Source organism: Amblyomma americanum, chromosome 10 (assembly GCF_052857255.1).
Source record: "Amblyomma americanum isolate KBUSLIRL-KWMA chromosome 10, ASM5285725v1, whole genome shotgun sequence".
NCBI classification, from domain to species: Eukaryota; Metazoa; Arthropoda; class Arachnida; order Ixodida; family Ixodidae; genus Amblyomma; species Amblyomma americanum.
This window is the reverse complement of record NC_135506.1, coordinates 8995856-9056803: the sequence shown is the minus strand read 5'-3', so window position 1 is coordinate 9056803 and position 60948 is coordinate 8995856. Positions and strand designations below refer to the sequence as shown.

Genomic DNA, 60948 nt, shown 5'->3' with positions numbered 1-60948 from the left:
AGTTCAGTTAAGGTCCAATATGAAGCTCCATGCGACCTGCTATCTCAGCAATGTGCATAAACTGCAAGCAGGCAAAATTGCAAGCATAAATGAAAATGCTGTGTTTCAGAAGTGACGCCCAGTAGCTAAAAGCCGGCTATTTAAACACACGTAGACGAGCATCGTGGTGGGATCAGGCTGTCAACCAAAGTTATACGTTTAGACCTGCGGTGCTAGGATCTGTCAATTAGTGCATGCCTGTCTCTTTCGCAATGCAAACAGTGAACACAAACTTGCGCAACGTGCTCTTGGTTTTTGGCACGTAACTATGCAGTCTCCCTAGTGACAACCCGACTAAGCGCATCAGCGTAAGAAGAAAGGATGGGTGCACAATTTTAACCTCTGCGAGATGGGTCTGCATGTGTCAACCCCCCAAGTAAGGTTCAAGGGCACGCGCTGTATTTGAAGAAAACGGTTCAAAGGGACACTGCGAACAATTCCATCCAATTTTTGCCCTTCATGAAACTCCGCTATTTGGATTTTTGTGGCTACGTTGATGCTTGCTTGGCAGCACAGGACTAATTTATTGCCGCGAAAATTGTAATTAGAAAGGAAACGCTTTCTTCCCCACCATTCAGTTTAAACTCACGACAATACAAAAAAGGGGACTCCGTGATCATTGTCACTGTGAATGGTGGTGTAACCTGGCCTCAGTGATCTGCATTTTAAATTGACCCGACATCATCGCACCTCACTTGTGGAAGTGGGCGGTGGCGGCAACATCTCTATCTCATAATTTGGTCTTTTCTAGCTTGACTCCACTTTTAGTGATGGTAGCCTCTGTGTTATTAGAATGCATTAACCTACTCGCACAGGATACCTTCAATTTGCCCTCAGTGGTCCTCGTAGCAGCTTCGATAAACGGGTGCGCAAAGGATTGCAATTTTATCTTTGATCAATTGCACGTGTGCACATAGGGCTCCACTGCCAAGGGCAGGGACACTGTGCACTGCACTGGTTTTGGGGAAATTCTGAAACAATTTGATCAAATATTCAAATATGCCATTAAAAACGTGGTAAAACGAGGACAAGTACAAAGACTGTAAATGAAGACAGGGACACAGATAGGCTGCCTTCGTTTTACTTCAGTTTACCTGGTGCTAAAGCTGTGTTCCCCAAATACAGTGCGCGCCTCGAATTGTATGTACATACAACCATCTAGCCTCTGTTGTTGCATTGCTCCCAGGCAACACTAACGTATATGCTACATTCAAGTGGCTCCCGATTTCAGCAGCTGTCAATCATGTGGACCGTAGTGCGGCAAGCAAGCGCAGAACAGACATGGCACTTGTCCTGATGCTGCCAGGGACTCAGCGTAACCCAGACGTGCACCACTTTGCCATTTTATAGGCCAGTTAGCTCCTATATACACGTGCCTAACAAGTATTTGTGCAGTTGAAAAGTACTAGATGCTCGGCCAGTTGATCATTCATGATGGGCATGCACTGATCGTGGGATTGCACATATTAAAGGGACACCAAGGATAACTCCGTCCAATCTTTGTTCTCAGCGAAACCCGACTGTTTGGCTTTCCAAGGCTCCAATGAAAATCATTCAGCAGTGAAATGCGTATTTATTGCTGAGAAGTTTAGAGTTTGAAAATAAAATATTTTTTTTCTGTCACAGAGTTCAAACTTATAAAGTTGATGACGATGCCAAGATGGCAAAAACATTACAGAATCTGTAATCGCTGAATGGAAGTTCAGGGCAGTGCGATCCAGTCTCTGAGATCCACAAAAAAAAAAAAGCTTTTGGCATCACTGCAATCTGCTTGTGAAAACGGCCTGTGGCAGCAAAACCTGTATTTCGTTGCTTGGACTTTTTTAACTTATAAATGCCCACTTTTCAATTACAGCGGCGTTACTTGTCATTAGAACTCGTCTTCAGTGTTCCTTCAAGTGAATGTGGTGCTTCGAAAAAATTTATTAGCATGTTGTGCACTGCCTTGCCTGTCTTAGTTGTATTTATTTCGTCCTGCCATCTATCACATCTCTATATCTCCTTCAGGCAGCTGTCCACAGCCAAGACTACTCGAAAGTGCCGTGAAAAAGTTGGCAACCATCTCTATACTTAAAAAACCATTCTGCTCATTCTGTTGGCTCAGATGCTATGCAGCTGCTATGGCTGTGGCTCTTGCAGCTGAGCAAGGTGCCGCTGGTTTTGACACCTACCACAGTGGGCACAATTAGGCTTTACGAGAAATGCAATAATGCCTGTTACTACGATTTTGGTACACATTAAAAAAACCTCTGCTCATCAAACTTGGACCTGTCCCCCATGGTTTACCTCATATACAGATCCTACAACTTTATAGATCCTATACAGAGATATAGATAGCTCCAGATACAGGCTGTATTGCTCCACCAGTGCTGAAGGAAATCATCACGAGAAAGCTGGCAGCTTGCAATTCTTTACAATCATGCTCAGCCAAGAAAACAATGTTTATGCCATTAGAGTACTCCACCCAGTGGAATTAAGACAATTCCTTCCACTCGAAGCATGCATGAACAAATTAACCTTAATGAGTCACAAGAAGCTGTAAATGCGAACATGAGCCTGAATTCCATGCGACATTCATCAGTGTCAAAAAAGAGCCAAAGTGCCTTATATATATAGCCGAAGTGACATATATATATCTCTGTAGAGAGATTAGTTGGCCATTCTTTGTGAGGAAGTCTCCTGGCAAAGTTACTTTGCAGCTGATCTACCTATTCGCATCGTGGCCCTCGAGGCCATTGAACTTGCATAGGAAACTAAAGGAAAAGCAATACGCCTAGAGTACTGCAGCACAAACAGGCTGCTAGATTAAGTATTGGCATTAACCTGAGAATTAATTCAAATTAAGTACAACTCCGGTGCAGTGCAAAGTGCGCACCTCGTTCTTCCTTTTCAACACAGTATTGCTGCTTTCCCTTTGGCTCGGGGCACTTTCTAATTCCCCAAGCAACTACACCAGTCCAGGGTGACATTGCAAAACTACCTGTAAGAATCAGGCAGCACAGAGTCGTGGAGGGTTGTGTATGCCATTTCAGCTCTGACTGGAATGAACTGCACGGGCATGTGAGTCACCTTCAGCCATCATGACTGATCTACTCCTAGAACGAACAAGTGTCACCCCTCACCAAAGTCAATATCAGGATCATTCCCGAATTCTACTGGATGTAATGCTACCCCAAAGCTCTTTGATCATGCCAGTAGCAAAACTCCACATGGAACCCGCGTAACAAAAAAAAAATTGGAGGACGCTTAAGCTTCACCTCTAAGAGTGGAACGCGACAGCATGTTGCAGTACTGTCAGGGAGTCCACGGAACGTCATCGCCCGTTCGGCGCGATGCCTTGCCCGTTAGACAAATCACTCTGCTACGTACGGTGAAACAGACACGCGGAGCGGCAAACCACGTAGAAGCGCTGCCAGGTGCCCACGCGCGGGACTCCAGTTGCAGTCGTAGTTCATCGGCACATCATTCTCGACAAACCTGATGCCACGAACGCCAGCATAGCTTCCGTGCCGAACGAACGGGCAGCAAGCCACAAGCTACGTGGTGAATGCGCTTTGGATGTGCGCTGCGTTGTTCGCCGCTCACCACGTGATTCCTGTGTGCCCGCATGGCCCCAATGCGCCCGAACGAGGCGAGCGAGAGGCGCTGCCGTCGCGTGCCATCTGTTGGGGCAGTGACATACACTACAAGGAAGAGGACGAGGAGTGCGAGGAGGATTTTTCGCTCATGGAGAGGAGAAGGGATTTTTCACTCACGGCCGACGCCGACGACACCGGCTCTTCTGCGACACGAGCTCCTTAGCGCTGTCGCGTTAAAATATGGCCAGACTGGTTGATTGGGTCAAAATTTAGTTAGCATACTGTCATGCCACCTGTGGATTTCAGACTAACTGCTCACTGCTGCTCAAAACACAATGTAGAGGAGATACAAAAGGATACTGGTCAGTACCAACAGTTGGTTGCCCAGCTCATAGGTGGCGCCACCATGTGTTAGCCACTGAGAAGTTGCCATGGCGAACAGCCAGCTTTCAAAGCTGAGTTTCGCAGCAGATACGATCAAAGAGCTCTGATGCTACCCACCAGCCAGACTACAGTAAAGTTCGCCGACTCCTTCAGTCTTAGGAGCTTTCGTTTGAAGACAAGGCCTCAACATGCAAGGAAATTCCAGGCACTGCCTTGCAGTAACTACCACATAACCACAGCACAATGGATCATGTGACACAGTCCGAGCTGCACAATTCAGCGTCGTCAACGCGCGGACTGGACGGCGGCGTGCAAAATTCGACTGAACCGCAGGTGCTCACGCTGGACTGCGACTGGACCCACACGGGCGGGCGGGGTGGAACCCTCGGCGGCGGGGTCTCGATGAGTGGCGTTACAAAGGTGGCTGCTGCTGCAACGCCATTGGTTGCATCGCTCGAACTGGGCGTGGCTGCCAGGGGCTCGAGAGGGATAGTGGTAGCCGCAGTGTCGAGTGAGGGCGCAGCCTCGGGGTCAGTGGGAGATGTATCAGAGGCCTTAGAGGGAGCGCAGGTCGATGTGCCCTCAGGAGGCGGGGTCTCCGCTTGCGGGGGAGAGGAGGAAAACTCCGGAGGTGGGGAGGAGGAGGAGCCGGCAGGTGGGGTCAACAGCTCGGAGGAGCATGGTGGTGGTGGGCAAGGCTTCTTGAGTGTCAAGGGCGCCTTGCTGGGACTAAGAGTTGGCCGTCGCTTGGTGCGGATGCCGCGAGGCAACAATCCTCTGCAACAGATGCAATTAGATGTATGCAGGGATGGCAAAAAAAAATTGCAAGTCAGAGTTGCACTCAGTTGTTTTGGATAAGAGTCAAGTGCGCAAATTCTACCACATTATTGCTAGAACTGTCAATGATGGCTGCAGATTGTTCTCTACGAAACTCCAGGGCTCTAACCAAGTGAATTTTGCAGCATGTGTAAACAACATAGTTATGTATCACACTATTACAAAGCTGTACCGGAGTTTTTTTTTTTTTTTTGCTAAGAATGGTATCACATAAAACTGCACTGAAATGTGCAACAACAGTAATGGTGAATTCAAAAGGTAGATTCAGAGCACTCTTTAAGCAACCCTCTGGCCCCTTTTTGGAGCAAGGCTATGCTAAAGGCACATCAGAAACATAGACCTTGTGTTACAATGGCAGATTAAGCATGACTGCTGAAGCAAAGACTACTGCACTGACACCGGCTCTGTCAACCAAAAGTATCTGTGCCAAATTTCATTCAACAGTGCCCTATCTGGTCAAGAGTCAACAAAGATAAATCAAAGATAACCGATTCAAAGTTCAATGACTAATCAGTTTCTTTGTTTCTATAGTGTGAAAATAAAAAATGGAAGAGATAACAATGTACACCTACGCTTTCTCACTGTCAGAAGACTCCCCGCCATCGCACGAAGATTCCGATATAGACCGTGATGTCTTAAGTTTTCTAAGTGGAGAATGGAGATGGGGGGGAGGGGACAAAAATTAAAAAAAAAGAACATGGCAATGAAAGGGCATCACAAATCTTATTTACTACCGGGAACAAAAGTCTCCAGGACACATGGGCAGCAGCCGAAGCCGATAACTCTGTTAATAGCTGGTGGTTCGAGACCTCAATTGTAGGGGTGAAAGTGTGACCCATGAGCTCTAATGTCTGATAGCCAAATGAGACGACTGTGGAAAGAAGTGGCACCTATGCATCCAGACTGCTTTTCGCGCGTCTTGGAGACTTCTGTCCCTGATATTACACCTTGACAAGAAGTGAAATTCTTTGAAGTTTCAAGACTATTCCATACTTCATTTTTCGTTTCTTTTACTGAGTCACCACTTTCATGAACTTTCGTTACTACGCCTTCAGCAAATTCATAGTGCATTGATATTTTCTCTGTGATCAGTGAAAAGTTTACAACCTATAAACTTCCAATCAACAGACAGCCAAACTAAGAAAGTTGGTCATTGCTTGCACTTGAGAAGACCTACACGTTATGGCCACTCACAACTCTGAAATTTCCATCTGTTTAATAGCAACAAGCAGAGAAGTTTGACTAAAGGAAATGAAAGGAAATGGTTGTATTTGTTGTACAGCTGTTATATTAACTGCAGCATAGTAACTCAGTGAAGTCAGTTTAATATTCACGAATAATGAATGCACCTTTACAAACAGGGGCAGATACAGGGGGGTAACCCTTGGAGGGTGCAGTTGGGGGGGGTCTCAATTGAACCATGCATTTTTTTTCTTCCTTTTTTCGCCAAAAAAATGCATTTCCGCATGGTTTTACTATGTAAAATTTCTCGTTCGGAGGAGAAGACCACACCCTCCTCACCCCCCATATAAACCTGCCCATTTCCAGATCCAAATTTCAGTCCTCCATACAGGCTTTTAAGCACAAAACAAGCCATCCCTCCAGTAAGCAACCTTAGCAAAAACTAACTCGCTGTTCCAAAAACAGACCTACTCAGTCAATTTATACTATAAAGCTAGTGGACAGCAATCAACAACAAGACTAGATCATGGCCTCAAGCAATGGTGTGTTCAGATAATGTTCTTTAGTTTCTCAAGTCATGCAAGGTTCTGCAAAGAGAGTTGCAGAGAGTGAGTTTCTACCAGCTTACCACTACAGGTCTTCCATGAATTTCTTTTCAAAGCAATTCTCTGCGATTGAAATCACAAACTAAAACAGCTGTACACTTACCCTTTATTGCGGTAGAACCTCTGAACATCCCGAAGAAGGTGTTTGGCAGTTGAGCTCAAGTTGGTTTTCAGGATGGGCTGAAATGCAGTTGTCAGCAACATTACTGCACCAAGATTACTGCAGAAATGCAAACATCAAAATCTGTATATCCTCTCCAGACCTCAGCAAAAGTTCCATTAGTGAGCGTTAATCAAAATATACTCCTTAGGTCTTGGCGTTTTCCAGAACATACACAGAAGCAATCATAGGTTACGACAACTCTTTCGCTATAGTTTTTCTCTATGCTCTGCGCTTCAGAAACATGCCACAGTGTCTAATGATGCATACGTTTAGTTGAACACATGTGCAGTAGAATAAATATACTTACAAAAATTGCAATTAATCCCATGGTGAAGCGTGAGAAACTGGGGAGTCAGTAACTTATTTGGCTATTAAAGGGGCACAACAACACGTTTTTCACCGCCAATTATTCTGACTAAACAGAATCCTCATCTTCACAATCCTCAGGATTTCAAAGTACAACCTGTCACTTTTTTCTTTTTCGGCTTCGTTCTACTAGGTGCCACCACTTAAATATTATCTGTTTCACATTTCTACTACTGGCATGTATGCCTTTGTAAGACTTGGAATGCCTTTTGCACTCCAATGAATGCCAATTTCCCTTCAAAATGAGATTAATCCTGACAAGTAAAGTCTGTTTCACATGCTGCAGAAGAAGGCATCCTATATTTCAAGCCCAGCAAACTTATCATATACATACACAAGTCCGAAAGGTACTGTATTTTCGAATCAGTAAACATACAATCTGTTCATGTGCAGCAAGCTTTGAAATACATCCAAATATTTCACACACTCCAAGGGCTAGAAACAATTAAACTTCAGCAAACACTTCTACGGGGTTCGCTTCATCACACAAATAATTAAGCAGGAAGGCACTGTTAATACTCCCCGGTCGAAGATGAGAGAAAGCTATAATTGCCCAACCACTTACAGGCACAGTGTGCGTAGTAAGCTCGCGCAAATCGATATTGCGGAAGAAATCCAGCATGGCAACCTGCAGAAGTGAAAAAGAAACAAAAAAGTGTGAACAAATATTTTGATGCAACGTAAAACTGAATTCAGATTTGCTTTGAACACTAAGCGTGCAAATCACAGAAGGACATAATGCTGACCGCAGACCATTTTACGAATGAGCATAGTTCTTCGTTTTTAATTTCTTGGCCATGTATAATCTAATCAATGGCTGCTAGGCCATTGTGCAGCACGATTTTTCACCAAATAGATTTGTGCACAACTGGAAATAGTGTATTTACTTGCATAATGACCGTATCCTTTACTACAAAAGAAAAAAATATTTTAACAAACAAAATAGCTGGTATATTCATAACACAAGTGATTCCATCATGCAAGTAAATACTATACTAAAGAAGCATGCGTTCAATAAAAAGCAAACAGAAAACTCACCTCTTCTAAAGTTGGATAATGGTGGTTCTCGTTCTCAAAGATGAATCTCAGAACCTAGATTTCGATAAAGATGCAACAAGAGGCATCATGAGACAGTAAGAGAAAACATAAATTTAAACACATGAACGTAGCATTGAAAGGTAAAAGATAAAACATGCCACACACAACATCAAGGACATGTAAGAACCTTCCAGTCTACTGCACGAAAAGATGTTTCTTGCAATTAAAACTTTGATAAAAGTCGGCATGCTTTCGTACTGAAAGACTTCATTCGCTTCTAAATAAGCAAAGAGGTCACAGCGAAATAAATTTTGCATTCAGAAATTTTCACAATGATAATGTCAAAAGCATGTAGTGCTTTGAAAGCCATGTCACTGAATCAAGTCACCAATGCGGCCGGTGATTTCAGAGTGCTAAATTAAATCCATGTCATAAGTATAACATGGCCCTCTACACTGGATGAGTGTTTGTTTTACAATGGACTCTCACATCCATCACTGATGCTCTATGCCATGTCTGAAAATTCCCTCAATTAGACCAAAAATTTTTTACTTCTGGCCCTTTTCCCAGCAGCAGCTTGAACTATTCAGCATTTTGGAAAAAGAAAGAAAATTTTGGCTCCTAAAATTCTCTGAACTGTAAAAATTATCTCTACACTAAATTTTGCTCCTCAATTTTGCTAAAAAAGGCAAAATTCCCCGAACGTGGCATCATTGACATCCATAGGATTTCAAATATACAATCTCAATGCCCTTCAAAATACAATTTCCTAGCGTACTCAGCTAGATAAGACAAGGCAAAAAGAAAGACTAACTAACTCAGTGCTTCAGTGATTAACATCAGCTGGAAGTTGCAAATAAGAAGTAATTTGAAGAATGCTTTGTTTTTTTAATATGCACTACACCAACCCTGCCTTTTTTGTGACCACGTTGCTTCTGCACAAAAGCTGAAAATGTCATCACATATGCACCACCTTGAAGCCTTCCACCATTAAAATGGAAAGAAGTTAAAGAAAGAAATAGGCACCATACAGACCTGGTACACTTCGGGGCAGTGCTCAACGTCAGCATAATTTTTGTCCGTTGGCTTGGTCGTGGACATTTCGTACCCAGCAGCCATTTCAAACAGAGTATGACCTGTTATAAAACAGCAGAGGAGAAGCAAGCAACATTAAACACATGTTTTTCCAGGTACGAGTAGAATATACTGTAGCTTTATGAATTTTTTTTCCTTTATTTGTTTCTTAGAACAAGTCTAAGGGGGGATCAGTGATTAGAGTATGTTGTACAAAATGAACATTTGCTTCTTGATAGGAAACTACATGCACACGAAATCACACAATGTCTTCACAAAGCAAAGAGAATACTGCCAGAAACGAAAACACCTTTAATCACCAGCACCATCATGAAAGCAGTCAAGAAAAGAGTTACAACCTCATTAGGCGATTTCATTCTAGCTGAAAGCATTGAGGCTGAAAAAAAAACATGTATGCCAATGGACAGAACCCTTTATAGGAAAAACCAGTTGTGGCGAAAATGTGAGCAGGAGATTAAAATATAGCTTTTCATGGAGCGTGTGACATGATTAAGGTGCCTAATTTGTTTGCAAAGGAAAGTTTAAAATTCCATGAATTTATAGAAAAAAAAAAATCTGCTATACTCCGTGGGAAGCACAACCCACATTGAATAAAAGATATAGCTTAATTTGGGAAAAATGCCTCGCATACTCCAATGTACTTTCATTAAAATCAAATGTGCTGTTGAAATTCGACAACAGATCTCGGTGCACAATGTGCCGCTTGCTGTTGTGATCATGCCTGCAAGTGGGCACAAAGTCCCACAAAAGTTTGTCACCTATGCTACTCACTTTCGTTTCTGGACACCTTTGTAGCGCAATAAGAGGAGGCCCCCCAGAATGAATGCTGAGCAATATTTAAATTAAAAACAAATGTTTCTGCCACTACTATTGTTATTCCTTTCTAAAGACGACAGTATCATGACTCCTCCCATATGCGAGTGTGAGCGCATTGTTGGCAGAACCACTGCGCTCTAAGCATTAGCTCGCTCGAGAGGACAGGGGAGCAAGGATGTCAATAGGCATCAGCAGAACTTAATTGCTTACCAGATCCTTGCTTTCATGAAAGTTAAACTGCTTACATTCCCCTCGTTTCGTAATTAATACTGATGTCTGCAACAACAATAAGATCAAGAAATGAGAATGCGGCTTCTAGCACACAATTCCACGAAAAATGCTGAAATCTGAGATTTTTCTCAGAATCGCAGGACTGCGGGAAACGAAGGGCTTTCGACATAATGTACTGTGTGAAAAAATACTAAATTTTACATTCATTATCAGTAAGCCAAACATCCAAAGTCGGCTTTTGCTTCATGTTCATCAAACCTGCATGCCTATCACATGAGATGCGATACAGTGAGCTGTCTTGATCTGCAAGGATTCGGTTCAATCATCTCCTAGTGAAGGCCACCTGTTAGAAGCAGTTAAGTGGTAAATAAAGCACTAATATGAATAATGACTTAATGACCATTCCCACACCCTGAACATATCTGCATTTATGTTCAGGGCACAGGAATGGGAAGGGCAGTTTTCAATGGTAAAGTATACCTCTGGTTGCATTGCTAAAAGTACAATGGAACCTGACTAATTCAAACTCACTTGATTCATACTTCTGCTTTATTCAATCGGATGATTTGGACCTGAAGCACCAAGGGTATTAGAAAGGCTTCCCTCAATTCCAACTCCACATAATTTGAACAAATTTTCTTGAGATGTGCAAATATGGTACTTTTTCAAAATCGAATCAAATATGAATATTGCTGCCAGAAGCCAAATCAAATATGAATTGAATAGTGATAACACCGAATCAGACATGAACAAAATATTCATGCGAAAATTCGCTACCCATGGCAATGTTCGTACAAAACTAATATTCGTGGAAAACAGTGAAGCACTACCAGTGGTGCTTTGGGCCGACACTATAATTCATGAAGTTATGCCGGTCCAAACTCAAAAAACTGATTCTGACTAGATGAAAAGTAGCCTGAACTAGGTACATCAACTCTATGACAGTAATTAAACTGGTAATGGAGGGTTCAGCACCGCAATGCGGTTAATTCGTGTGGTGTTCGTAACACCCATACACGACCTCCAATATCGGGCATCAATGCAGGGTTTGGTAAATCTAGCCTGAATCCTGCCACATCACTCGATCCTGGCGGCCATGTATGGCATTACAAAAACCACAAGAATGAACCGCACTGCGGTGCTGAACACTCCATCCCAAGCAGCCTGAGCGCGGCAGCATACTGTGCAGCATCGGAGTGAGCGCCGTTACCGAAACAGTCATAGATGAAAACTACTGCATGCCTTAATTGAAATCTGCACCAATTATTTGAGAACTTCTGAACATATTCAATTAGTAATAAATAATTTTGAACATCTACAATTTGACTCGTTCAGCGAAACGAATAAGTATATTTAAAAATTCAAATATGCGCACACTCCTAAAATTTTTTGTCGTATCTGAGTTCGAATTACAAGTTGGCTGTATTTGTCACTAATTAAAAGCAGGAAATGGCAGTTAGCTCGGCACAAAACTAAAATGTAAAAACTTCATGCTTCAGGCTAATTCAGACCACTTAGTGTGATCAAAGTAAAATGATAAAATATTATTAAACAAGTGTTTTTTGCTTTCTGTGTCATAAAAATGCAGCCAGATTTTCTGGATTCGAAGTGTGACCTCATGCTCAGCAGCAAAGTGCAACAGTGCTGGAAACTAAAGCTCGGACATCAATTATACACTAGTACCCCTTAGCATATGACCATACAGTGGCGCAATTCAAACACTCCATAAGTACAATGTAAATGACAGCCTTTTTTCAAATAAGGAGGAACGAACACATACACACACAAAGAAAGGAGTCCCACCAATCAAGTAGGGTGTAGCATAATGCATAATGCGGCATATTATTATAGGACACACACACAAAACTAACATGAAGAGCAAAAACCTTGCGACAATTTAACTATACAGATATATTTTTTATTAAAATAAGAAATCATTCCGACCATACCTTGCAATGCATCTTACATTTTTATTTCTTGTCATTAATCACACACATGCTGTAAGGAATTCTAGTTCCTGCAATGACCTTTGTGTTGCGGCACCCGTGTTTCATCCCGTGCATTCCTTTCTTTTGTCTGGTGTGTGTTTTGCGCTAAATGAGATGAACATAATGGCTGAAAACCAACTAGGCCATCAGTTAACTCTTCTGAAGTACCTTTGTGTTGCCATGTCTCACATTTCAAGGGGGTTTGACTCAGATGCTTACCAAAGCAGACGGCGTCGACGACCTCCTTGTCTTCGCAAATGCGCTTGCGGATGAATGCCGAGACCCTGGGCACATAGCCCAGCAGGACATTTTCCAAGCCTGTTAGCCTGCAGCACACACAAAGACCAGCCATCAAAAAACACACATTGTAAAAGGGTGTTGGAGGCGGGCATGGGGATCACGGCTCAACGAAACCACTGTCAAGACAACGCCCACTCCGACCACCATCAGGACAGGACTGTCAACGAGTTAAGGAGTTGGGTGATGGGAGGAAGATTACGAGTAGGTTTATTCATATTTTTACAAGCGTAAAGGTCAAAAGTGGGATTTCTTTCAACTGCACCCGCTGTTGAGTTTGATAGCGTTCTTCTTCCCCAAATTCCCCAGGTTGAGGACACCCTTGCCGGGTGGGAGTGGCCTGAAACTTTCACTTGTTCGCACAAACTCACACCACCACACATAACGACACGCCACCGTCACATGTTGAGCCCGAGAGAGAGGAAAATGCCGTCGAGGTAATGTCGACTGCGGTAGGTGATGTCATCTGGCCAGCCGAAGCTTCCCCAAGCTATAGACACCTGTTCTTGTTCTTCATCAGATGACAACCGACGTACAAGGCCAGAACGCAAGGTCGGGAAGAGAGGCCGAAAGTGGTCCTTTGTCCTTAGAGATGCTTGCGAAGGTTGCGGACAATGACTGCCAGCCGACCGCGGTGCTCATAACGCCAAAAAGTCGCCGGAAATGAGGCCCTTTTGTCCCTTCACATAGTCACGGCGATTGGGGAAGATGACGGCCGCTTGCTCGCTGTGGCCGCATCGGAGACTTCGGAAGGGGGTCCAGTTGTGCTCGAACTTCAGGCCTCCGCTCTTTCGGGTCCCACACTCGGTAATTAGAACCAGCTGACATCTGGGTCCTCTCTGTGTGGTCCTTGAAGGCAGACCTGGGAGCGATCATCATCGAGTTGCTTGGAGCCACACAGTAGAAACAGCTGTGCTGGCTGCCCACAGGTGAGACTTGCTGTCACCGTTGCTAATAACTAGACTTGCTGTCGCCATCCTTAACAAGGGCTTGTGTGGAAAAAATCAACAGAATCCATCTACACAAACCACCTTATCAGAAACTGCATGTTTCCAGAATGAACAGAGAGATCCATTCACAACCGCTCATGTGTTTCCCTAATGTGGTAATTCAAATAAGAGCAGTTTTCATAAAACTGTGCAGAAAAGTTCGTGATATGTTAAGTGGTATGGTGTGTGTATTTTAATGCCCAAAAGCTACACGTGAGGTATGAAAGATGCCATAGTGAACAGCTCCGGATTAATTTCAATCACTTAGGGCTCTTTAAAGTGCACTGACATCGATCATGCAGATCGATGCATTTTTTGCATTTTTGCATTCCACCTGAATTGAAATGCAGCTGCCATGAAAGGGATCCAATCTGAGGACACAAGTAAAACTACAAAATGTAAGCTACCAAGAGTTACTCTTCATTACAAGCACCTTAAAGGGGCTGTGAAAGAAGGTCTCAACAAAGATGCGATGTGCCTAGGATGCTAAAGGGCGCCGCTTCACAAATATCCTCCAGCAAGAATTTTTTAGATGCGTTTTGTGGAAGCTGAGTTATCTGTAGTAAAAATTTGAATTTCCGCGTCTTCGTGCCTTTCCCTCTCCTCTCGTCACTTTTTGCACGCTGAAATGTCGGCGCTCCTCCGTTGGCCCCGCGCACTCGTCCCCTCTGCCGGCTGCCGACGCACAGGAACCAATGCTAGCCATTCGCTGCTGACGTAACGAGCACTACATGACGTAACGAGTGTGGATTCAGGTAAAACCCCAGCACCGCAGGTCGCCGCTAGGCACAGAAGCGGGAGTTCTTAAAATTGTATTGTAAATAATCAGCTCGCTTTAGAGGTCTCGTACGCGGCATGAACGCTCGTTGGCCTGTGCTCTACATAATGTGAGCATTTTATAGACAACCTCACTCTTTTCAGGGACCCTTTAAGGCCTCAGTAAGGTGCAGGTGGCGCAAAAATGGAAAAGACAAACTGAATACAAACATGTAACACAGTTACAAAATTCAGTTTAACCCCAGCCTACTTTGCTTGAGCATGATATCAACTGTGCGAACTTCTCAGAGCACTGCCTAACGTGAAAGCCGGGGAGCAAGCTGATAAAATGGTTACATAAAACAAATTAGCACGAAATCAAAAGTGAGACATCAAACATATAAGCATCTTGTAGCCGGGCATAACATAGACTCCATTCTAAGCTCCTGGAGTTGAGTATATCCAAATCAGCCTCTAAAATGCAAGCCAACCAACTTCAATGCCAGTTCGCATGGTCGATGAATAAGAGTCCTTTATTCTAAACCAAGAGGCAAACCATATTTTTCTTGTCAATATACTGAAAAAGTAACAATACTCCTGACGCATCACCTAACCATGCTGCTAGCAAGGACTCAAATTTTTAGCTGATAAAAAGAACCAAGCAAATGTGTAGTTTCATAGTGAAAAAAGTTTGAGAAATAACCCCTTGTGTAGCAGTTTTTTTTTACTCAATACATCACTAGAGGAATTGCTTCATGGGATCTGAGAAAGCATACACAATATCGCACAAGCTTAATTCATCTGCAGTCCTGCATGTCAGCTTGCCGATTTAGCAAAAAGAGAGCGAAAATTTATGAACTCATAAAATCAAAATATATGAAATCGGTGGCCTCAGCTTTTTTTAGTTTTATTTCGACTTAAAAATCTGCCCCTCTTCAATGCCATGTGAGCAGACTGAAAAACCATCAGCTGACTGCTGCATAAATACTGAGATCTGTTGTATGTAAACAAAAAAAGGTTGAAAACCACTGACCAATGAAAGCAGAATTTTGATTAAGGCCTTCACTTGGAGTTCAGTTACATCAGTTGCAGTTTACACTGCTTGAAACAAATTTGAAATTTTGAAATTCTGCAATTTTTAACCACTTCACAACTTTAGAAAAAAAAACAGACAACCTTTGTCTGTAACTGACTACTAATTTGCACCCTTCATGTTCTTTGAATTTGTTTTTGCACTGAGTAATTAAGTCTGCCACTACTGCTGTGACAATGTGAAACGGGCTGCAGCCCAGTCAAACTTCAGCAGCTTAACGTGAAGGTACTTTATCTTTAGTGACAAAATAAAATAAAAGAAAAGATTTAATCTGATTTAACTTTTCCAGAACTGCAGTTCCCCCAGTCACTAGGTTTTAACTTTTTCCTTCACATGGAACAAACATCATCCAAATCAGTACGGTACTTGAAGAGAAAAATAAGTGTGCCTGAGCTGCGCCTTTCCTCTCAGAAGATGAATTTACAGGCACTTGTGAAGCTTGCTCCCTGCACACAATGCCTTAATCGGTCTTGCCACTGTGTTTTGAGCCCGAAACTTGCTGCAAATACTCTCCGACAGATGGTGACACACACCTGGCAACGCCGTTCTGGAGGATGACGTTGCCCAGGTGGAGGTTGTAGAAGGCAGGGAAGTCCTTCTCATGCAGGAAGAGCAGGCCCTCGACAATCTGCTTGGCCAGCCGCTGCACTTGATCCTGGGGCAGGCCCACACCCTGCGGCCGGTACTTCTCCTGCCAGTCCTCGTTGTACTTGCTCTGCACGCACGCAGGGGGCAGCACTGGTCAGGCCGACGTGCATTATACATACCCCGGACGGCACCGCTTCACCACAAATGCATAGCTAGGATCGGAACACATTCAGATTGTTCACTCACAACACACCACAGTGCTATGCCCCCATTAACAACAATTCAGTGAGTCAGCAAATCAAAGGAATGCAAAACAGCAGCTCCATAGCTTTCTGGGATCATTACTAGGCTTACAGTCTCCTACTGCTGCTTTTCTCTTTATTTTGAAGGCATTACATGAATTATATAAGCAGGGCATATTTTAGTGCTTGAAACCAGCTTTTTCAATGAGCAAACAAGCCGACTGGGATCTCAACAGTCTTTCAGTTCAGTCATATGCAGTTCTGCACTCACCACCTGCAGGACGCCTCTGCTGTTGCACCACCATGACAAGGTAACTGATATCCCCTACAGCCGATGATGTCCCATGTCATAAGTAAAAATTCCATTATTCCTTAAATTCTCTCTTTCCCTGCAGCAGTTTGGAAAATCCACCAGACTGTAAAAAGTGAGAACATGCTGGTTCTTAAAATTCCTTGGAAATCCATGAAAATTCCCTTTTAGCAAAATTTTTCTCCTAAAAGGAAAAATTCCTCAAATGGAACATGCCTTGAGCATTTTCTCAAGTTTTCTCAAAACTAACACTAGGCAAGACTGAACTCACATGGTAGATGAGATCTTTGAGTGATCCGACGTCATTGAGGGGAGACACCACCACTACGTGCGGCCGCTCAGCCAACACCTGCAAGCAGAACTCAGAGTCATGCAAAGACTCAAAATGACACACCCGCTAAGCGCACATGCTTTTGCAAGAAGCATACAGATGCAAGACCACAAACGGTCGCACGTGGAAGATGTGTACCTTGATGTCGATGTCAAGCACCGGGTGGACGTACGGGTGTTGGAGGTCGAGGAATATCTCCTGCAGGCCAGGCCGCACTTGGCAGGGCGAGTGGCGCAGGGGACAGGCATCTGGCAGGGCCGTCACTGTCAGGAGTCGTTCGGTGCGCGTTGCACTGTCCCGCACCACGAACCAGTGCCGGTCCATGCGACTGCCTAAAGTACACGCATGCCATCAATTTAGCAAATGCACTCTTACTAATTTCACATTTTATTTGAATTGCTGGCTAATAATTTTGAGTGTTTATTTTGTTTGTAGGCATACATCTTTATTTTTGTTGACATTTACTCTAAATTTCAAAAGCAGGAACAAATTTCCCCCTCTGTGACATAGCTGACTTACCCCTCTTGTAAGTATGAAGATAAAAAGGTTAAATCCATTTTATAATATTATGAATAATGAACCACTCAAAGACAAACACAAATACAGTAACGAAACTGTCATGAGTAATGCAAAATAAACATTCTAGGACTATCAACAAGCAAAGTATTTCAAAGGATTCAGCTCCGACCGGTCGAAAGGAATCCTGATATCGAAGCTTGAAGCAGAGTTTCAAAGTATTAATTTTTCCTGTCAACATCATGAGACTGTACGAAACTGCTAGAACAATAAGGGCTGAAAGTCGTGAAGTGTTTCTGTTGTTGATACAGGATGTTTTTAACAATCATTTCAATTTTTCTGGTCTCAAGAAGTTTTTGCTGCACTGTGCTGTTCCACCTTCTCGATTTTCATATTCAATTATATGACACTGCATCTATCTAGACCCTATTTGGGCTGATAGTATATCTAAAAAAATAATTAATAAAACAAATATAAACTGATATATTCGTCCCACTGACACTGAGTGTACTGAATGGCTCCCCTTACTTTGAACTATGCATAATTTGAACAAATTTTCAGACCCCTATGAGCTCAGACTATCAAGAGTCGACCGTATATAATACGACCCAAGGACTAGAAAAAATGGCAAATTACAATGCAGCCAGGAAACTGGAGCAGCTTTCTTGCGAACAACCATGAGCTAGGGCAATCTTTTATATTATAAACAAAAACGTAGCATATGGACGGGGACGAAGAAGGGCGAAGACAGGACGGTTGCTACCGTCCTGTCAACCGTCCTGTCTTCGCCCTTCTTCGTCCCGTCCATATGCTACGTTTTATTTATAATATGTCTGACCAACTGGCCCCTCAGTATACTCTGTTAAATTTCAATCTTTTATAACCTCAAATTAATTCAACTAATTAGTCCAAATTAATCAATATATCTCTTAGCACGTTAGCACCAGTGCTTCCACTCAGCTGCTTAGCCTTTGTCTGTGAGGTCCCTCTGTGTGCCCGCTGGGTTGTAGGCAACAGTCTGCCCTAGGTGGCCCCCTTAGGTGGTAGGTGGGCCACCTAGGTCACGTGACCTTGTGACGTCATCACAACCTGCCCACCAGATTGTGATTAAGCCGCCCACCGTGGCAGATGGCAGTTCAACTGATTAATGGTCGCGAGAGGTAACCTGAGTCTCCCGAGCCCCATCGGTGGCAGATCCTGCTATTGCAAGACAGTAGGGCATCCCTTAACCACTGCACCAGGAAGGGTATCATGACTCCTAGAGATCTATGAATGTAAATCAGAGAATGACCAAACCTGTATATGTAAGGGCAATAATCCATTATCGCTATCATGTCATACCCGGCGGAGCTTAAGTATCCTCTCTAGTGACACCGAAACACCACAACCCAAGTGAAAACTGAAGAGCTAGCGCACCTAATTTGCAATTGGCCCAACCGAGCTGAATCTTCTATCATATTTATATTATTATGGATCCACAAAAAACTTGCTCAATCAGGAAGTAGCAGGGTGCACCTAATAAAGCACAAATTGCAGTGTTGTTGTTACAGTGTCACCATTGTAAAAGTAATTCTAGCAACCAGAACGTGCACGAAAGCCAAAATGCCTGCAGTTGGTCGGCATGTTTTTAACTATAGCTCAAAAAAAAAAAAAAATGGGCACGAGAAGGACTTGCAACGCAAAGGCAAGATAACTGACGGTTGTTTAAGGGTGATGGAGTAAAAGGTAAGTGTAGCAGGGGGCGGCAGAAAGTTAGGTGAGCGGATGAGATTAAGAAGCTTGTGGGGATAAAGTGGCTGTAGCTGGCACTGGACAGGTACAACTGGAGGTATATGGAAGAGGCCTTTGTCCTCCAGCGGACGTAGTCAGACTGATGATGATGATCAACTGGGAATATTTCCCTACTGGCCACTGACCTGGTGGGTGTGCCTGAGTAGCCACTGCCACTACAAGCCTCTAGAATTTGTGCAATTCCATAAGAGTGTGAAAAAACATTCAGAATAAGGCTATTTTTCCAGAAATTGCACTACATGTGATATTTATTTTATTTACTTTTTTTATGCTGCAGAATTTCTAATTGAGAGTCTTTGAGCATTTCAGTTGATGTAAAAGTTGGTATGCTAAGTTCGGCTATGTAATAAGCTTACCTCAAGGTAAATTATAGCCTCATTTGCTCTATGGCAGTGTCCGCAAAGCCACTTCAGTATTTCCATCAACACTTATTGGTTCTTCTTAAAACCTTAATTTGGGTGGCAAGGAAGCACCCAGCATATGCATATCTGTGCTGCCAGGTACGAGACTCCTGGTGCACTGTCAACTCACCTATGTTGCAAAGCTGGTAACGAAGGAAGTACCTGGTTGAACCACGCAGGTAGTACTGGCAGTTGATTAAAGCTTCATCTGCAAAATGATAAAACTTTTGGAGATACTCAGCAATGCATGTGAAGAACAGACGGTGTGTCTTTTAGGGATCAGGTTACCTTTGGAAAGCAGTTTGGTCAGACCACAAAATCATTGCACAAAAAAGCAACGACCTTGCATTGCAGTTGCTTTTCAAACAAACGACTCTAAACTACAGGACTAACTACAATTGGGCAAGTTGGTATGGATGCTGTTGTTATTTCGTTCCAAAAAAAAAAGCACATGTGGTTAGCTTACCAGTATAGTCTGGCAGCCTTGGTGCACCTTAAAGAAAAACAAAAAAGCATGCACGCACACAATGCTCGATGATAAACAAAATTTTAAAAAAAGAAGAAAAAATTCCACCAAGGGATGTTAGTGAGAAATGGATGATGGTGGTAGGGATTCATACTTGAATTCTGCACAGCAACAATGAAACAGACTGAGGATGATGAACATGCTTTACTGTTATGCTTCAAAATCCAGGTATGAGTCACTCCAGCAAGAATTCATGTACACTTTCCTTTCATAGAATATGCCTAATCCTACACTTCACCTTTTCGGAGCTTCAAGTATATTTGCATAAGGCTGTTCACTGGCGTTTTTTTGTTTGTTTCTTGAAAGCCTACTGAAGAAATGTTGTGTGCTTTTGCCACATGCAATTCGCTCAAAAAGCAAATCTTTAAAAAAAAAATGGAAGCATGAATTATTTTATTACATTACCGTACTGGTGGCCCAAGAAAACATTTCATTACACTATTTACTCTAGTGAGAAATTACTGAATTTAACTCCACTGCCACAAAAACATTACACCCATCCATGGTTTTCAGTGATGAAGACTCACTGCGATCGATGTCGCCACGTAGCTTCCGGCTTAATTCAAGCCTATCCGAGATGAAGCTGCTTTCGTTGTCGAGTGCCAGGTATTCGTGTCGAGGATACCTGCCCACCGTAGTGCGACAATGTTAGACAACTTAAAGATTTTTCTTTAAATTTTTTACCAGCATCTCAGCCAAAAATGCTACTTTAGTTAAACTGTAATAATGAAGGAAGACTTGAGAGGCAAGTTACAAAGGATAAAGCTAAAATAAGAAAAAGGGAGAGCCCTTCAGAGTACAGCACCACAACGTGTTACACCGTATGAAAGCAGTATCGAAAACAAGCAATGTGAAAGTATCTGAAAAAGTTTTTGTACATCCATTTCCTTCTAGCTGCTAGTATAAAAAAAAAAGAAGAAAAAGAGTAAAGGAGAGAGCACTAATGCAGAAATAGGCACCGCAACTACAGCAGCTAGCGTTCTTTTCATCTAACACATGCATCTATTCCTGCATTGATTGCAGAGTAAACATGATAATGAGATATATTACACAGCTCATACGCAAGGCTTAGTTGATGACGAAATCTTTTCTAGCTTAACAAGACTAAATTTACTGCTTTCAAAAAGTCAGCCACTTGAATACACTCAAAGTTATTATTAGAAAAAGCACTGCCCTTCATATTGTACCTGTTCATCTGCCCTCAGTGTATAAATACTTAACAGATGTTGAAATTCTGTCTGAACATGGCCACTACCCAGCAAAGCATATATGCTTACCATGGGATTGTAGCATGCAAGAACTACGTACAACTGACATGGCTAAGCAGGCATCCTATTCATTTGTCAGTCAAGACCTGTCCAATAACTCTTTTTTATCTATCATGGCATTTATAATGACTATAAAAACATGCATAGAACCACTTTTAAATCATTCACTTTTCATTTGCAACTTAAACGTTTTCTAAAAATCTTTGTTCTAAAATGGTTTCTGTTAACCTTTACTGACACGACATTTGTGTACATTGCTGCTTTTTCTGCGAGAGTGCGACAGATGGCAGCGATTTCTTTGCTCCCGACGAGTTCAGCACTCTCCATATTGCAGCTGGGATGCTTCTTCGAGTTGGCTAACAAACACAATAACATTTCTTGCAACGGTGAGCCTGGTAACACATTCTTAAACATGCTTGTGTAGACAGGTTTTGTTACCCATAACAATATCATTTTTTTTTTTGTGTTTCAGTGACATGTCCATCTTTGAAACAAAAAAAATGCGATCATCCGATCTCTCATGCACTCATGTGTCAAATCCTGGTGTTTCAATGTTGCACTAATTTCCAACTTCTGTGACGTTCTGTCCATACTTTTGTACACACTTCTAATATAAGTGTCGATCTTTCGTGGCGCAAACCAAATAGATTTTTTGGGCCTACACAAACTATTTTAATGGGAAAAAAACTTTGTTGACAAGAAACGGTGTGTGGCCTGAAAGGATTCAAGGCCACCAACTTCAACAGCTGCAACCTCACACCTTTAATCTGTTTACAGAAAACTAGTCAATTCTGAGAATAGAAGTTTGAAACTTCTTTCCAAAAACCGTGCACCATGCCGCTAGCAATATCATTTTTTTCATGCTGGTCATTCCCAAAAGTAAAGTCACACGGGCCTAACTGGTTTTAAAATGTGTTGCAAGCTTACAAACAGTATAAGCAGCTTAAGTTCTGTTGATACGCACAAGGAGGCATCAAAAAAGTCCATCTGCGCCTTTATACAGGCTCCTTATACAGCCAAATTAAACAGAAACATAATTTACTCTGGCAACATCATAAATGCAATGCACACACCTAACAACCCGTGGGCTTGAAAACAAGTGCTGCAGCTATTACCAAGTGCAAAATGCTTATCTAGAATGCCAGAGCTACATTCTCTGGACATGTTCCCCACAGCACATGCGACACCTAGAGATAAGACCTGGTTCGAAGCTAGCTGGAAATAATAATACGCAGTTGAACACTTGGCTTTGCATTGTCGTTTCTCGCCGTGTGACCGCTGCATCTTTGGCAGGCACTTTTGCAGCCGAGAGCATGCAGTTCAAGTGTTCTAGATAAGTCTTTCGCCCTCTGTACAAGTATATTCATGTGCTGATTCAATAGCTGACCTACCTGCATCGCAGAATTGCCCAAATTGCTATGGCAGCGAGTGCCATCACAGCAAATATTGCAAGCAGAATGACCTGTTCGAGGGTGAAAAACAAATGACTGCACTGCGTATTTACACTCATGAAAATGGGTGGGAAAAAAAACTTGACAAGAACGAGAACTGTTAATCAACAGGTTATTTTCAAGGCATGAGACAGGTTACATGCAAGGGGTACATCTACAGTCATGCCCCGTTAATATGGACTCTTTGGTTCTGGAGCAAAGCTGTCAATAAAATTAGTCTGCAATAACGAACCGTAAAAAAAAGTGTTAAGAAAAAAACACTTTTACAATAAGGTCTGCTCCTGGGCATAGAAATAGGAGGATCCCTTGGAAGCTCGAAGTACATTATCCTAGTTGCCATTACCTTTGAAATAATGCGTGGCAGTTTGAAACGTCTAATGGTTCGTAAGAAGCCTGATGGTGCCTAGTGGTATGATGACACGCTGAATACTATGGCTGTTCACATTACATGAACCGCTAGTTTAAACGTATGCACTGTCAGCTGGCGACTGCTGAATGTGGCATTGAATGCAGCACAAGCTGCAGAGAAAGTTTTCTTTCAATTCTTATCGGCCTATTCATGCACATTGCCACGGCGCATTGACTGGGTAACCTTGATACGGTACAGCATGAAACCAGAAAAGAAAAAAAAAGAGGCCAGCGCTCAGGCATTTGCACTTTCGCACTGCTTTTGCCTACTCTTAAAATACACGAAAGGAACGATTTGGTTGGGGCAGTCAAGATTTTGTTCTTTTCGCTGTCCATATTAACGTGACAAAAATACAGATGGGCCCCAATGGGCTTAGTGCATTTTCACCCTGTCCATTGTCCAGACAGCGGGTTTCCATATTAACGAGGCGAATGTGCATTGAATAAATTTGGTTCCTAGAAAAGTTTGCATACTTTTCGTCGTTCACATATTAACAGGGTTGTACTAATGGGGCAAAGCTCTAAATGTGTACGTTCCTTTCACAGCTAGTTTGATCAGACTTCACAGGTAGAAAATAAAGATACTGGAAGTTTAAGAAACAAGCCTAGGGCCGAATGGGAGAACAACTACAATAACTGCTTTTCAGGTTGGCTTAAAATGTGTCCTACCCTTTTTTCGTCATTTTTAATGTATATTACACTGGGCTGGCAAGGCAGACATGCATGTGTGTTCCGTACAACAACGCGTTACATAGCGGAAAATACATACACTGCGCCAAACTTGTTGCGACATCATTCATTGCTTTGTGCACGTGCAATTCTGCGTACACAAGGCCGCTAATGAATGCGGGCGACAGAGTGGCAGCCTTTAAGATGTGCACGCTTTGTGGCTGCCGGCTAAAATCCAATTAGGTTTCAGATAATCATCTAAATATGTGCTTCACACTTGTGGCGTTAAGACCACGATACAGTCAATCTTGTCCTTTTTTCTTTTCCGGTTTGGTCACACGTGGTGAGAATGAAACTTTGTTGCCGGTTTAAAGCATTGTGCGACGGTCTCAATTCTGAACTGGTTTAAAGCGCGGCCAGCGTAAAGCAACTATTTAAAAGCACGGGTGTGTTTGTGCAGCGGCAGCATTCGGGGATGCAATATTTGTTCCGGGATCGGACAGCTTACCCAGTAGTATTCCCTGGCGAAGTCGTCCCACCTAAACGCCATGCCGAAAATTTAAGAGCTCACAAACACGCTGCAAGGATGCGTCGCGAGAATGCCTACAGCCTCACATCGAGCTATGTTCAGTACGGGCCACGCAAAAGCGAAACTCAAGCGGCTGTCCGGAAGCGGGGAAGAGAAGCCGCCCTAGCCGTCCTCCATAACTACCGGGCGCCGGGGCGGGGCAACTTGTGCTCTACATAACATAATGGGAGTCTACAAACGATTGCGCAAGTCATCTTCATCTAGAACTAAGGCATTGAGGAGAAAAGCGCCTCATCGCGCAAGCACCACTCGCTGGCGCACACTTGTTTTCAAAGCGGCGTCTCCGTATCCATGACGTCGACTCTATCCCTCTAACAGGTTTTACTCGAACCAAGTAGAAATGTTTTTTTAGTTTTAGAGCATTCAACTTTACTCAACAAGTAATTTTCATCTAGAAATACAACTAAGCTTTAAAAAAATGCGTTTTGCAGATTAATTTATTGCATGTTTTGGGATATACATATCCGCAAGTTTTGTGCAACAAAGCGGCACGCGCAGCACTTACGGTGTTTACGGCGCGTATTTTTGACGTCGCTCCATTTGCCAATGAACGAAAGGGCCACTTATTGCGACTCTGCTCCATCCGTATTTCTTTTTTTTTTCGTGCTGCATGTCCGTTCATTTGTTACGCCATATTCAAAACATTACTTAATCTTTGCTTTTATGGCTACTTTTTGTCATCTGCTCTGCGCCCGTGTCCAAGGGGAGAAGGAGAAATAAACGATGGGGCTTCATTTTCACACCGACACGGATCAATTAATGTCATCTTTTGTTCCTCTCTATTTGTACTGCTCTAATCGCATTAGCAATAACCCCCCCCCCCCCCCCCCCCCCCGCTTAACACGCACGTACGTACATACACATTTTTTTTTTTGCGGGAAAAAAGGAACTTGGGTGCAGTTCTACCAATTGTCCAAGATAGATATTTGTTTTAAAATGTTCGCTTGGATTAGCATGAAGGTGCAGATAAGCCATTGCAAATACTCAAGGACACAAAGCAAAGAAGTGCGAGAAAGCGCGAAAATGAGAATGTAAGAAAAAAAAAAGTCTGCTATAAGCGCCATGTGCGCATCACGTCTGCTCATCTGACATGCCTTTCGCAGCGGAGACGGTGAAACGAAGGGAGCACGTAAGCCACCGATTCACAGAATGATGGGGCACACGGCGCCCGTACACAGGCGTCATGCGCGCAAGCCAGGGAAAAGAGCAGAGCGCAGTGGGGTGGCTTCAGCCTTTCCTCCTCACCTTCAGGACCCTTTATATGTTCGTAGCGAAGATGAAACGCCGCTCAGTGCACGTAGAAGCAGCTGTGTCGACGGTCGGCGGGTGTGGGAGTAACGATGGGTGGGTCGTTTTTATCTGCCGTTGTAGTGGTGCTTCTTTCGGATTCCGTCATCGGCCACCGCATTCGACGCACGGGAGCTGTTCCTGGAGAAGCCGAGGCGGTGCAAGTTCCGGCGAGCCACGGAAGCGTCGAAAAGTTCGACAGTTCCCCAGCATTGACGCATCTTCAGAATGGCGCACCAAACGCGCCTGTAGCTCACAGTGGGCCGGTGAACCCGCAACGCCCCTCAGACTCCCACGCAGCGTACTACATGGCGCACATGTACCCGGAGGACCATCCACCCTTCCAGCAAGACGCTGTGGCACGGCCAACAAAAGTGCCCTTTGGTGAGCCAGCGAGTCGGCTTACCGAACAACCTGGACAAATAGGACACGCCGTCGGCCCCGAACAGTTCCACCCTACCCACTCGTTCTTCGGGTGCCAGTACTTCGGGGGTTGCCCGGGCGATGCTCACCGAAGTTCCCTTCCTCCCACAGGTACCAAAGCTGTCACGTCTTTAGGCGACGGGTCTTCGGGGGATAGGAATGTCTTGGTTGCTGACGAACTAAAGCTTCCGACATCTACTGGGCCAGCGCTCGCGGACCATAGTAACACTGCAGAAAGAGCGCTGCAAAACGTCACTGAGCCGGCACCGGTAGTGACGGACGCTGTAGTACACCGTAGCACTGTGTCGACTCCCACCCGAAGCTCACCACCTGCCGCTAACCTCCAATTGGCTCAAGCTGCTGGCAGTGAAGGTCTGCGTCAAAGAGCTGGCTCTCTACCTGGGGCGACTATATTCGCAGAAGTCTTGGAAGGCACCTCAAAACCGCCCAGCCCGCCGGACATGCAGAGAGGTACTGGCATGGCTCCTGGTATCGCTCATGCTTCGCAAGTCCCTGCTGCGACGACCGCCACTACTGCCCTGGGTGAGGGTATTTCCAAAAGCACGCACCTCTTGTCCACGGTACCTACTTCCGAAACCAGCAAATTGAATTCCACAGTACCGCCGAGAGTTCCGCTTAATGCAACCGTGGAGGTACTGCCGCGCCAGAGCCCCGAAGAAAACTCAACTGAAGCAGTTCCTTCTGGGCATACCAGTGGCTTGACCACACAACCATCGGCGCCTGCATCTAACGATTCCGACCACATCATCGCAACCACCACACCCGGACAGTCGTCCACAGACGTTCAACGTGAGGAAAGTTCTAGTCTCCTTCCGCTGTCTACGCCTCCAAAGACAACTTCTGGGGCTACACCTTCGACCACGACCGCGCCACCAACTCTGCTCTCGAGACGAACAGAGGTCGCAAATCCTAGCCCTACAATTTCAAGCAATGGCTCGGATCTCACGACTGCTCCGGCTATGCAGACTTCGGTGGCAGATGCTCAAGCGTCTCGCCTCATTCAGACTACCGCCCAAACTTCGCAGGCAACCACCACTACGACTATACCACGCGCCACGGTCGCCAGCCCTACTATCCCCACTACAACCGAAGGTCAAACGGAGGCTGTCTCAGCCCATACTGCCGCTCATTCGATGCTTAAACAGCCGGTTCGACAGGCTACGACTGCAGGCACAGCGCTGGCGCCGGACAACAAGCAACCGCTCGAACAAGTAGCCACGTCTGTTTCCTTCCAGCAGACGCGCCCTCCTTCGCGTCCTGTCCCTGCCCCGATACCTACAGCCAGGCCTACGGCTCCTCCTGACGCTTACGTCAGACCGATAACGCAGCATAGCACGGACCAATTCGTGCCTCATCGCGACAGGGACATCGAGGACTACTACCCCATGCACCTGCCCGGCCACATGGAGGAGTTCGAGCGCCGGGGCCAGTGCGGCAAGTGCCAGCGAAGGCTGCACCACTGTGTCCAGAAGTGTTTCCAGCACCACAGCTGTGAGGCAGAAGCGAACACGGGTAAGAGTCCTCTTTTATCGCCTGTCTGGTACAAGTCATTTTTCAGTATTCCCATATTGATTTAGTAGGCAGGTGCATATAGCGATAGGCTGGAAGAAACTTTGTGGGAAGTTCTTAGATTACTTACACGTGACATCACGCACATGCTGGACTACAGCTTCCACAGTCCACATCGCGGCAGGTCACCGTTAGACAAGCGCGCAGCCTTTTAGCGTGGTCCTGATGGTGCATAACGTCTGCTGTAACGTCACTAAGGCTACGTGCATAGCTATCGAACACGCGCTGCTAGTTGGGTTCTAAAGTCTAGCACGCGTTTTCTTCCTGCCACAGTCTTTTTTTCGCTGCAAACTGCATGCCTGCATTCCGCATTCCTGCTCGCGGTGCCTTCTGATCCTTCCGTAGCTCTCTGCCGTTCATCAATCCTTTGTTCTGCGTAGAGGTTCCCGTTAAATGTCTTTTATGTCCGTCGAAGTATATTTTTTATGGCGTTGAAATTGTTGCTCAACGCTTGGTAAACACTGCGTTTGGGAACAAGATAACATGGCTGCGCAATGTTGTGGTCTGGTTCGCCTCATCCCCGTCCCTTGGCATACTTTACACAGTTCCCGCGAACTTGTGAGATGCGCTTACATTGCACTAGGTGCGTAATAGTGGCGAGCAGAGGTGTGAATGGCTGCTCATGCATTGAAGTCCTGTTGCACAGACAGCCGCACCCTCGGGGCAGATGCCTTGTGGAATGCGCAAACTGAGCGCAGGAACTTTGCACTTAAGCTCGCTCCAGTTTTAACGGCAGCCGTTAGCGTGTTTCCCACTGTCGAATATGGCGTCGGCCTCAGACCTTTGTTTTCCACATGTTCACCGTCGAAGCCTCGCCCCTGTACACATGCGAGCATGTTTTATACATCGCTGCCGCCACTCTTTTCCCGCAGAGCTGTCTTGTCCCCGGATCAACGCTCCTTGCTTGCCGCCCTTCAAGCACGAGGTCGACCACTGTCGGCGCAGTGCCGACTGCGAAGGCGCCAACCACCTCTGCTGCCTGGTCGGCTGCTCCCGCCGCTGCGTCCTCGGTGTGCCCACGTCCCACCACTGGCAACCTCTGCCGTAGCAGGCGCGCATCGCTTGCGCACGGCTCTTCGAAACGCCTGCGCTACATAGTTTACACGCACTCGTCTCATCTGGGCACTGATCTTAAATTAAGGCAGTTAACCGCGTTGGCGCTCCCCTATTTCGCATACCCGCGCTTTTTCGCGGTCTTTTTACCTGTTTCGGGAAATAAAACATTTTAACTACGCTCTCATGCTTGTTCTGGTTTTCCTGCCACCAGTCCAACACTGCTGGTATCAATTTCGACTACCACAGTGAACACTCGCCCTGCGCGGACTGCCACAACCACCTTCAATTGACCACCAGATGTGAATCGGAAAAGTTTAAAAACCCATCAGTCATCGGCGCAGGGAAATATCTATTACGTTAAGCGAACAGTAATTGGACATTCTTCAGATTGGAATTAGATATGTCCAATTCCGCAGAAATAGGAAAGACAACACATTCAGCATGGCTCTCCCCATGTGGTATGCGATGTGCTGCAAATGTGAGCAACGGCTATGTCTCCTATTTTCAAAGATGCTTTAGTAATCATCGGGTGCGTTCAGTATTATTGCCCAAATGCCACGCGCAACGCGGTCGAATATACAGGGGCGGCTGCCCGCGCGACAGCCCTGTTATATGCTACTTACAACAGCACAACCAGAGAACATTGCAGGCGTAAAGCCGACCTCTGCCAGATTTTATGGGTATACACAAGAAACTCCTTCAGAGGAATTTAAAGGGAGCGCAAACGCTCGTCATTACCGCTTCCGACTTAGTGAAGCACTTTTCTCTTTTGTAAGTGAAGCCGGAGCTGCACTAGCGTACGTCCTTTATAAGGTATCTATATATATGACGCGAGTTCGCATTAAACTGTTTGTGTTAAGCGTGCAGTGTAGTTTGACAATGCAATGAGAAGCAATCTATCCAGCTATATAAATATCTTGTCCTTCGTTTGACCTCTATCGGCGCCGCATGCATATCGTAGTTTTTATATGGCATTCCTTGTTTGTGCCACGACTCAGAGACTCTTCAACCCTAATCTTCCACCACATTTGATAGTTCAGATGTGCGCCCAAGTCGCGCCGCAGTTTATCGTCCGTTGCTGCCGCTCAGGAACGGAGACAGCGGTTTCGAAACGAGCTTCTCCAGCATAGCGACAGACGAAGAGATCTTTCGCGACGTGCCACTGGTGTCCCTCTTCGCGAGGGCGCTGTGCGCGAACTCGGCCACGCTGGGGAACCAGGGAAGCCGGAACTTCCACGCCTGGAACGCGTCCCAGTCCCGTGCGTCACGTGGATCGTCCGGTGAACCGCGGACGCGGCGTTCGCCCAGCTCGCGGGACACGTGGTAGGCGAACAGCACGTTCGTTCTCGGACAGTAGGAGCCCCAGTCGTCGCTGCAGCGACAGGAGGACAGATGGCAGTGAGATAATTGGCGTCGTCGTCATCAGCATGAATAAAATGTTTTCGGGAGTTTGTCCCAATTTCTGTTTGCCATAGTATGCATTTGCCCTACAATGTATTCCCTATTATGGATTTGTGTTTTACCCCTTATGTACTATCCTCAAACTGAGGGCCCTTGAAGGGCCCTTGAAGGAGTTAAAAAAAAACTACGCCCACTGCAGTACAAGGGGCTCTCTCCCATTGGCTTCCAGAGAGCCCTGTCCAATTGCAACTTACTCTTTCCCTTTCAGTTAGTCACGTCATGTGTGTGGGTAGGGAATACTGTGTAGAGGCCTATTAAACATCAAGGCAGCTAACTGAGCAAGTTGGTAAACATTCACTGTGAATAACACAAGCGCTATTGTGTTTGTAGAGCTTGTGTTATTCACAATGGACATTAAGCATGTTATGACACTGTAAAGGCATGCATCTAGACAACAGGGAGTAGCTGTGAGCCTTCCGGTAGCTTTGGGTTTTAGGGATATTGAAAGCAAAATTAATAAATCAGCAGCAGAGACGACCAGGAAAAGACTAGAGCTCTGAAATAGAATGGAAATAAAAGTAGTGCAGCTTAGAACATGTAAAGAAAATAGCTTATAATGGCAAAGAACCGGAATAAGAAATAACGTACGTATACGAAGTCACATTGTAGTTTAAATAACAGGCAAGGTGGCGCTAGCCACTGCCTTGATGCAATGGAGATGCTAATAAAAGTCCTACCTACTAGATGCTCCCTGGGAGGGTTCGAAACTGACCCAGACTGAGTTAAGACTAACTAACGCATAGAGCAGTCTTAAAGTAATGTGTATACGCTCAAACTAAATGAGGGACTGTATAAAGCTGTTGGAAAAAAGCATTGTCACACTCGGTTGCTTAGCCGCTCGCAGCAGTTGACAAGCGGCGATTAAATTACGGGCTATATTAAACCGATTCTCCAATCCCCTTGTGTACTATCGCGGACAAAAGTAACTGTGCCGATTTCGACACCAGGAGTGCATCGTCAGGTGGCGCCAGCATGCAGTGCGACATGGTTTGGAATTTGGACACGGGGGTCAGTTACTGTTGCCCCCATAGTATACATACAGTATACTGTGCGAAGCAGCAACATGCATGAGGCCAGAAAACTGGGCATGGCGTGGAATATGTCAAGGAATATTAAAGCAAAACAGGTAAGCGTTTTTTCCTTCCTGTGTTAAGCCAACCAAAATAAAAAAAAACAAGTGCACTGGCAAAGAACATTTCGAGAGAGAGAAAAGACAAATGGAAGGAACTTGGTCTGAAAAGGAAAGCAATTTCATCCGCGTGCCTTGTATTTTTCAAGTGATTAGTTAATTGATTAGTTAATGCATGGTAATATTAGAATGTCTTCTTAACTGTAGCTCAATTATTCTGGCGGTGTTATATATGACTGCAACAAAAGAGCGTAGACAATACGAGGGTTTAGGGAGGGTATTTGCCGTCACCTACCTTCCTTGTTTGTTTTTATTTTCGCGAGAGTAAACCGAACCAGGTCAGGGTAAAAAAACATGGAAATATATACCATAGTTCGCCCCTCCTTACTTGATCTCTTCTTTGATCCTTTTGTGAATGTCGTTCAAGGCGCAGTCTTTTTCGTAATGTTCCCAAAGCGGTTGGGGATCAGCAAACTGCGCGTCCCCATCTGCACAGAGAAAGCATGTGCATTAAGTTAACTTAACAATTGCACAGCTGCTTTCACAAACGTTCAGACCCGATTGGGATTGGCATATAGCAAGTATGGAAAGGAAAAAAAAAATATGTGTTTCGTTAAGAGACGGGAGCAGGGCAGAATGCGTCAGGAGAAAAAAACGCGAGTTAATGACATCTCAGCTGAAATCAAAAGAAAAAATAAGCATGAGTCATATAAGTTGAGGTTGTTGCAATCCTTGCGGATTCTGCCGGAAATTGCTCCACCGTATAGCGACAAAAAGGTCCTTAACTCAGGTCCACAGCGTCATATATAAGTCAGGCGTTTGTGATCGGCCATATGCATTGTTTCTATTTTAAGGACAAGTCGGACAAACAATATTTTAATTTCGATCACCTGGAGTACTTTATAGTGCACTGACATCGCCCAGCCCTAGGATGTCTATCGCATTTCGCCTCCAATGAAATACAGCCGCCACGGCTGGGGATTCGATCCCGTGACCTTAGGCTCAGCTGCCGAACGCCAGAGCCACCGATCCATCGTGGCGAGCTCAGGAACGGATGGAAAGAGGCAAAGAGCACGGATAAAGAAAGATGCCAGAATCACCTGCATCGACGCGAGCGGCGCCAAAGTTTCCAATGTAGGCCATGACTCCCATGGTCTCTACGTGGAATGCCTGTCCAGAGAGCTTCCATTCGACGACTTGCTCTTCCACTCGCTTGACGAACACGTTGTCGAGGGTGAGGTGCCGGTGCTCGAAGTTAAGGCCAGTCTCCGCCGCAGCCAGCGCCAGGATCATCTGCTTGAAGGCGCTCACTATCTGCCTGACGCTGAGTGCCTTCACAAAAGCAAACGGTGAGTCTCACGTTAGGGCATTCCTTGTTAAAAACCGAGGAATAAAGAACTACTGGCTAGACTAAGCTGCGTACGGCGTAGTTGAAATATTTGGCGCGAGCTGCTGCTGTGGCCATTTGCTTCGTTGCGTGATTAATAGCCCACAGATTTTAGTAAGACGCAGCAAAAAACAACAAAAACACGCATACACAACAATTCTGGACAAAAGCATTTCTGTACGGAAACCAGTTTATAAACGCAGTTTTTTTTTCATATGCTGTAATATTTCACTCTAACAATCAATCAAAGTGTGTCCGCCTTAAAGAAATTACTTAATCTCCCTCCACTTGATATGCGCAGGAAATTATCACGGTTGACCTTCTTCCATAGCCTTTACCACAGCAACACTGCATTCGCTCGAGCCCATATTCTTCCTGCTCCCCACATCTCTACCCGCACAGACCATGTTCATAAAGTAAAACCTATATTTTCCAGGACTAACGCTTATCAAAATTCGCCTCTAGTTTTATCTGTTGCCGAATGGAACTCGCTACCTGCAAACATGGTCTCGCTTACGGAATCATCATCATTTCATGCAGCACTGCTAACCTTTTTAGAGTGTGTCAACCTGTCCGAAACCACATTTCCTTGATTATTTACTTAAACAGTGTTTTCAAGTGCTTGGCATTATTTTCCGCTTCATCTGATATGTATCTGTGTAGGCTGTTTATCTAAATGTTTATTTGATTGTATCCTTAAACTCGTGTTCCGATGGTACTGATTGTTTGCTTCACATTTTAGGTTCTTATGCGTGTTTCACGCTACTAAACATTGTATAAACTTCGTTACTCTTTCCTTTCTTTCTTTCTTTCTTTGTTTGCTTCTGCTAGATGTTTTTTTATGGTTCCTAATGCCTTCATATATTTACATTGTACAGATTTCACTCATGCTTGAACTTTTTCGTCCCCCCCCCCCCTATGTAATGCCCTAATGGGCCCTTAGGGTACTCAAATAAATAAATAAATAAATAAATAAATAAATAAATATCCGCAGACCTTGCGTCGGCAGGCTTGAATTTTTTTCTATTAGCATTTTTGCTGTCATCAAAAGCGCTCCCCATTGTTTTTTTTTTTATGGCAGCCTTAATTGCTCGATGCGAGTGAGGGAATTAAACATTCTAAACGAAAGATTTGGCTACATATCGGAAGGATGCGTCATTGCCTTCAATATTTCCATCACAATATCTTACAATATTTCAATATACAAATTTTTTGTCCTAGAATGTTGGACGTGGGACGATAACAAGTGTAAAATGCGAATGTTGGAGCGCTGGCTTTGGTGCAAGAAGAACTTGCCGGATAAATAGGCCGTGCTGTATTGGGTGCGCTGCCAAGTTTTCCAAGCAAGCCATATCGCCGCCTGTGCTCCTACCACAACATAAACAGGTCGTGCTGCTACTGGCCCCGTAACGTCTCGGCGTACTGCCAAGGTCTGTGCTGCGGACGGCGTTTACAACGAAGCAAAACTGAGAAAAGAGCTTAGAAGAGCTAACACTATAAAACAATTAGGCAGAAACAGCAACATCGACCACACGCCGCAGCCGCATCCCTCCTTTTCTCTCCTTCTTCTCTTCATTCTCTCTTGACTATTTGGGTTGAATTGGAGCGGTGCCAAATACTAAAATGGGCTTCGGTTACACGAGAGGGTGGGCTCCCAATAACAGCTCTCGCTGTAAAACATCAGGCAGAAGAAAAGTGATTTGGGCTGGTTGGATGCAGTTCATCGTACAGCAAAAATTCAGCGCACACAGGCGAAGTAGAGTCATTTAGTGACTCTAAGGCGAAGGACACAGGAACAACAGACACTACAAGCGGTAGTGTGCGCTGAATTTTTGTCTGTGCGAGCTGAATTTTTATTCTGCAATGAAGATAGCAGGCACTGGGAATATGACGGCTTCCGCTCGTGTTTGCTGATCTAATGGTGTTTTTTTTTCTTTCTGAACCACAGGGGCCCCCGCAAAACGAACGTAGACAGACAGCCTTTCACGTGGTTGAGGTTGTTGGCTACAGGTGGTATTAGCCTTGCGCTAAATCTGTCGGCATTTGCTCCACCGTTGCGACGCGTTAAAAAATAATAAAAGACAGTTTGTTGTACAATCCTGTGAACTAGCTAAGCACATAAGCGCTGACAAGGGTCAAGCTGTCACTGCCACTATTTGATGCCCAGTTCAACATCAGGAAGAAATTGTAGAAAATGGCGGGGAGCCTCCCTCATAATTTTCCACTCCCGATGTGGAAATTTGATGACGCCTAGCTACTGGTGTTCAGGCACTGTTACGAAAGCACTACGCGCCTTCGCAGATTTTAAGAATTGAAGTGTAAGTGTAGTGGCACGAGTTCAGTGTACCTCTTTTAATAGCCAACACGCCTGCTTTGCAAATTAATGAGCGTATTTGGCCAACCTCGGTCACCCTACTGAGAAGCCAGAAGACGAAGGCCGCCTGAAAAGCGCCGTTTTGTCAGAATAACGTACCCGGATCGATGAGAGTGGAATACCGGCGTAGTCCATCTGCAACACCAGGTAGGGCTGCGGCACCTGACGATATACTGGAATGGAATCATATACAGGGAAAAGTACCCGATTATTTAACTTGGGCACACAGTGCACACAGGAGCACTCAGTTTGTGCCCAAGTTTCACAGTTAAGACGCACTGAATAATCACTAGTTATTTGCAGTGTTTATTGATTATTGACTGACGGGCAGTACTCAGTAAACACTATTTCGTCACTCTGAGAACGCACGTATTACAGGCAGCCTGTCAGATGAATTGAGCCCGTTAACGTGCAGTTATATATTTTCTGACCCTCTGATGCTGTGACGCCCTCACTATACAGGTAAAAGTTCGACGACATAGATGTTTGCTATCCTTGCATACATAACAGGTAAATCTCGATAACTCTCAACCAGAATTTTGCATTAGCGAGATCGTATGAATGCGGTTTTGCTATATTACAGCCGAGTCGGCTCCTAACAGGCGAGGAAATCATCGAGATCCACGGAATCTTCGAGTCTTGAAAACAGGATGCAGCTCATTTCCAAAATTGCTAGCAGTTAGAGGAAGTTAGTGGCCATCGACTTCCTCTCGCAGCGAACCAATCTAAGACACACTTGCACAATCGCTGCCCTGAAGATTTATCTCCAACTCATCAACGACTTCGCCTGTGGTCTGAGATGGGGTATCTGCCAATAACGCTGGCAGATTCTCCAGAAAGGACCACAGATTAGACAAGACTGCACGAATGCGGCGAAACTTCTAGCAGTCATAGGATCTTACAGATCCCAAAGTGAGACTATACCACCATCTACGGGATATACGCACTACAGAATGCCCTGCGCCTTCCTTGTAATGACTTTCATGCTTACGCGTCCTCTTTACGATGAGAGAGACAAAATTTTTTGTACCGTAGATCATTAAGGCCCGTTGCTAGGTGGCGCCACATAGCGGTAGTGGGCGAGCATCAAGAACCGGTTAAAGCTATGTTGTTTCCAACACGAATGGGCACCTTCGCCAACGCGCTGGCCAAAGCTTTTCTCATGATGATTTTGGCGTGTCCAGCTCACCGCAGGTTAAATCGGCGCTTCTTCGGTCGGCTCCACGGCAGACGACGGCAAACGTGCGGCAGGCATCGCTCAGCTCCGGCGGGTAGCCGTCCCACACGCACATGGCCCTGTTCTCAATAAGGGCGAACCCATGAAGAACAAAGAAACGCGCATCACCCAAGTGATGGACGAGTTCTTTGTCATTCGCTCCCCGCAAGTGTGTGGTGCCCTGTAGTGAAGCACAATCTTTGTCAAAAGTAGACCGCCCAAGAAGTGTGTTCCTGGCTATTGAGTTCCGATTTTCCTTGGAGCGGAGAGAAGTTCTCGCCCCATCCCTGGACACTTCGGAATTCCACATAAGCTACAACAGCCCCGCTACACGGCTTAAAAGCAAACATCTTGACCTCTACACTTCTGACAAAGTCTAGTCAGAGCTGAGTGAAAAGCGAACTCGACTATTCCGTACTGTTTTCGCAGCGAGATATTTCTTTACAACCAGCTTGTTAATATGTGCTTCCGTAGACCCTTTACCCAGCAACATGAATCAGGCTCGCTGTAAACAGGATCTGAAATTACGGAGGTAAATATTTTATTTTGTTCACAGGTGGTCGACCACCTGGTTCAAACTGGACTGTTGAGGTTAAGTGAGGTCCTCGGTGTTCTTTTTTTACGTTTAGGTTTTGTTCGCACTAATCACACGCGCAACCTGTACACTTTTCTTATTGTGTAAATAGTTTTTGAGTATATTACCTCTCTGCCTATCCTCTCTTCCTGTCCCCTCACCTGTTTCATTTCATTTCTCCATTCTGCCTGATATCCTTTATTTCTGCTGCCCCAGCTCAGGGGCTTTAGTACCGATGGCAGATGCCGGGGCTAGCAAAAATCTTGTGCTTCCTTTTTATTATTATTTTAATAAATCACTACTACTACTAGTCCTGCTAGGCACTACCAAACATATTACGTTAGGAATTTTTTTATTCAAAGAGAGAAAGACTTCTGTACCTCCTGTTCAAAATAAATCCTGTGGTATAATTAGATGCCCCTTTGTCGGTGAGGCGTTCAAGAGTTCTGCAAGGAGAAAAAGACAGGAAACATTCCAGTTCAAGGGACACTGATGATAAATTTAAGTGGAACTGCATTGATACATTACCCGCGTTATAATGCCGAAGCTTTTATAAGTTTTTATAAGTTGGGAACATTGGCAACAAAATGAAATACAAGTAGAGCCGCCACCGGCTGTTTTCACAAGCAAACAGCGGTGACGTCGAAATAATTTTTATGGGGATCCCTGAGGCTATGGCCTACACGGCCATCCCCTTTTAAACGGTGATCACCGAGTCCTTTTCGTTATTCCCGTGATAAACAGGGTTCGACCTTTTGTTGCTTTTGATTTTCTGAAAATTGGCTGACTTGATTTTTGGAGCTTATTTCAGAACGCAGCTCTCGATGTTTTTCGGGGAATGCTAATTTTGATGGATGAATTAGTTTTTTTTTTTCGGGGATATAATATGGTATCCCTGTGCGGTCAAAAGGAACCTTTAGTTTATTGTGCCCTTTATGTTAACTCGAGCGTTCAATTTGATAGTAATTAAAGCATAAATTGTTGTATTTCGAGCTTTACTTGTAGAAGGAAATGCTATCTCCACATAGGAAAGTCATGAAAGTTAAACGTTGTAACCGTCAGACAAAACTCAAGTGGAAGTCGACTGTCAAAAGGTGGGCTGTCATGTCATCTTCGTGTTGTTACACTGGATTGAAAGAGGGGACAGAGCATCACGTGGTGTGCGTGCTAACAGCAGTGATGTAACGGCCGCTTAACCGTCGCAGTAGCCACAGCATGATATTTTTCGTGACGCTTCCCGCTAGAGACACCTTTGTTGAGCGACAGAACCTACGACATGAGGCTATGTCGCACGACACAACGGCCGACAAGAACGTTTGTCGAACAACACAGAGTTCTGTTACGCGACAGAACATTCTGTCGGGCGTTTGATGCATGGTTTCGTGTCAGCGTCCGTAAATGCAGTTGAGAAACCTACCTAACCAAGTAACTATACCCTAGATGGGTGACGGCAGTGAACAAGAAACGCTGCTAGCAGACGGCTTTCGGCGAGGAGGGCGAGCCTCCCGGCCTGAAGAGGCGTGTAACCGATAGCAGATACCGTCGCAATACCTTAGAAAGCACCTCAAATCTTCAAAGGGTAGCAATGCTTCAAAAAGCGCGACGGCGCTATTTAATCCAACGGTAACCCCGTCCCATCAAGCCCCTGTCCTGCGTATTTCGTTATTTTTCTCCATTCACGGGGAATATACTCGTACTCGATAACCAGCTATGACTAACTATATGTTTTGTATGTCAAGCATACGTGTCTGAATTCGGCGTACTTTATTGATTTTTTTCTTTTTCGGTTTAAACCGAAAAGCCCAATCACGAGCCGTATACGTTTGACTCGAGCGGCTGGATATAGAAAAAGTGTTCCATTTCTAAACCCAATTTTCTCACCATGAACGTATCTTTGCTGCTGGAAGAACATCAACACAAGCAAAAAGAGCCGCATTTAGAATCACTTTTCGTTAAGAACAAGAATTCGATATAGCCGTCCTCAGTGTGCTTTTAACGCTGTCTAGTCCTCTGTAAGTTGACGCCGAAGCGGTAGAGCACGCGCGCAAGCACTATTTCTCTAGTAGTCCTACCTGGCTACGACCAGGTGGTTCCAGAGCTGCTTCGTGTATCGGGCGATGTACTCGACAGGTACCACTTTGAGCACGCCGGTGCCGCTAGGAGTGCTAGCTCGAAACACGTCCGAGTGCTTCCCCTCGTCCGTCTTTACGAAGCCGCTGGCACCCCTGCACCGATTTGCACCAGAGTCCCTGCTTTGAGCAATAGTACGGTGTCTTGCAAAACAATGCACCACACTTCGTCCTCCAATTGTTCTAGACGACAGAGCTGGACCGCTCTACCGCCTACCCTTCGGCCCGTTCTTGGTCTGGCTGTCTATACACAGCTGTTTTGAGTTTTGGCCGCCGAAAGGCGGCAGACGCCATAAGGAGCGCCAGTATCGCACATCACGTGGTTAGGTTAGGTCAGGTCAGGTCAGGTTAGGTTAGGTTAGGCTAGGCTAGGTTAGATTAGGTTCGGTCAGGTGCGGCGTTGCTTGGGTTGTCGTCAGCCGTCCGTCGCTCCCGCGCTCAAGAGCAGAAACGCGAAGTACGAACGACAGATGGCGGTGGGATCGTGACGAAGGCGTCAATTTTTGATCGGTGGGCTCAGAAAAGGGTGCGTTTTCGGACACGACGTACTACGAGACGAGTGACGTTTACCGCTAACAAAGTGGCCTAGACGGCTATCACTGCCTCTACTCTCATCCCGCACGTCACTTACGTGCATGCGATGGCGTCGAAGAACGTGGCCGCCGACCTCTGGTCGCAGGCGTCCAGCAGCCGGCCGAACAGCTCCGATGTTCCCCGCATGTCGAGTGCCTCGTCGGACGCCTGCAGGTTCTCGGCGAAGGTGTCCAGAACATCCCGCACGAGGCTCGACAGAGCGTCCTCGTCAGACGCGCAGCGGAGGAGCGCACAAATTAGCTGCGGGCCTCACGTGGCGTTCTTCGATCGCTCTCTTCGTTGCCGAAGGCGTCGCGGAAACCAACTGTATCTCAATTTCAATGAGCGATTATTCTATTTATAGCATACAGGTGCAGGATCGGCCATCTTACGACAGGCAGTGGCTAGCGGAAAAGCACCGCCCGCAGCGGCTTCGATGCGAAGCAGGTTAGGCCTAGCGAGGCTTAGCAAGGCCTAGTGAGCGGTGCACTCCCGGCATTCCAGCAGGCTGCACGTCATTGCAAGAACCGCGTCACTCTAATTGGGGCAATGTATCCTCGCTTCTCGGTTACAGACTACCTCGGTTACAAATGCAGGAGCCTGCGACAAACATAGGCACACTACGAAACGCTATAGTTAGGTTGTCCTCGGCCTACCGAGTGGCACGTAAGCCTGCTCGCATGCGACAGATGTGGCCAGGGTCACCTACAGCTGTAACGAAGCAACGACTATAACGAAGAGATTACCGTGCCCCTTCAACTTCGTTATAACAAGGTTCAATATTGTGCAGGCAGGGGCTTATTATTTTTCATTCTTTTTAGGTTGCCCCAACCTAATATTTGTATACAGGTATCGTTAAGGGCAGGGACACTTTATTTTTTTTTAATTTTTAGAGACCCAGAATAGTTTTTTGTACAGGTATTGTGGCTGGGCAATATTATTATTTCTTTTACTCGGCCAACCTAATTTCTGTACAGGTATCATCACGACGGGCCGTTTTGAACAGAAAGTTTCGGGGGTGTCGAGACTTTTAGCGGCGAATCTCTGAGGCTAGGCTACACCATCTGCCACTTCCTAGCGGTTATCACGGAGTCCTTTTCAGCCATGACGTCACGAATTTGAATGGAGTGGTGGGAAATATTTAAATTCAATTTTCTCAGTAATAAATGCGTCTTTTGCTGCCAGACAAACATAAACGTGGCCAGAAAGAACCACAGAATCTAATTTTCAGAAGCTGGCTGGAATTATCCTCAGCGTCCCTATAAGTGTAAGTGTTCTGATTAAAAATAGTTCGCATCAAGCCTTTCTAACTGGGTGCATTATATTTCCAGTTAAGCGTTTTCGCCTGGGTTACTAGACAGAGCAGTACGGGCAAGCACTCACTAAAACAGTTCCTTCGCCATCACTCTCCACGCTTTCTTCGGAGCTTTCTTCGCTGTTGTCACCCATGCGTACCGGCCTGCTTAGTGAGCCTTGTCTCTGGCCCGACTTCGTCGTGCCGTTGCGGTTCTTCATGCCTGCGACGAAGCTATCACTATAGTGTATTTGCCATGACCATGCGAATAGGCTCTTTATACCAGTCCATTTATGAGCAAACATGCTGCCCTAAAGGAGTCATATCCGTCCGTGCGTCCGTCCGTCCGTCCGTCCATCCATCCATCCATCCATCCATCCATCCATCCATCCATCCATCCATCCATCCATCCATCCATCCATCCATCCATCCATCCATCCATCCATACATACATACATACATACATACATACATACATACATACATACATACATACATACATACATACATACATACATACATACATACATACATACATACATACATACGCCGCCGCGGTGGCTGAGTGGTTACGGCGCTCGGCTGCCGGCCCGAAAGACGCGGGTTCGATCCCGGCCGCGGCGGTCGAATTTCGATGGAGGCGAAATTCTAGAGGCCCGTGTACTGTGCGATGTCAGTGCACGTTAAAGAACCCCAGGTGGTCGAAATTTCCGGAGCCCTTCACTACGGCGTCTCTCATAGCCTGAGTCGCTTTGGGACGTTAAACCCCCATAAACCAAACCAAACATACATACATACATATATGAATGCATGCATGCATACATACATACATACATACATACATACATACATACATACATACATACATACATACATACATACATACATACATACATACATACATACATACATACATACATACATACTGCCTGCCTGCCTGCCTGCCCCGGAGAGGCACGCTGAGTGCTTTTTGGATTGCATTTCCACCCACCTTCACCGTAGTAGCCATTCTCGTAATCGTCAATGTCCTCGTCCCAGACGTCCTTTTCCCCCAGGAGGCTTGTAGGTCGCTTAAAGTTCATAGCAAACGGTCCCTTAGCGGTCCTGGCATGCTGCGTCAGCAACGAGGTAACCAGGACTTGCAGAGCAGTTTTGGCGTATGCCACGATGACGAATAGCAGTTTGCACAACAGCCACGCCACCAAGCAGCCACACAGGAGGACACCGATATAGGCGCTGTCGTCGGCATCGAGCCACTCTGCCAGCGGCATGGCAGTCTGTAACAGAGCATTGCGCCGCATTATTGAATGCGTAGAACCGGGCAGACAACGCGGGTAACGGGGTTAGGTGCGTGCAAGGTTTCCAGCATTTTCTAGAGTCAACGCAAAGGATCGGGGGAAAGTCGTCTGGCACCGCTACTTCCGGTTCCAATTTTCTCTTTCTGCTCTCTTGCTTCATGGAAGTTGTGTTCATATCGCTTACTCTATACTAATTTATTTGTACTACAACATTGCTGACTGCACTGTATGCCAACGCAAGACCACTGCGACGTCGGCTCTGCTTTGCTTCATGGCGTGCTTTCGCACGAAATAGAATTAAAGGAAGGAAAATGGTACGAGACAGTGAGTATGCAGTGCGATGTATTGAGGCGCGATTTATGCACAGTAGCATTAGCACGTATGGGCCGTTTGCTAGCCCGCTAGCAGCATTTATATACGCTGCGAGGAAAATGCATATATCGTCTGCTCAGCTATACAGGTTGAAGCACTTCGCAGTGTGACGAAAATACAAATATATGTAATGACCGATACGTTAAGCCAGTTCAAACGCACGTGAAACCAACTGCAGCGCATGCAAATAACAGACAGCTTACGCAGTCATTAATTACCACGACAGAACACGCTTCCTTTCGGGATTGTCGATTCTTGTGCTCAGGACGCGCGCATTGCGCAGCACGCGCTGATCTTATAGTGATGTCGTAAAGGGATTGATGTTACGTACAGCAAATAAATTAGTGAATAAACGATGCTGGCATGCACGGCGACTGCAATGCTACAGGCAAAGAGTGGGAGAAAATTGGGAACGGAAGTAGCTGGCAGACAATTTTTCCATGGTTATTTGAGTTATTTCAAGTGTGTTTGGCTATTAACCTTTCCAATAAGGGCTTCCTAGGCGTCACCCTATTGCTCTCTGGACTAATGTTGGCACCTGGCGCTAGCAAAGAGGTAGAGCAAGTTCGGTGAACCGGTTTGCAACAGTCTGTGCGTCGCTCTTTGAAAACTGAAAAAATAATTCGCTACACTTAACTTCTCCCTTGTTCAGGTTCAAATTTCGGATCTAGGTTGCATCTAGCGGTATAGTTTTAACGCGATAGCGTTAAAGGCCCCGTTACTCCAAAAAATCCGGCATCGATGTTATCGGTGTTGCTGACGTTGTGAAAAAAAAAATCAAGAGCATGACTGGGGCAGGTGATCCTAGAGAGCAACCTAGGAGGCAGGTGGGCCACATAGGTCACGTGGCCTAGCGGCGTCATCACAACCTGCCCACCAGATTGTGAGCAAACTGACGATCTTGGCAGATGACAGTTAAATTAATGATTAGTCGCTCGAGAAGAGCAATCTGGGGCGCACAACTAGCCCACCGCTGGTAGCACCTGCCATCGCAGGGCAGTGGCGGCGTATCACTTAACCGCTGCACCACTGCCCCGGGAGGGGTATGAGGATTCCCGGGGATCTATGAATAAAAGTAGAGAACGGCCAATTCCGCATATATGGGCATTAACCCATTACGCTATCGTGTCATACCCTTAAGGCGGAGCTAAGTGTTCCCTCTCTTTTTTTCTCCAATTTTCTCTACGCAACACGAAGTATATATAGTTGACCACAGCTTTGTATACCTAATCAGGCTCATTGCACGCACACATTGGCAACGAGAAGAAGCGCACCATAAATAATTAGGATAATGCGGACACGACTGCAGCAGCTACGAATGCCACAGGAACTAGTCCTTTGTATATGTGTTCCTCGTCGTAGTTTGATGTTAGAATTCACTAATGGATCGAGAAGCATACTCTCCAAAAACTACTACTACCCGCTTGCCAGCAAACGAGAGTTCAAGACCGCGCTACGAAACATAAGTGTCTTGAACTTTTCTGCCTCAAAGTACAGTCACTTCGCCAGCACCCCCGACCCTTCTTGAGTACATCTCACCTCATCCATGACCGAAAGAAAGGGAGTATGCCGGTGGCTACAGGGTTGAGGCGTTTCTCTTTGGGACCTTTCGGTTGTTGAACTGTCCTTTGAAGATCATCCGTGGATAGAGAATTCTTCTTCTTCTTCTTCTTCTCCTCAAGTAATATGGCACATACCCACGCGGGGGGGGGGGGGGGGGGGATTGGCCAAGGTATAGAGTAGAATGCCAATTCAGCAGAAGCGAGTTGCGCTTCTTCAACTTCTTCTTCTTTACCTAAGTAAATATGGCACATGCCCATGCGGATGGATTGTCCAAGGTTGCTAGGATTTTAGCTGCGGGTTTTTAGCTTAATCGTTTTACAAAGACTCATAGCACACACCCTGCGTAGATATTCTTGTGTCCGAAAATGTTACATTGGCAATAAATCCGGCCCCAATTGAAGTGGTTCGGTTGATTACTGCACTGTCCTCTTCCAAGCGAGAAATTTTCTCAGGAAAAAACCACTTTGGCCGCTTTCTCTTTTCTCAGCAAATAAGGTTAAAAATATACATGGTACAAAAAGGACGACCCCCTCCGAAAGTTGCCCGTAAATCCGCCCTTGAAGGTAATAATAATGCTTTTTAACGATGAAATTGACAGCCATAGCCCATTGTACAAGCGCATCGTGCTCCACTTCGTGCTGTTCAACCGATGTGGCTAAGATGGCATTTTTTCTGGAGCGCCCATTCATCGGTTCACATGGAGCTTATAGCACAGAACTGCCCGGATATTTTTGTTTTGTTTTGCAGCAAATTAAAGCAGGGGGTTTCAACAACTGTAGCGGTTTTGACGCTGTTTCATGTACAGGCTTGCTGAAATTATTCACGTCACATGGCAGGGGCGGATAAAAAAGGGTGGTATATAGTCACCCGCCCCCCACACACACCCACACACACGCGAGAAATTTTGCATAGGAAAACCGTGTTTAAAGCCTATTTTTGAACCAAAAAGCCGGAAAAAAAACACCGCCCGGTTGACGACGAAACTCCGGGCGTATTGGTGCGCCGCCTCGTTCCCAGGATGGTCCGAATGAACGGGAACACATATCAGTTTGATATGGCTGCTTTTGGAATTTACTTGTGATTTTAATGGATGCAGAGTGAACTCAGTCATTAGCGAAATTTCTAATTGCTGTTTTATAATCACTGATTATGTATTTGGCAGTGGTGGAGACGATGTCCAGGGCTATGGCAGCCTCTTCACTCTAGAGGCTGCACGTATTTGTGCAGCAATATTAAAATAGTATTAGTAAAATAGCAGTTGCAGGTATTTGTAAGGCTGAAATAAAGACGTCGAAGGATTCATTCTTCAATACCACACTTCCAGGAATTCTGAAAACAAATTCCAAAATACCAAACATTTCTGAAAAATTGTCAGCCCCGGCAAGAAACTTAGCCTAATCTACAGGACGGAGACCAGCTGCTCCCCATTCCAGAGTGCTAACCAACTCAATATGACATTCGCCATCGTATTTACTACTGAAAGGAACATTCCCCCGTCATGCATCTCGACACATTCTTATATAGTGTCATAATGTGGATTTGGTTGTGTCTCCAGAGGGAGTTTTAAAAGCCAGTCACCGTCTTCCTAACAAATCAAGCCGTGGTCCTGACGGTATATTCACCATTTTACAAAAAAATTACTGCTGCACATTCATCCGCTTTTCATTGTAAGCTATTTCAGCAATCTATATATAGATGAAATTATCCTACCCTGTGCTTGGAAATTCATGCACATCATCCCCGTTTACAAATCCGGCAAACGCGGCGACTGCAGTAACTACAGACCAATATCATTAATGTCGATACCATATAAAATCTTTGAGCACATTCTGTGCTGTAATTAGAAGTTTTCTTTTTTTTTTCGGAGGAGCCCGATGGGGGGGGGGGCTCGGGCCTTCCCTTGGATATGTCTCTAACTGTAATATAATCCGGCACTTAGTAAATAACAATCTGCTTTTTACAGACTATCATGGATTTCAGCGCGGGAAATCCTGCGAAAAAAAGCTTTCCGAAGTCATCATCGGTTATTCACTAATTAGGTCAGATTGCTGTCGTGTTCATTGATTTTTCGAAAGCATTCGACCGGGTTCCTCATCACCACCTGATTGTAAAACTTCGAACTTTTAATCCTAATGAAAATATTTTAAATTGGATTCAGAATTTTTTCAGACAGATCGCAGGCTGTCCAACCAGACAAAGTTGTTTCATCCCCCAACAGTGTTAAATCTGGAGCTCTTCGGGGATTCGTCTTAGGTCCACTACTATTCCTGTCGTACATAAATGATATTCCCAGTATTATCTCCACACAAATTACTCTTTATACAGATGACTGTATTGTTTATCGTCAGATTAATGACCCGAACGATTCTAATTTCTACGGAGGATAATGAATTCATTAACATCATGGTGTGACGTGTGGTTGATACAGATTAACGTTAACAAAACCAAGATAATGACATTCACTGCACGTCGCTCCAACGCATCATTTTCTTTTAACATCAACATGCTCCCATTGAGCGGGTAAATAAGTTTAAATACATCGGTGTCATGTCAGCTAACTGAACATGGAATCAGCACATAGAATACACCATCAGTAAGGCGAGTAAAACACTACGACTAATTGGAAAAACACTCTACATGGCCACACCAGACACTAAAAGCTTCTGGTGTACGTACAACACTCACAAGTCAGACCTAAGCCTCCAATATTTGGAATGCGCATCAGGACTACTTAACACAGTCTCTCGAATCATTCCAGAACCATGCGATTTGTTTTGCAACAAGCAACTACAGACGCGACAGTATCACTCAGCTTCGAAACTTCCTGAATCTTCATACACTTCAGCAACGAAGACGAATTTAGAGCGAGTTAAGCTACAGTAGGGTGTGGTTCAAACAGCCCGCTCATTGAGAAAAGGATCACGTGACTGTGCCTTGCTGCCATGCTTGTAACAAAACCAAACTATCACGAAAAAAACTGATAGAATTTACAAAAACTCTAACTGAATTGCGTAATTTTAAGCTTAAATGTTTTCAGTCTACCTCTAATTACTTTAGTATGTAAAGCCACAAGTTCATTCAAGTCAATGCAATCCACTACCAGCCGTCGTGTTTTTGACTTGAATCGGATTGCGTTGATTTTGGTACGATGTTTTGATACTGATGCCACTTCTTGAAACCAGCTGCTTTCGTCTGCCGGCGTCGTGTATGTTTCTTGTCGCGTCTCGGAGAGATAAACATGTAGCTACAGCTGCTGGCCTCTCGTCCGTCACGGCCGGGCATTCGTCTTGCGAGGAAGACGTCAGCTGGTGGCTCAGACGAAAATGCCACCGCGCGTCAGCCGAGAAAACCGCCTCCGAATCGTCGCGTTGTCCAAGAGTGGCAAGTCCGTCCGTGCCATCGCCGCCGAAGTTGGCTGCGCCGTCACCACTGTTCTTCGGGTCATCCACGCGTACCGCGACGAAGGCCGCATCAGCGACGCGGCGCGTTCCGCCAGGCCCCGTGCCACCAACGAGTTCGAAGACCTGATGATCATAGCGGCCGTTGTCGACGAGCCCTTTCTCAGCGCGGGCGAAATCAAACGCGAGCTGGGTATACCGGCCAGCGAGCACACGATTCGCCTGAGGCAAGCTAGGTTCAGTTTAGCTTGAGCGAGCCCATGGGTAGTTTTGCCTCGGATACGCCTGACCGGATGTTCTTCAATTGTGCCGTGTTGTGCACTGCTTTACGCCGTTACCGTCTGGCACTTATGAAATTCTCGGGCTGATCTTTTCGGTCTAGACATTTAAGCCTGGCTCTGTCTGCTTAAAATTAGTAGCGGTACTCGCGTTGAGAAACCCTTGTCATCGTCGTTTGGTGGCGTACAAAACCTACCTACACCGCATCCTGTGCTCTTGAAAAAATTAAATGGCAATGAGAAAATGGTAGCTCTCCTATCATTTCTCCATGCCCTGTGTTATTTTGTAGCATATGGAAGATCATGAATGACCCTTTTTTTCTGCTTGTCATGAAGTGCCAGTTCCATGTGTCACACTGTGCTGCATGCTTCATGGTGACACAAGGATGGCACTATAATGCTTGTTGTCATTTGAACACGCGCATTTTATCTCACTTTAGTGCCATGGCGCCATGCTTGAGACAAGCTCTTTCTCGGTTTTCTGAACATGTATTGCATTCGGGGTGTTTTATTTGTTGGTAGTATTAAATGCATGTAACCTCTCTGATATTGCAATTCTTTTTTTTTCTTGCAATGTTGTAAAAGATAATTATTAAAGGCATATGTGATTGTCAGTATGTTGAAGTTCTGTACGGTGATATAGTCCTTGCAACCAGTCTGGCAGCCAGTTAAGATACGAAGTCTGCATGGCATAGATACTGTAAACTTTTGTTGTGCTCGCTTCACAGATGTAGCTTACTGTAATGTTTTGCACTTCTGTGGTTCGAATTTCAGGCTACGTGAAGCAGGCCTGAGCTGCATTAACAGCAACACGAGGCGATCGCTGACACCAGAGATTCGTGATGTCCGGCTGAATTTCGCCAGCAAGTACAGCAGCTGGACTGCTGACCAGTGGCAGGGTGTGGTGTTCACCAATGAATCCACAATATGCTGCAAGTGGGACAAAAGCAAGCAGTCATGGCGACCACTTCAGAACTGGTAAGGATTACTATTTTCCTTTTCACTAATCATCAAGCATGCTTACTTTTTCATGAATACGTTACAGCTGCTATATATTAGTGTTCTGTGGCACTCAATGTTCAGGGTGACCTTTACTGAGCAGTAATGACACCCAGACAAGACCATAGTGCTAAGCCCAGGTGCTATATGTTTGCCTGAGTTGAGTTAAAAGAAAGTGTAGTACAGTCCTGAAACAGCAATGGTGGGATAACAAGAGGAGTGACAGAACGTAAAATAAGAGCTGGCTTGAGAAATTTCTCAAAAATGAAGCGCATGTATAGATTCTTTTGCTTTTGGGTTTGGCATTTATTATACAGTACTAAGCCAGCCCAGTCCAGATTGTAGCAGTTTCAGCTGTCTCACATTAATGTAATCACACAAGATTACTACAGATGCCTGTGTCTGGCATCTCAGCGAACTGTTCTTAAATTTCTGTCCAGGAATGACCCAATATATGTGCGGCAGCTTGGTGCTAGCAGCCATCCGTTCATCAATGTGTGGACTGCTGTCACGTACCAGGGCCTTGGTCCAATCCACAGGGTCGAGCAGGGCTCACTGTCGCCCGACGACTACATCGACATTGTGGATCGTGTCCTCATGCCGTTCCTTCTCAACGGCCCATTTCGCGATGGAAGCTTCTTGCTGCAGCAGGACGCTACGCCCACATATTCTTCAGCTCGTGTCCGTAAGCACCTCGAGACCCATGGCATCGTCCAGATGCCCTGGCCTCCCAAGTTTGAAGACCTCAACCCCATCCGGAATGCCTGGGCACTACTCAAAGAAAGGCTCTGGCGTCGGAGGCTCTCTGATCCATCCCCCGACAACCTGTGGGCCCTCATAAAGAAGGAGTGGGACAAGTTAAGGGACATGCCGAACCTCGTGTGTACATTCTATGCATCGCTTCCTGACAAGATGGGAGAGGTGGTTGCCAACAAGGGAAGCCTTCTCACTGTGAGTGAAACCTTCGCCAACGGCCAGCAACGAAAGTCACGCCGTCGCCAAAGAAGCAAGGAACGGAAGAAACTCCTGCTGGAGGACGCTGAACTGGAAAACGCTAGCAGTGACAGTGATAATGCGGTTGTTGAGTGCAATGCAAGCATGTGTGAATCACAGCTAACTGTTTCCTAGAAACTTGTTCTCTGTTGACTTGGTTTGCTAGGTGTGCTGAAAAACTGCAAGGCAGATTCTTTATTTTTTGTCTTTGAGAGCGGTCAGCAAGTTACTGTGTGCCGCTGTCACCCATCATCTGTTAGGTATGTTCAGTTCTCACACTTTTGTTTGAGTGAAAGTCTTGCCATTGCAGGAATGCAGTTGGTAGGCTTGCTCGCATTGCTGAAGGTGCAGTGTCAGCTTGCATTATGATCACCTCCTAAGAAGTAAGCAGGTCAGAACTGCCGTGGGATTCTGCAGCAGTATGTGCAGGCTTTTTATTTGTGTTAAGGCTGCCTTTCTTTTGTAAGTTGTTCAAAAGAATGTTGAAAATAAAATTAATTCTTTTGTTGAAGCTTATGCATGAACAACATCACCTACCACTCACTTTCTCAGAAATGTCAGATTTACAGGGCTCCAAAATGCAATGCACTTTTTTTCTTTGCTGAGCTGTGGTTTAACATTGTTTTTGTAAATTTCTGCCTTGCATAATTTATCTGCCCAAAGAGGTTGAAGCTGTTTAGCTTAGCTAAATAAACCTTTTTCTGTGACATTGGTTATGTGGGTAAAGCACTCCACATGTTGCTAAAAGCAGTGACCCACTACCCATGCATACTTTCATACACAGTGCCATGTGCCCAAATAGCTATGCAAGTGCTGAGACTTGTTGGCAGTGGTCTGTGCTGAAGTGAGGCGCTGACGGAAGCAACAACTTGACTTTTCACTGTTGAGTTATGGTGAGACATTTTGCCTTCAGTTAGATCAAGGCCTCCTCTTTCCTCACTGCGGTAAGTAGCAAGGCATGTCATTGTTGCATAAAACATTTCTCTCCTGTTTTGTGACTGACAACATGCAGGCTAGAGTGAGTAGACATAGTATTTATAGAGCAAGTAGAGATCATGTACACAAGGATACTTTGTTGTGTGCACTATGCCAGCATATCTGCTGATACAGTAAACTAGCTGGCTACAAAAATGTTTCACGAAGTGACACTTCCAGCTGTCACAAACCAATGTGCTACAGTGGTAAAGTCTTACATAAAGAGACAAGGAGTTGTTTTTGAAGTTAGGCACCAAGAAAGGAGAGTCTGTTCTGGTTAATACAAAAATGTCTCGTCAAAGCTTGTTGCTACTGCCACCATTTCATTGTAGCACAGACCACTGCTAACATGCTTTGACTTTTCACTATAGTGTAGCGTTCCAGCACTAATCTAGAGTCCTTCACTGCAGCATCCCTCATAGCCCAAGTGTCACTTTGGGACATTAGACCCCATATAACATTCCATGTTGAGCTGTGGTGAGACGTTTTTGTTAATGAGAACTAAATGGCTGCTTTTGCATATCACCTTGAAACAAGACAAATGGTACCTTGTCATCTCAGGTAAGATAATGCTGCCTTTGCATGGTCTTTTAATTGTGACAGTCAAATAATGCAACTTTCTGAAAAATTTTTGTGGCCAGCTCCATGTCCGCAGAAACGCTGGCATAATATGCATTGCAAAGTTTTAATCTTTGTGTATGAGCCTATACTTGCTCTATGTATGTTGTGTCTACTGTGTCTACTATGCATGTTGTCAGCCCCAGGAAAGGAGAGAAAAATGCGTTGTCTAACGCTGATATGCTGCTTGTAAATTATGGGCACATACTCGGGAAAAGGGCTCCATGAGTGTGGAATGTTTGGATGGCATATTCTCGTGTGCAGTTTAGTTAGTGAACTTGAATTGGCTCCATGCCAAACAGTATTCTTGATGTATTGCCAAGGCTACAGGAAAAACTCGTGTTCTTTTCTTTAGTATAGTAGCTATTTTAAAGGGGATTTTTTTTCAATCATATTTCAGGAGTGATTGTGGTAATTAAGTAAGCCAAAATCAAGTGCCAATGAACCTCTGGGTTGTATATTGTTCAATGTTTTGATATGACTTCATTTTCGCTGGTTGTGCCAAAGGGATATTTGACTGATATATATTAGCCGGATCCCTGAGCGTCACGACAGGCAGATGCCAGTGAGACCAATGAGAAACAAATAGCAAACCCAGCTAGTCTGGTAAGCCGCATGTCTCGGCAATAGTCGTATTATGCGTGCCAGAAAACACGCCGTGTCAACGTGGACTTAATCATCCTGTTATTAAGCGCTCCCCAACTTTTGGCGAACTTGCTTCAGAAAAGGGAATCGAGTGTTGAGTGAAAATGCGCCTCTTTTCTGAGCAGCTGACCTATTTCAAGGATGTCCCATTTGGATAAAAAACAAAAAGGTCTGTGGTTAATTTTGCGTTCACGATTAGCTCTCTGTGCCTAATCCAGCGCGATAGGGACGACGAGAGGATATGAAAAGCCTTGGAAGCACAGAGCGGTAAATTTAGGACGCCGATTGGTACAGATCTTGTTTAAAATGAAAGTTGGTTTTGGGGGAAAGAAAATGGCGCAGTATCCGTCTCACATCTCGGCGGACACCTGAACCGCGCCGTAAGGGAAGGGATGAAGGAGGGACTAAGAGAAGAAAGCAGTGCCGTAGTGGAGGGCTCCGGAATAATTTCGACCACTTGAGGGTATCCTTAACGTGCAGTGACATCGCACAGCACACGGGCGCCTTGGCGTTTCGCCTCTATCGAAACGCGGCCGCCGCGGTCAGGTTCGAACCCGGGTACTCCGGCTCAGTCGAAAAGCCCTTGAGATAAGCGATTCCATTCAGTTTTGATCAAGTTCAGGGTAACTTTATTGCCGTCGATGTATCCGTGATTCCATCAATATATGCCCGGGAGAATCGGGGCATTTCCAAATGAGATGGTCCTGATTAGCTGCTATCCCGCATTTGGTGCAGAGCTTTGGAGGTTCACCTCTCTCCCCATATAGATAAGGGGAAAGAATCAGTTGGTCTGTAATCTTCTCCAGTCTGCAGTCCTTAGGTGTGAGAGACCCATATGGAGGTGGGAGGTCTAGTCTGTTATCCCTGTATCAAGCCGTGATTTTCGTTTACGTAATGAGCGGGTCCTTCGAGCCGGGTCCTTCGAGCCGGGTAAGGGTGATTCCATGGCCGCATGGGTGTAGATATCTCGGGCGAGACTGTTAGCAGCCTCGTTGACATGTAATGCTTAATGTTTACAAGTTTAAGTTTCGCGCTGTTAGTGTCAACGCGTGCGTGCTGTGGTGCTGTCATGCAGCGGCGTGAACGCGCAACACGCCAATGCCGAAACCATCCTCCGAAAACCAAACGGCCAAACGCACGCTGCTGATTGCAAGTGGCAAAGAGGTCAATTTCTCGGGTGTTCCTTCGTGTTCTGAGCCGCTTCCCGTGTCTGAAGTCCTAGATTGAGTTCGTCACGGGTATGAAATCAGGAAAACTCTCGGACGCTCTTATTTTGAACGCTAAAAGCGCGGCACCAATTTGAGTCGTTCAACAATCGCTAAGGTGCGCTCGCGCTATCTTTAATCCGGCTTCTTTCACTGTTGCGTGCGCTTATGCGAGTGGTTGACTTGGCATCTCCGTAAGATGAACCAGATGAACCCTCTCTTGTGAGAGCGTTGCATTCATAACGCGAGTCTCCTCATATATCTCGGCAGTTTATAACGCCGGCGTAGGATAGATGCCAACTTTTTTTCACATTGGCTTCTTGAGGCTGTTTGTCCTGCTATATGTCAGTGTGCGAAGAAGCGGCTCCTTGGTACGGCTGGCACGGGCTAACCTGAGCGGAGCATGCGTTTCAAGCTCATATCAAGTGCAGAGCTAGCCTAACTCGCACGCGTTGCGCAGACGAATGCTTCAAAATTTGCTCGTGAAAAAGTAGCGTCGCGCAATTGCACCGTTCTTTGTTCCAGTCCATGGTGGGGTGGTAGCATGTATGGCTTCTCTGGCACATCCAAATGAATGCACTTGTCCCCCTGCTCCCCTCTTTATCGCTATCAGTCTGACCCCTCCTATCCCAACTGCCTTTCCTCCCGTGCTGAGCTACCTCATTGTCTTTTTGACTGCCCGGCTGTTCTGTAGTCTGGCCCCTAACCTCCCCCTTCCCTTTCTTATCATCACCACCTTGCTCGACTGGCTTGGTGCAGAAACAGCGTCAGCTGGTCACCCAGGCAGTCGCCGTGATAGGCTTGTCATCCTTAGTTGAATAAGAGTTCTTTAATACTACTACTACTTCTACTACTTGCCTCACTCTGGAAGACAGGTATAAATTCTTCCCTCTGCTTCCAGCAGGGTGTGTGCGATTTGATCATTTTACAAGCAGCAGTCTCGCTCAAAAAGCTGGTGTCACCTGCCAGGTGGTGTCCCCGGGTGCTGATATTATAAGAGGCGTATGGTTAATATAGTTTGTCGTGCTTTGTTTGTCGAAACTGTGAACTTGACAAGCAGACACTTTATTTTATTGTCACTTCATCTGCATCTTATCATTTACCTCTGGCATGATATCCTGCAGTGAGCAGCATCTCTGATTTATTGTTCCTGTTCGCAGATGGGAACATTGATTGTGATAGCATATGATGACCAAAGTATAATGCATAATTCTTACCATAGGTACCTTGTTCCCTGACTCACCTGCAATTTATGGCTCATGACTAAGTCTATAGTAGTCTTTGATTGGTGCTGGGAAATTACAGGCAGATTTCCAACCACTAAATTTCACTGACCAAAACTGGTGCTCAAATTTCCACAGACAACAAATGTTTCAGTACAGCTGCTAAAGGCATACCTGTCCTAAAATACAGAACACTACTAAACATCATTGAATTGTATGTTGCATGATAGAGATTAATAACCTGAGAAGAACAGTGAATGGTTGCCGTGAAATGGTAATCAATAATATCTGTTTTGTAACTGGAAGAGGGAATTAAGCTTAAAAGACATGACATTGGTTATGCTGCTGCCACGCCTTTTAATAGAAGTTTGTTGGTTTTTAGAGCCTATTACGGTGCATCTAATGGTCATAATGTTTCTGAAGCTGGGGAACTTGAGAAGCTCAGAAGCATGTCTCATACCTTAGGGCTCTGCCCATGACTACATATAATTTATGTTGCTTTCTTTGATCTCCTAAGCGAAACAAGTGCTTGGAAAATATTTTATGTTCATGTCGCTGTCTTAAAGTTGGAAAAATAACAGGTTGGACTTGCTGTTGTGTCTCGTCATGCCCTCTGTCTGATGTGAGAGTTTGTTCATCTGTGTTAACATGTGCGTAGAGGTTTATACAGAAGTTTTCATTTTTTTCAAGTGTGTGCATTTTTTTTAATGGTGAAACAATCTTTTTTTCAGCGGCATACTTGGCACCAACAAGCAAATCTGTAAAAGCAATATCGATTCCACATTGAGCCACTATGAATGGCCCAGATCAAGCAAGAACTGCAATAAAACTAGAAGTGAGTAACAACACAGAATATCTGTGGGCCTGCTAAATTTCAGTGATGACGCCTGATACCATTAATTCATGAGAATTCTATTTATTATACCAAGAACGAGCCCGAGATAGATGCAACACACAAAAGACGGGACTCACATAAGTGGTGACACGGGACTATAAGGTTCATTCAGGGAACATAAGGTGCGTACCACAAAGTGGTTATCAAATCAGCAGTAAAGAGAACAAAAAGAAAGCATATTAATTCGCATCTTTTCTACTAGGCAGGCCTTCTATAAAAATTTCGTATGTAATAGGCTAATAGCTAGTACTGCATGTTATGAGTAAATGACTGAAACTTTAGGTTGCTATGCTTTTTTTCAGGACTCTGACTCTGACCTCGTCCAGGGTTCTAACCCTGAAAATAAGCGTAGGAAAAGTTCGAAGAAGGTACGCCTCACGCTTGACGTAAAACAGGAAATCATCGATATGCACAAAGAGGGCCAATCCAATGCACTCGGAGACAAAGAGGTGCGTACCACAAAGTGGTTATCAAATCAGCAGTGAAGAGAAGAAAAAGAAAGCATATTAATTCGCATCTTTTCTATCAGGCAGGCTTTCTATAAATATAGGCATAGACTTGGTTACTTAATGGCATATGTTTACGAGTTAGACACAGAAGCAAAAGTATTAAACTTCTTTATTTGTTATTGTCGGACGCATTGTCTTGCAGTTTCTCTACAGCCATATAGACAGCCCGGTGATCCGAGTAGTAGCCAGCGGCTGTCTCTATGGTTTCGCTGTTGTGCAGCCAACTCCCAAGCGAGTACTTCTGGATCGGACGAATTTAGTTTCTCGGCTTTTCTGCGTAGTCTAGCAGCAGCCGCACTCTCCTCTCCTTCCATGTCGAGTGCGCACGCCTATTCTCTGGCAAGTGCATTATATAGCCTCCTTGCGCATGCACATGACGCACATGTGCAGTAGCGCGCGGCTGCGCCAAAAGGTCAGGCGACGGAGTCGGCGGCGGTGATGGCTGCAGCAGCGGCGAGGAGCGACCACCTGTGCGGGGCATGATGTCACTCGTTTTTGCGCATGCGCGTAACTCACCAGCCACCACCTGCGCCGTGCGTGACATCACTCGTGCTCAAACATACGCCGGCTCGCGCGAGGCGCAGTGTTGATTAGCGTAGTGAAGCTTCTCGCTTCAAAACTTCATACGTAATAGGCTAATAGCTTGTACTGTACTTATATGTTATGAGTAAATGACTGAAACTTTAGGTTTCTATGCTTTTTTTTCAGGATTCTGACCTCGGCCAGGGTTCTGACCCTAAAAAAAAGCGTAGGAAAAGCTCGAAGAAGGCACGCCTCACGCTTGACGTAAAACAGGAAATCGTCAATTTGCACAAAGAGGGTCAATCCAACTCACTCATTGCGGAATACATCGGTTGCTCTAGGCCCACTGTTGTTCGCATTATCCGGGAATATGCTGCAAAGGAAAAAATCAGTACAGCTTCTAGTCCACCCAAGTAAGCCTCCAATGAAGACAGCAATCCTGGAACAGCACCGTCCCGAAAAGAAAATTCAGCTTGAAGGGTGTTGATGTTTGCATGCTGTTGCCTTTGACTTGTGAAGTGGCACAGTGGCAAAGGAGAAGGTAGTGTGTTTGAAATTTGTGATCTGAAGGTCTTGACAGTCTACATTATGACCACCAGCCTTGCTGCTCCAGTAAGTTCATCACCACGATTCCAAGAAGCAACCAGTAACAATTTTACTGAAGTCTGCCTTGGAGAGCATTCGAAACAGTTACTCCACAGTGGACATATGCAAGTATCCGGACTTCTCTTTAGCACATGCCTCCAGGTCATGCACAAAATAAATTCTCTGTGTTTTAGTGTCTGTATTGTAAACTACTCCTGTGATCTTCAAATACTTCCTTACAGCAGAAGATGAGGAGTCTTCACTGCCAGTGTTGCTTTAATGCCTGAACATTTTTCATGAACAAGTGTACCTGTTTTGTTCCACGCAAACACATAAAGATGTGTGCTAGTCTCGTGAAACTGGTGTGCTTATTTTTTCTCGGTGAAAGTGACCAATGTATATGAAGATGTGCTTTAGTCCTCTGCAACTGATATGCATTTGTTTTTGTTGTAGCTCTTGAAGAAAAGATGAAGTGAAACCTGCTTGTGGCATGAACTCTAGTATCGTCCCTGCATTCATCAGCTCACTTTGCATGAGCAGTGCACTGTTTCAGTCATGCAAAAATGTCTCCACTTGATGTCAAGAGGGCACCTCTTTCACCTCATCAGCCTGTGGCAAGCAATTGTTGGTTGTGCTTAATTATATGATCGGACACTAGAGTTCTGAAACAAATTGATCATAAATTGAAGGGCCACTGGAAACGGCCGTTTTAAATGTTTTGATTAGACGATCTTTTTTTTTTCTAGCTGTGTAAGTTTTGCAGCTTATACTGCAGATGCTGTGGCTGCCTTTGACAACAACGGAAAAGAGCTATCTGTTCTTCATAAGGGTTTACGCGGATTAACTATATGTAACTCTTATTCCGGATCACTATAGTGTGTGAGTGCATGCACGCGCTGACTGTGGACGTGATCTACTGCTGTGTGTCATTCTTTTTTTGGAGACGTCCTTGCACACCCATGCCAGTTTTGTTCAGCCAACCAGTGTCAAGGCCGCCTAATCAAGAGATGCTTTGAACAGTATAGAGAGACTTGTGAAAATTCCAGTGCAGTGCTGCTTGAAGTGTATCATCATCTGAATATGTTAGTGCCGCGCACGGTGACAGTCGAGTTGACCGCATTCGGGTGCACATTGCATTGTAAGTACAGTTCCTTGAGATTGACGCACCAAAGAACGCTTGTCAAACATTTGGCCACAATTCAATTTAACCCCCGCGGTGGCTGAGTGGTTATGGCGCTCGTCTGATGGCCCGAAAGACGCGGGTTCTATCCCGGCCGCGGCGGTTGAATTTCGATGGAGGGGAAATTCTAGAGGCCCGTGTACTGTGCGATGTGAGTGCACATTAGAGAACCACAGGTGGTAGAAATTTCCAGAGCCCTTCACTACGGCGTCCCTCATAGCCAGGGTCGCTTTGGGACGTTAAAACCCCATAAACCAAGCAATTCAGTTTCATTTATTTTCCAGAACGAACTTGGTGGTCTTCTCACGAATGTGAGCTGCTTGTGCGGCTTGGCTGTGCCCTGGAAATCCGCACAGGCTCGTGAGACAGTGCACAACGCAGCTTTGTGCATGCCTTTGAAATTAGGTTCTAGTTCGAAAAATAAACCGTTCCGACAATATGGCATGCGCTTAGCTTGCTTTGTGCGTAATGATCCCACATTAATGAAATGTTTCTCTCTCCCACACCAAGTCTACTACGCGACTCGTGTTTAATTCAAAGCTTCATATTTTTAGTACGGTTCGTGCAATTTGGATGCGCGCTCTGTTGCTTCGTTCGCTGTACTGCATGAGACAAACTGTCGCAGACAAAATGCGAAAGTTTTGCACACGGTGTCTTTTAAAAATTGAGCTCGTGTGGGCACACAATACCCGTGAAGAGCAAGCTTCGATACGCCCACCACCGCAATAAAATTAGAACGAAAATCCCGCCAAAAAAAACGGAAATAGAGCTTACGGTTTGGTTCACATGACCGGATGTTGGTAATGGCAGGCGGCGGTAGCAGCGGCGGCGGCGGCTTATTGGCTTATCCTGCCAGTCGGCGTCTCTTTATCAGCTGCTGTGTTAGTTTCGGCTGAAGTAAGTATCTCTCTTTTGTTGCTAATTTCAGGCTTTTTGTTGATTCAGGTATGACGACTTTCCCATTGTTCGGCGAGGTTCAGTAGTTTTGGTGCAGTTCGTTCGTGTTTCGGCTGCAATCTTCTGTTTCGGACTGGGTAAACCTGCGCTACGAAAGTGCAGCGAACTTTTGTATGTTTTAAGTTGCTTCTGATGGTGAGTTTACTCGAATTACCTTCACGGGCCATAGGCCTTGCTGATAATATGGGGTGAAGCGCACGAATGCTTACTGAAGACGCTGCATAAATTTTCTTATAAATATGTACTCAAACGCAACGCTTCACGAGTTTGATATTGAAACTGGAGGTCTATCAGTTTGAGTGCCTGATATTGCATTTCGCTGAGCGTCTCTCTCTTTTTTTTTTTTGCGAACGCTACTGACGCCCGTTCAAACCGCCAAGGGCTCCGTTCAAAGCGTCACGGACTCTGACGTGCTTTGTAGAAGTGATGATTTTCGACATACCGACAATGAACTGAATAGTTTAGCTCTATGCCGCCTGCGATCTTCTGGCTGAGCTAGCAATGCAGTCATTCTTGGCATTTGCTTTTGCGTTCTGTTTGCTGTACTTTACCGCACACGGACAGATAGAGGCCGTAACGACGAATTGCTGTTGCTCATAACAAGCTTCGCCTACAGGAACGTAAGATATAAAGTGAGTGTCAGCAGAAAGTTTGGTATGTTAGCGACAGATAACACGGAGGCAATCGTCAATATGCACAGCGGTATCCCTTATGCTGGAGTGCACATTTGCTTGGCATTCTTTTTAGTGTAAGTGGTTGCTGATGGTAAAGTATGTGTTAAATTGCGCTCAAGAATTATAAATTATTGGCGGTTGGCTGCTGTATCGTTGGAGTCTGTACATGGTTGGAAAGCAAACTGAAAGGTAGCTCTACAGTTTAACTGGCATTATGTTTCCTGTGAAATGCCCTATTCTTTAAACCATTTCTCTCTTGTACAGTATCTGATGTGGACATTGATTTAATTGTCTTCCAGACAGATTCACCATGTGAAAGCTCTGCTCTGGCTACAGAAGTTGCTGGTTGACTGTGCGATGACCGGTGTGCTGCACCGAGTAAGAAACGTGAACAGAACTCTGAGAAGCCTTGCAACTCTCATTCGACCAGCCGAACCTCCTCTGAGACTTCTGTTATCAGCCATATCAATGGATTATCATCAGCCATCATTCCTTCATGTTTTTCTTGATAGTCGGGTGTAACGGTAACACTGAGCATTTATAGTCTACCCCGCACTGTACCACCGAACGCCTTGTGCGTTGAAGAGATTGTTCATAGCTCTATAGTCTGTGGCATCAGGAGGCTGCGACAGCCATGCCACGCATTAGCGAAGAAAGGAGACGCCAGATTGTCAATCTTCACTTGCAAGGCTATTCCCACCGCGCCATTTCCGCCATAGTCGGCTGCACCAGGTCCTCGACCCTGCGCATCGTGCATGCCTACCGTGAAGAAGGTCGCATTGGTGATGCGTTTCGTTCGGGCCGGGCACGAGTAACCACGGACTTCGAAGACCTCATGATTGTGGCCGCGCTGGTTGACGAACCATTCCTCAGCACTGCTGATATCAAGCGAGAGCTGAACCTGAAAGCGAGTGAGAATGTCATACGACTCCGACTTCAAGAGGCTGGCTTGGCATGCTGGAATGGCAACACCAGGCTGAGTCTCACTCCAGCCTACAAGGCTATGCGCCTTAAGTTTG

At 45.2% G+C, this 60948-nt stretch overlaps 3 protein-coding genes and 1 long non-coding RNA gene across 5 annotated transcripts; 2 read left to right on the top strand and 2 right to left on the bottom strand.

Moving 5' to 3' along the window:
* Positions 1-801: 801 nt before the first annotated feature.
* On the bottom strand, positions 802-24832 carry Slob (Slowpoke binding protein). Of its 2 annotated transcripts, XM_077639054.1 has the most exons (14): positions 24467-24832; positions 22822-22892; positions 20690-20787; positions 19767-19844; positions 17067-17260; positions 16869-16946; positions 15991-16172; positions 12542-12648; positions 9228-9328; positions 8193-8246; positions 7720-7782; positions 6729-6805; positions 5411-5482; positions 802-4778 (listed from the first exon to the last, which is right to left on the bottom strand). In XM_077639054.1, exons 1-14 carry the CDS (start codon positions 24506-24508, stop codon positions 4250-4252), a joined length of 1746 nt encoding a protein of 581 aa, XP_077495180.1. In that variant the 5' UTR covers positions 24509-24832; the 3' UTR covers positions 802-4249. The 2 variants fall into 2 exon arrangements, with proteins under 2 accessions (XP_077495180.1, XP_077495179.1); XM_077639053.1 differs by lacking the exon at positions 24467-24832 and having other exon boundaries at positions 22822-23089.
* Positions 24833-25625: 793 nt separating this feature from the next.
* LOC144106242 (uncharacterized) lies at positions 25626-29075 on the top strand. The gene is made up of 2 exons (XM_077639000.1): positions 25626-27790; positions 28720-29075. Exons 1-2 carry the CDS (start codon positions 25888-25890, stop codon positions 28893-28895), a joined length of 2079 nt encoding a protein of 692 aa, XP_077495126.1. The 5' UTR covers positions 25626-25887; the 3' UTR covers positions 28896-29075.
* Positions 29076-29609: 534 nt separating this feature from the next.
* Positions 29610-44338, bottom strand: LOC144106480 (serine/threonine-protein kinase haspin-like). The gene is made up of 11 exons (XM_077639296.1): positions 44250-44338; positions 42032-42317; positions 41130-41263; positions 39805-39971; positions 39117-39269; positions 37425-37490; positions 36487-36550; positions 35354-35470; positions 32594-32825; positions 31882-31981; positions 29610-30275 (listed from the first exon to the last, which is right to left on the bottom strand). The coding sequence occupies exons 1-11, from the start codon at positions 44256-44258 to the stop codon at positions 29969-29971; spliced, it is 1635 nt and encodes a 544-aa protein (XP_077495422.1). The 5' UTR covers positions 44259-44338; the 3' UTR covers positions 29610-29968.
* An 8813-nt stretch (positions 44339-53151) lies between these two features.
* Positions 53152-55750, top strand: LOC144107577 (uncharacterized). Its single transcript, XR_013309309.1, has 3 exons — positions 53152-53417; positions 55339-55442; positions 55537-55750. It is a non-coding gene; the product is annotated as an uncharacterized LOC144107577 (long non-coding RNA).
* Positions 55751-60948: the final 5198 nt, after the last annotated feature.

Excerpts from the sequence above, each read along its gene's own strand:
- Slob (XM_077639053.1), bottom strand. The coding sequence starts at position 22,940 with ATGAGTGTAAATACGCAGTGCAGTCATTTGTTTTTCACCCTCGAACAG. Across the intron at positions 19,845-20,689 it reads ACGTGGCGACATCGATCGCA|ATGAAGCTTTAATCAACTGC; the intron begins GTGAGTCTTCAT and ends ATCATTTTGCAG. Across the intron at positions 8,247-9,227 it reads ACTGCCCCGAAGTGTACCAG|GTTCTGAGATTCATCTTTGA; the intron begins GTCTGTATGGTG and ends ATCGAAATCTAG.
- LOC144106480 (XM_077639296.1), bottom strand. Across the intron at positions 37,491-39,116 it reads AACCACCTGGTCGTAGCCAG|AACTCTTGAACGCCTCACCG; the intron begins GTAGGACTACTA and ends TTCTCCTTGCAG. Across the intron at positions 31,982-32,593 it reads CGCCGCTCGCGTCGATGCAG|ATGGGGACGCGCAGTTTGCT; the intron begins GTGATTCTGGCA and ends TTCTCTGTGCAG.
- LOC144106242 (XM_077639000.1), top strand. The coding sequence starts at position 25,888 with ATGGGTGGGTCGTTTTTATCTGCCGTTGTAGTGGTGCTTCTTTCGGAT. Across the intron at positions 27,791-28,719 it reads TGAGGCAGAAGCGAACACGG|AGCTGTCTTGTCCCCGGATC; the intron begins GTAAGAGTCCTC and ends CTTTTCCCGCAG.